This window comes from Lissotriton helveticus, chromosome 10 (assembly GCF_964261635.1).
Source record: "Lissotriton helveticus chromosome 10, aLisHel1.1, whole genome shotgun sequence".
Taxonomy (NCBI): Eukaryota; Metazoa; Chordata; class Amphibia; order Caudata; family Salamandridae; genus Lissotriton; species Lissotriton helveticus.
The window spans coordinates 731,371,540-731,443,628 of NC_136071.1; positions in this window are offsets into that span (position 1 = coordinate 731,371,540).

Genomic DNA, 72,089 nt, shown 5'->3' on the forward strand with positions numbered 1-72,089 from the left:
AAGACAGTCAGAAGAGGGGTCCGAATCAAGCCAGTCATCCTGCAGCTCCCGTTAAAGGGAACTGCAATTATTGTAAACAGCCAGGTCATTTTATAAACGAGTGTGCAGTTCTGAAACATAACATAGCTACTGGTAAGACTAAAGAAAGACCACGTCCGCCTAGACAAGAACAAGTTTCACAGATTCCTCAGCCACAGAATGCACAACAGACAGTTTCCGCACCGCAGCCTATTGCTGCAACACAGCATGTTACATCGCAGATGTATCAGTATGCACAGTCTGAGTATCCAGAGTACCAGTCATATTCATGAAACAGCCTAGAGAGGGAGGTAGGCTTGCCTCTCATCGAGATACCTGTAGATCAAGAAGGTCCTTATGTTCACAGTCAAGTATTAGGGAAAGACAGAAAGTTTTTGATTGATACAGGGGCAAGTAGGATCACAATTAGTCACGCCGAAGTTCCAGGGGCTCCGCTCTCAGGCTCAAGAAATGTTTCCCTTGGATTTTCAGGAAAACCAATAGTTAATGAGATATCTAAGCCAGTCACTCTAGAGGTAGGTCCATTGTCCCGTACTACTGATCTGTTACTTACTAAGTCATGTCCAGAAAACCTATTAGGCATCAAGACACTGAAAGAGTTAGGTGCAGTTATTTGCTGTTCCCCAGAGGGAATACGTCTGTTCTTACGTGACTTCAAGGGTCACTATGTATTACGAGATTTTGATTCGAGATTGTCTAATGTTCCGCAGCATTTATGGGCGCAAGGTCCAACTGATGTAGGTTACATGCAAATCACACCCCATCGTGTGACTCTCAAACCAGGTGTAGTGTTACCCCGAATCAGACAGTACAGATTGCCACCTGAGGCTGTAGCAGCCTTATCCAAAATTATTGACGAGCTCATGACTCAAGGAGTAGTTGTAGAAACTGACTCCAATGTATGTAATTCTCCGATCATTCCAGTCATGAAACGTACTGATCCAAATGCACCCCCAGTATATCGATTAGTGATTGATTTACGAGAGCTTAACAAATGTATTATTCCTCAGTACCCAGTTGTCCCAGATATCTCTTCCCTGTTAACAGCCATTGATTCCGAAGCCACGTTCTTCACTGTCATAGACCTCAAGAATGCATTTTTCAGTGTCCCTATTCATCCAGACAGCCAGTTTCTTTTCGGATTCTGTTTAAATGGAAGGAGCTATATGTTTACACGCGCTCCTCAAGGTTTCACAGAAAGTCCTAGTATTTACAGCCAAGCACTTAAGAGACAACTAGACAACATTCACATGCCAACTGACACTGCCCTGCTCCAGTATGTCGATGATCTACTGATCACTGCCCGTTCTGAACGTGCTTGCGAGCGAGCATCCCTTACAGTTTTGTATTTCCTTGCCGAGATGGGGCACAAAGTGTCACCTTCGAAGCTTCAATTCTGTGTCCAGCAAGTGGTATACTTAGGACACTTGCTGTCCAAGAGGGGTAGGCAGTTGACACCCGACCGTATCCAGTTAATAGCGAGTCTTCCCCAGCCCAGAACCCAGAAGGCGGTACGTGCTTTTATCGGCCTTACTTCTTATTGTAGACAATGGATTCCCCAGTATGCATTTCTAGCCAAGCCACTGATACAGTTAACGACACAGGAGGCAGCCGTATCGACTGTCCTCCCTTGGACATCTGAACATACACTTAGTTTTAACGAGTTAAAGAAAGCCCTATGTCAAGCTCCAGTTCTAGCTACACCGAACTACAGTAAGCCTTTTACACTTTTCGTTACTGAACGCAAAGGTACAGCATTATCTGTTCTTACACAAGATCAAGCAGGTCAATACAAGCCCTGTGCTTATTTTTCTAGCACACTAGATCCAGTCGCCCAGGCGTTGCCTGCGTGCCTCAAGTCAGTTGCAGCCACAGCACTAGCTATCAGACAAAGTGATTCCATAGTTTTAGGACACTCCCTGACAGTACAAGTTCCACATTCCGTAGAAGTTCTTTTAAACCGAACACAAACTCAGCACTTGACAATTGCACGTTTAACAGGTTATGAATTGACACTGTTCCAGCCACACATAGAAATCAGACGCTGCAACGTTCTGAATCCTGCTACACTGTTACCATCAGTTAATTCAAATCCAGACACACATGACTGTGTGGAAGTAGTTAACATTACCACAAAGCCAAGACAAGACCTGACAGACATTCCGTTACCAGATCCTGACCTGACACTTTATGTGGATGGTTCATGTATGAGAACTAGTACAGGAGAACTAGTCGCCGCGTATGCAGTGACTACTGACACTGAAGTTATTGAAACACACCGTATTGACACCCTGTCCGCTCAAGCAGCAGAGCTAGTCGCTCTGACACAAGCCTGTATACATGCCAAGAACCTGAAAGTTAATGTTTACACAGATTCACGTTACGCATTCGGAGTTGTACACGACTTCGGAGTGCTCTGGCAGGAGAGAGGTTTCATGACTTCTCATGGAACCAAGATTCAGCATGGTCTCCTTATTCAAGCCCTGTTAGATGCCATACATTTACCGACATCCATTGCTATCATGAAATGCAAAGCACATACGAAAGTTACTGACATTATTTCTCAAGGTAATGATCTAGCAGACCGCACAGCCAAGCTTACAGCACAGACTCCAGACATTCCAGTTAATCAGACACATACTCCAGATCCGATTATATGCATGACAGTTAAGGACCCTACACAAGATGTCATAGATATACAGTTACATGCTACTCCCGATGAAATCAAGAAATGGTCTGAACAAGGAGGGGTCCAGACAGATCAAGGATGGTTAACGAAGGGTAGAGCCACATGGTTTCTCCCCGATTCTATGGTTCAAGTCATTATCAATACCGCACATAGTCCAGCACATTTAGGAGAAAAAGCTATGTTAGACAGTATCCAGAACATTTGGTTCAATAAGCATTTACGAGCTGCAGCCAAGCAGAAAGTCCGTACCTGTATGATATGTTGTCAGTTTAATCCAGGTAAAAGTGTCCCGGTGGAACAAGGTGGTTTCCAGCCCCCTGACCACCCTTTTGAGGTCCTCCAGATGGATTATATTCAGATGGAGCGATGTCGAGGTTTCAAGTATGTCCTTGTAGTAGTATGCGCTTTGTCCAGGTGGACAGAAGCATATCCAGTCCCAGATTACACAGCCGCGACCACTGCCAAGCAGTTGGTTCGTGAATTTTTCCCTAGATACGGACTCCCTAGAGTCGTATATTCTGATAACGGTCAGCCATTCTCCTCAGAGTTAATGAAGCACGTTTCCCTTTTGTTAGGGTACCAGTGGAAGTTTCATTGTGTACGCCATCCTGAAGCAGCCGGTCTCGTAGAGAGACATAATCAGACTCTGAAAATCCGCATTGCAAAAGTCTGTAAGGACAAAGGTGTAGACTGGCTAGTAGCTCTGCCAGTCGCTTTGTTTTATATGCGCATGGTCGCACATTCCAGATCAGGTCTGTCCCCGTATGAGGTCGTATTCGGCCGCCCCCCTAACATGTGGGGTACTCCTAGACCCCGAAGTATTACCGATGTTTCATGTAATATGCTGACAGATTACCTAGCTTCCTTGATGTCTGCCCTCAACTCATGTCGTTCACAGGTTGCTGCCGCCTTTCCAGACAATACCGAGGTGGCACCGCACGAGATCGTTCCAGGCTCCCTAGTGATGATCAGGAATTTCGACAGATCAAGTCCGCTGGAACCACGTTGGAAGGAGCCACGTCAGGTCCTCTTGACCACCCGTACTGCCGTCAAGTTGGAAGGCAGGAAGGGGTGGGTCCATCTTTCTCATGTAAAACTTTTCAATGGATTGAAATCAGTCTCCAAGAACATTTCCAAGGATTTCCAGGATTCGAAAGATTGCCAGAACATTGTTTTAAAGGACTGTCCCGCACAAGACATTATTACAACCCCTCCCTTGTTAGAGAAAACTCCGCAACAGGAGTATAAGCTCAAATTAAGGTCTAGTAAAATAAGTCAGTCAGTTTGATTGTATAAGTCCTCCCCTAGGTGAAACGGTTAGACTGTTTCTGACATGTATAAAATAGACCCCCATAGTGAGAGAGTCAGTCGAAGTTCACTTCAATGTATCGTTTTTCTGAGTTTCGTATTATTCATCAGCATAATGATTTCCTGCACTAGTTACGCACTTTTCCTGTGTTTACCAGTTCCTCATGTAAATATGTCTGCTAATGCTACAGTAGAGCACACGTTTAGTGATCTGCCTCCTCACGAATATTCTTACCGCCTCGCTATGCGCAACAACACATTTATCCGTATGTTACATTATTCACACCAGACCAGCAATGCCACTAATTGTTGGGTGTGTGGTCGACTCCCCCCTTTTCAGACACCGAAGGGAGTTCTGCCACTCTTTCCTTATCCATTCTCACATAATGGTTCATGTGGAGCATGGTCCACGTTAACGTCATCCTCAACAGATATGTCTTTTCTTAACAGTACATGTTTTCCAGACAAGAAAGGTCTCCCCCACAGAACAGGTTTAGATCTAGAAAATGAAGTATATAATTTAGGTAATTATTCGTCAAATTTCATGGTCCTGAATGTTCAGTCTGATACTACTCCAGACTTACCTGCTATTTCAGTACTACCAGTCAAAGGCGAATTATGTGTCCGTAGTTATGGTTCTGTACACATAGGTCATAGTGAATGTACTACTGTTATCAAGTATAGTGACAGTGGGAAATCTATTTTCAAAGCTTCACGCCATTCTTATTTTATTTGTGGTCAAACTGCATATGTTCGTCTGCCCCTCGATTGGGAGGGAACCTGTTACATTGCTTTCCTACTGCCACCTGTTTTCCTAGCCCCATCTGATTATCACAGAAACACACATCTAGTACACATTAGACATAGAAGGGAGTCCCCAATTGTCGATTATACTGAAACTACTCTAGAACAGTATACAGATTTCAATAAAGGTTTCTTCTTCTTTGTAGGACCTGTCCAGAATAGTAAACTGATCCGTAGGTTAACAAGAACCCTTGAAGCTGTAGTAAATGAGACTGCCTCTGCTCTAGGTAACCTAACCGAAGAACAATCTGCTATGAGATTTGTCGTTTTGCAAAATCGTCTCGTCCTTGACGTCATACTGGCCGATAGGGGCGGGGCCTGTAGAGTCATCGGATCTAGTTGCTGCATTTTCATTCCAAATAACGCGCCGTCTGTTTATTCAGCTATAACCAGACTCCATAAAATTGCCCATCTGTTACATCAAGATCCAGGCACCTGGACATGGTCAGGTTGGTTCTGGAATATAATTTCCGCCTGGGGATGGAAAGTCCTGTCCTTTCTAGGTATTGCGGTAGCGATCATATTCAGCTGCTGCCTCTGTATACAATGTGGCCCTGCGATTTGCAGCATGTGTGCTACCTCTTGTATTCCTAGTCCCAAGCCCCGTTCTAAGTCCCGTTCCAAGATAATTCGAGACGAGCAAATGGTACTGTATGAAATGATAGACGGTATCATGAAAATTGATGTTTCCTGATGGAAACGTAGTGACAAGGAGGGAATGTGGAAAAGTAAATTTTGCCATGTTCTGTGTCCCTACGCCTCATCCATCATATGTTATGTGTGCATGACCAATATGCATATGTTATTCCCCATGTCCGATTAATGACGCAATTACAGTTGTGTCCACCTCTGGTATGTCATTTTCCAGTCCTCGTGAATACTACGAATATCAGGCCTATGTAAAGTTATGTTGCCACGTTTCCCAGTGTGCACGTTATTCCATAATAAAGTCCTCGTTTCCAGGCCTCAAAAGGGCCCGGACCACAGATTCAGCTCCTGTCTCCTGAAAGCCTCGCTGAGGAGCGATACAGCCCCCACCTGTATCCTCGACCCTTCACTTACTTCCTGCTTCGCAGTGCCCGGTGCAGCTTGGCTCTGCCTCTGAGTCTGCCAAAAGTATGTTATAGTTCCAGCTATCAGTTCAGTCCTCCTCCTCTGCATTCCTAAGCTACTGAACTGCATCAATAGTTTCCGTCATTGTCTAGCCTTCTCGTCTCCATGTTAGAGAAATACTGTATTTAATGGTCATTTAGTATTCTTCATCACGCACTACATGTAGAATAATGCATGGTCCAGTCTTAGAATCAAGTTAGCTTTTCCCCTCATGACTTCTAGTTTATATCAACATGTTCCCTAAACATCAGATACCAGATAGGGTTTAGGTACATGTCGCTCCGACCCTCCAGACTCTAGTCTCTGCTCCTAGCACAGAGTTCGTAGCCCCCAGCTTCTCCTAGTAACACGTCATTGCCAGTTTTCGCGCACCATTAGGTTAGAGGTCCCGGCTCCTTAGGTAGCCCCCTCCTATGTTTCCGCCCATTCATGACATATTCTGTTACGTTTTTCATCACATGTCTATGTATACTCCCAGTTACACCTCTTTTTACTGTTATGTTTCGCGACTGCTACGCGTCACGCTTTCTGCTCCACCCACTGCTACGCCTACTGCAATGTAATACTATGTGTTCGCGCTATGTATATATGCCTGTGTTTTGTTATTGAATGTTAGCGCGCTCATCCCAGACCTAGCCCCAGCAGCTGCTGGGCCTCTTTTCCCCTGCTGGGCCCCAGTTGTCCTGCTGGGCCCTGTCATCTCTGTTCCTATGCAGGTTGTCCTGATCCTGTCCTTATGCTGTAATAAACCTGCAGAAACTCCTACTACCTCGAATCTTGACTCTTATTTATTGAGCTATCTGTTATGCTATAAGTCTAGTCAAAAATAGGGTATTATTTATTTATTTACCACAGGTCGGAGGGGCGAATTTACTGCAGCCGGGAGTTTTGCCGCATCGAGGTAGGCCGCCCGCTGTCTGTTTTCCAGTGGCAGCGCCGGCCACTGATTTCCTTTAGGCCCCTCTCCGCCTGTGCCTGCAGGGCCTATAATAAAGGTGGAGTCGGGGGCTGTACTATTTTGCATTAAATTAAGCGGCAGTATATGGCTGGCTCCCAGCCAGCGGAAGGCCTAAACATTGCCGAGTATTACATTTCGGAATCACTGACACTTTCTCCGAGGGGGGCCCACCGCATATTCAATTTGCCGGTGCCGCATCCATCGACTCGTAGGCCGCTGTCTGTCTTCCAGTCAGTGGCAGCGGGCACGGCCTTCCATGTAAACTGGTGGTGGTGATTGATTTCTTTAGGTCCCCTGCTCCGCCTGTGCCAATAAAGGTGGAGAGAAAGGGTATTTCTGCACTATTAAGCGGCAGACAGTTGAAATATGGCTCCAAGTCCCAGCGACTCCTGGGGGCCCCTAGAGCTCGGGGGGCAGGGGAGCGACCGGGCCAACCCGAGCGCTTTCAGTTTCACACAGCCAGGCGCGGGCCCCGGTGGAGCGCGGAGAGCACCTATGGTTACTCCAGGGGAAGGAACTCGCTGCTATCTCTCTCTCTAGCAGTCCTGCTGTCCGTTACTGGGACTCACCCAGCTCTGCCAGAGCACCTCACTCCTCAGCTGGGGCGTCCCGTAGACACATGTGAGATACATAGAGAGGGAGGGAGGTTAAAGGTACAGGGAGAAGTAGAACTAGAGTCAGGTTAAGAGAGAGGGTGAAGTGAAGTAAGGAAATAAGGAAATCCCATAGAGTATATTTTAAATTTAATTGCCACCAACTGCCGGAGAGTGCTAGGGTTAAGGCTAGATTGGGCACGCCAGGCATGCACACCAAGGGGCAGATTTTCTTTATCGCAATGCAGCACAGCAACAAAAGTTACTGACCTGCACAAGGGTGAGATTAAAGCAGCACAGAGCTGTATATATTAGATATGGCCTGCTGCTGCTCACTACTCGCTCGTCACATTACTTGTCCTGAACTGCGTCCCCAGGGCAGAAGTGGGCGTGGCAAACACAGGGAGGTCAAAATTACTATTCTAACTCCACGTTTTTCATTTGCCTGCATATCCTACAGTCAGTTTTTACATACATTGTTATGTATCATTTTAGGACCCTAGTGTAATTTTCCCGATTAATGCCCTTTGCCCTTATATAGGTATAGATCTCCATATCCTTATATAGGCATAGAAATCATAACCAATGACCGATTATTTCTCTGTGGGGGGTTGTGGGAGTCCGGTGCCCCTGTCATGGCCCTGGCACTGCAGCTGTCTGTGCGCCCAGTCCCTCAAGTCGTGTATCACAATGCCCTCCTCCTCCTAAATTGTATCGTTCTGAGACGAATTCGGAAGGGTAGGAGCAGCCGCAGGTACTGGTCAATCATCTAACAACTTTTCTGGACGTATTATTAAAACACCTTCCTGAGCTCCGCCCCGTCCGGACCCCCTCTTCCGGGGCCCCCACCTACGCTCCCTGCACAGGGCCACCATGAGCCTAGAGCCGGCCCTGAAAGTAATACCTTTAATGTTGTGTGCTGCCAACCCAGTTGGAGCAGTAACAACACAAGAGAGCGATGACTCCGTTGTTTTCTGCAAATATGTTGCAGCCGCTTTAATCAGGAAACTTTTCCCAGTTCCTGCTTCTCCACTCACATACAGTCGGATAGGTACAAATGATGTACATGAGCACTCTTAATTTCTCATGAGATAAACCATGCTCAATTTGTTGTGTGACTTGATCATATATTTGTCTCTGCTCAACGTTTATTGCTTTTTCCAAATCTTCTAAGTCAACTCCATCCTCCTGAGCTTGTTCCATGGCTCTTTCAACTTCATCCATGGCAGTGGCAGCTTCATTTTGTATAATTGGTCCTCCTAGTGGATCCTGACTCAATGAAGCAGAACTCTGACTATCTTGAGAACTGTATCTAGCAATCTCTGCTGCAATTGTAGCTTCTTGCTGTATTTCCTTGTTCAACATTTGCAGATAATTTGAAAAACAGGACATTCTATCGTATCCTTGGTTGCATTGAACGAATCTTCATAAGTAAGAAAATCTCCAAGTAGTTCTTCTTCTCTACGCCAAGGCTTAAAGAGTTGCAAAAGAGCTAAGTAATAAAATTCCCTTTTGTCTGGAGAATCACAATTCAATTTTCGATGATTAATCAAATGGCCTTTTCTTTGTTTTACTAGACAGCCTTCACATCCAATTACAGCATATACACCTTTATTTATGTCTTCTGTGACGTTCTTTTTAAAAATTTAGGTTTGCAGAACTTCATAGAGACAAGCGTTCTCAAGGTGAGTATTTCTATTTGGATAGTATGTATCCAACATGTTTGTCTTCAAAATATCTGTACTGTCTGGTTCTTTCGCCGCAAATACGCTACTTCTTGTACAGATTTCAAAACTCGGTTTCGTGTTGCAGCAAGACCTAGACTCACCCAAATGATGGTTCTAGATTTGGCATATAGACTTGCTGATGACAACCGATCAGAACATTCATACGCTCCAATTTCTCGATGCGACAACATCTTTAAACTGTAACTGTATAATTTCTTGCTTAGACTCTTTTCATGTGAAATTTCCTCCCACATTTCCTTCAGTTCCGTTTTTTCATATTTTGTGATGTAAGACGTCACATATCGAGCCACAGCAATAGAGTTGTCAGCCACATATTGAATATCCATGTTAGCATTCCACATGGACAAAATGACTGAGTTGTAGTCATTTATACATTTGGATTCCTCATTTCTTCTTAGGTTGTATGTATTTTTGGGTGATTTCCTCTTCACAGTATGTCGCAGAGAAGACATAAAATTGTTCACTCTTCCTTTCAATGTTACTGGACGTGGAAATGCAAAACGACATTTCGTATAGAATTTGTCCTTGGATTTGTATTTTCGACAACAGTATTTCCCACAACGATGACTTTGAAAGCGTAAAACTTGGCGTCTTAAATTGTTTTCTTCTGTACTTTTTGGAACAGCATATGTAGAATACTGCTCAATGAAACTCATCACTTTCTCATCTGAATCTGTTCCAAATTTAGGTGCATCTTTAATCCATAGCAGCATATGTATATGAGGAGCACCTCTTGCTTGATACTCCTTTCTCCAAAAGAAATCCAACACCTCTCCAAGCGGAGGATTTTTTTTGTTTGTAATAAAAGACATCATAGCTTCAAACCTATGATTCAAATACCTGCATACATTAACTGGATCCAAAGAGCACAGTTCTCCAGGTGTCTTGTATTCAATATTTTCAATGTTTTTATTTGCCTCTCGTAGAAATTCAAGTAAGTCTTCCCAAGCATACTCAGCACAGCTAAGAGTGAGGAACCATGTAGGAGTTCCTAAGTTTCTTAGCATACATTTCAATTCCCCATGACGACGGTACCAATACTCGTTAGTACCACGCTGACATGCCATGAGATTAATTAGCTGAGATTCCAAAACACTGTCTTGCAGTTTGACTTTATCCATAAAATCCCTTGCCGAAACATTTTGTAGATGTGCTCCACTTTTCAGTATATGGTTTACTGCATAGGAAAGTCCAGACAAGTCACTCTCAAACAGTAGATGGAACAAATATGGAATGCATTGACGAAACCTTGGATCTTCTGCATATAATCTTGAAGTCCGGTATTCAGATGCAGGAATTTGAACAGGTTGGTCGTCATATTGTCCACCTTCACCTGTTGGAAATAACTGTGGAAAACAACGAGCTTCTAAACTTTCTTCCCATACACTAAAGGGGCTTCCTTCGGCTTTTTTCATCTGAAACAAGTCAATAGCATTTCCCATTACTTCTTTGGAATGCAATGGATGAACACTATAATGTTCGTAAATTTCTTCACTTCTAGAGACATCAACTTTTTCTATTTGTCCAGCAGAGACATCAGTGTCGTCTTGTACAGTTGTTTCATCTTCTCCCACATACACATTTTTATAGTACTGATTATTATTTACCAGATACAACGTTGCCTTTTTGACTTTCCTAACACCCACTAATTCTTGCCAGATTTTCTTACTTTTTGTCGGAACACCATTAACTAGAATAACCAGAGGTTCCTCTTCTACTTTTTCAACACTAATTGTATCAATATTTTTCTTAAAATCTAGAGGCAAATAAACAACTCTTCCGTTTAATCCTCTCTGTAAATCTGAAGGGGGCAATTTCCCTGTCTGAGGCTCCATGCAAACAATAGCCTGAAAAGGATGCACACATTGAATCAGAATAGACTCATAGGTATTTAAATCCATCAATTCAGAAGGAATGTCTACCAACTCCAGATTATTATGAACAGCTCTAGCAGGCATTTTGTTTTCATTTAATTTATTATAGCAATATGTACAAATACGTTGATCAGAGCCCAAACCTAAACAATTTTCAACCAACAAATAAGTTGCAAAATCCTTCCACTCATTAATTATCTTTTCGCTTTTTACATATAAATCAACTAATCTAGTCTGATGATTATAATGAGTCCATCGACAACAAACACAAGGAAAATTAGGCCTTTCACTTGAATTCACTTTAAACTTTATAATTTCATTTTCAAATTTTTCTGTACTTAAAATCTCTACATTCTCTTCTACATTACCTTCTATTACTGTATCAATTTCTGCACTAACCTCTTTTTCACCAAAGTAACAAAACTCAATTTAATCACAAATATTTTTGACATCTAATTCAGTTCCATGCAAAAGAGCATTGTTTAACTGTTTTAGTTTAAGTGCTGGACTTTTTGCATATTACAACCTTTTCACTAATTTCCTCACTTTATTATGATGCACTGCTAACATCCTAAAATGGTGAAAAACACTCTGACATACTTTTCTTGAAAGACAAGCCAGTGAATGCCCTTGCAAACCTGTTTTTTCTCTCACTCTACAAGGATCTAACTCTTGTAAAATTTTCATTTTTTGTTTCACACTTTTCTTAGTATATGTCCGTAAAAAAGTGCGAAACAAATCAATTGATTCCTGTCGGACACTACAAATACTACTACAATTCCATGTATACACTGGAGCCTTAGGACAGCTCCCTAAACCTTTATCAGCTAACACCTCTTCTGTATTTCTAGGCACAATCTCTTCTTTTTCAACCGGACAACCGTCCTTCACCTCATATGCTCGACCACTGGTGTCAACTGCATGCACCAAATCATTATCCTGAAAGTAACTTTCTTCATTAAAAATTGGCTCAGAACTTGAACTATGCTTCCATTCTCCAGAAAAAACATCACAGAAATGAGTTCGATTAATTACTCTCCTCCACTTACATTTTGATTTGAACACATTGATTACTTTATCAAGTGTATGAATTCTATTCATTACTAAACGAAACAATTTATTTTTCACTTTAAATGCTTCATCCACAATCTTAACTATGTTTTTTTTTCTTGTAAAAAGCTGTCTTTTTTATACCTTTTTACATTTTTTAATAAATTTGATACTATTCTGTTGTAAAACATTTGTCTACGTATTTCAGAAAATTGCTTGCTTCTTCGTTTGGTATGCAAAATATCATCTCCTTGTACAGATCTAACATTTTTAGAAGGACATCCTGTTTTCTTAGAAATTACAGGTGTTTCATTGTTCTTTCTTAAAAAACTTTTTTTTTTGGCATTTCAATAACTTCCTGAGCATTTTTCTTTTTCTCTGAAGATTTTATTTTGCTTGGTTGTTGATTTTCTTTTTCCTTAGTCCTTAATTTTCTTTTATGAAATTTTTCTCTTCTTTCTTTAGAAGGCATCTTTTAGTTTGTTTGTATAGATGATTATAATCTGTAGGAAAGAAAAAATAACATATTATAGACCACTGCAAACATATTACACATCAATTACAATAAGTAAACAATATAAACACTAGTATACAACAAAAGGCTCATTTACATTACATGTGCTTTGCTTTCTGTCAAAAACGATTAACTAATTAATTTTTATGTCTTGTTTATATATAGGTGGTCTGTTTTTGGCCTGTACATACTTTGAAATAATATGAGCAGAGACAGACATACTGCTTGCAGAGAAGGAGATGGTAGATTACATGTAATATGGTGGACATGTGCCTAACATCACACCAAATCTATTGCTTTTTCAATGCTTGTTTACTTTGGCTTCATCAAGAAGGCATTCAGATGTGTCACACATTTGCCATAATGGGCACCCTGGGACACAGCAGGAGCCGGCCCTCCCACAATACATAAAGACCCAGGGAGTGGGGGGCCCCGGGGCTTTTGGGGACCTTGGAGACCCCCCCACGATTTTTTTTGTAGCCCCCGGGAGGTGACGATCCCTGGGGTTGGGGGGCCCTCTGGGCCCTCCATAAAATATAATAATTTTGCCCCCGGGATTTGGCCCCCTGGGGGCTAATTATGGAAAAAGCTCCATTTATTTAGAGAGAATAGATTTCCTTGCTATGGGAGGGCGGGATGGGCATCCCGGGACACTGCAGGAGATGGCCCTCCCAGCCCCGGGGAGTAGTGGTCCCCGGGGCTTTGGGGACCTTGGAGCTCCCCCCCCAAGCATTTTTTTTTTTGTAGCCCCGGGGGATGACGGGGTCCTCGAGTGCACCTGAAGGGGGGCCAAGCAGCCCCCCTCCCACAATACATAAAGCCCCGGGGGTGGTGGTCCCCGGGGCTTTGGGGACCTTGGAGCCCCCACCCAACCATTTTTTGTAGCCCCGGGAGGTGACCAGTTCCTCTGGTCCCCCCATAAAATTGTATCGTTTTTCTAATTATGAAAAAAACTCTTTTTTTTTTTACGGCAGAGTCCGCACCCTACGCCACTGGCCGTTTTTACAACAAAAAATAAATAAATAAATAGTGGGCCCCGGGGGTCCTTCTGGGACCCCCTAACAGGTCTAGAAGGTCAAAGTATTTCTACCTTGCCCCCTTTCTACGTTTTGCACACTTGTTCCACTGACTTCTTCACCCTCGCTTCTACCGAGGCACAAAATGGCTGCCAACAGTTCCTAGTTTTGAATGTTTACAACCACTTCACAGCCAATCACCATTCAGCCGTGATCGGAAGGGTGCGCTTATTATACTCTCACAGTGCGCTCATAGTCCGCGGATCCACCGCGCCCATAGATATATATATATATATGGTTTTAACTGTAATTTTCTCAGGAACTACTGAACAGATTGTCACCATTTAAGCAAAAGGCACTAGTCTGAACTGAGGACTACATCTCTGCCAAATTTGGCGTACTTCCGTTCAGCAGTTCGGGCTGTAGCTGTGACTAAAGGTCCTATGGAAAATTGCATGGGGAAAACACGGTTTGGGACCCCCCTTTTTTCTCAGCCTCCGCTTCACGAATCACCACGAAACTTTTAGGGAAGGAGCGGAACGGAGCTAGCCATTCATTTTGAACATTGCGCGAAGATTCATCAACCAGCTCCAAAGTTATCCCAAATAGAATGTTGGGGATTTCCTAAGGAAAATAGGTCCTAACTATAACTACCTACTGGCAACCGCCAGTAGGTAATATATGTGTGTGTATGTGTATGTGTATGTATGTATGTATGTATGTATGTATGTATGTATGTATGTATGTATATATATATATATATATATATATATATATATATATATTCACTGAAAAAACCATAGGTTATAGACCATATATAGTTAGGAATTAGCATTTAAAAAACCTTATTTTACTCACACAAAACCATTGAAATTCCATATATAGTTAGTTGCACTAACTATATATCGCGCACCCGCAATCCACTGCTGATCATGTCACATATTACATCATTCATGACATGGTCAGTGACATCACTGATGACATCACTGATGACATCTCAAATGACATCACTGATGACATCACTGATGACATCTCATTTGACATCATTCTTGTGCTAATACGATAAACCTCTTCAGACTCTAATATAACCTTAGATACACTCAGTGTATACAGACACTCACACACTGTCACTCATCCATGGAGTTACTCACACACCTAGTCAGTCATGCAAAGAAACAATCTCACCTCCATTTCCTTAACTATACAGTTATACACACCTTACTTATTCAAGCATATACTAACACATATTTACTCTCTTACACAATCCCTGATACAAGTTCACAATGATCCATACAGCCACTCACACATTCAGTGGCTCTCATGCACAGTTAATTATATATGCCAACTCTCACATGTACTGTGTTTTACATATGTACTTACTATGACATGTAGCATTGAGATATCCATTCACTCATCAATACACTCATGCACACAGTCAACTGCCCATGTAGCTGTTTCCACATGCACTCTTGAACTCATACACCTAGTGAATCAACTGCTGACACATCTATGCACAGAGTCACACACCTCCCAGCCACCCCCACACAAACTCAATCTCCCATACAAATACTTGGGCAACCAATCAATAACACATATAGCCTCTCGTATAGCTAATGATCAACACATGCAGCAGTTTACATCACAACAGACATACTGATGCACACATTCAGACTGTTTAGTCACTAACCCATGCATTTAGTACGACACTTTTATTCACTCACTCACAGTCAGTCACGCACCTACTAAATCCTTCATCCAGACACTTATACATCCACTCATTCTTCAATATATCAAACATATTTAAACTTTACAGAAACACACAGTCACTGGATGATGTCATCAGTGATGTCATCAGTGATGTCATTTGAGATGTCATCAGTGATGTCATCAGTGATGTCATTTGAGATGTCATCAGTGATGTCATCAGTGATGTCATTTGAGATGTCATCAGTGATGTCATCAGTGATGTCACTGACCATGTCATGAATGATGTAATATGTGACATGATCAGCAGTGGATTGCGGGTGCGCGATATATAGTTAGTGCAACTAACTATATATGGAATTTCAATGGTTTTGTGTGAGTAAAATAAGGTTTTTTAAATGCTAATTCCTAACTATATATGGTCTATAACCTATGGTTTTTTCAGTGAATTTTCAAGGTTTTGTAAATGCTAATTCCTAACTATATATGGTCTATAACCTATGGTTTTTTCAGTGAATTTCAATGGTTTTTTAATAGCAAATATCATAAGCTGTCGAATGTCAAGTACGTGGTAAGTGAAAACATTTTCGTGTTTATGCACACTGATCTGCTTTGAATGGTGCCCCCCCCCCCTCATTTCTATTAGGAGTACTCTCTCTTTGCAGATAGTGAAAGGTAGTTAACGCAGGCCTTTGCCCCCGTTGTAATCCGTCGTGCCTGCTTCTCTCTCCATTTGATTGATTGTTATCCAAGTATTTACTGTTTTAGAATTAGTTCTCTTTGGTTCATTCTCTATTTACAAACAAACACAGAGTCGCAATACTCTGTTTAGTCTTTGCAGATAACGAAAAATCGTGTAAAAAAAAAGAAAAGGAATCGAGCAAAATCAGTAGGCCACTAATGGGATCTCTTTTTGACCTCGCTAAAATAGAAACATTAGGAACAACCCCTCATGACAAATACAAAACTAGTGAGATGAACTGAACTCCACACAATGATGGCTGCAAAACAGCTCGGCTCCGCCACCCACCCCGCCCAAAATAACGATAAAGAGCGGCTGCCATGATTGGTTGCGGAATGGCCACAACGGAGCTACGAAATGGTGCTGCTCTCATGCTAACCCCAGCTTCGGTCTGAAACATCCAGAAACACTGTAGACTACCAATTCGATCAGTTCCGGTAGCGCCCCAATGTAACCCGGTAGAGAAGAACTAGCCCTCCCCTCTTTGACTGATGGTTCTTGTTGCCTGTCCTTTCTGTTGTCATTTAACAGAACTATTTAGCCTGCTGAAAGGGGTTGTGTTTCGACCGCTGGTTGGTGGAGACATTTTGACTATATTCTGGACCTGCGTTGTCGCGTAATGCGTCATATGACGCGCCGCGTTAGCGCATCCGGAAGTCATCCGGGGCGCGCAGCGCGTAACGTAAGCATAACAAGTCATGTGACTTGTTAATAAAACTTTTCATTGGTTCATTTTACTTTTCTTATTCTAATGATGAAAGCCTTGGTCATATCACCTAAAAATTACGCTTTTAATTACTTCCGAACATTATTTTCTCTTAAATATATGTTATAATGTTCCAGGCTAATGTACTTTCCCGGAAATTTTACAACTGTCCTGCAAGTAAAATATATTCTTTTTTCGAGAAAAAGAGCGTTTCTTCGTCCCATGACGGAGCCGTTGAGCAAAAGAGGGTCGACCTGCTGTCTTAGTCGCCGATACGCCTGAATATGAGATTCTTATCGATCACTTTATGTTGCAGGAATAGAAAACACAACAGCCCTTGACCATTTATCTTTACTGCGTTCCTTCGTATTATACCTTTTACCCTTCATGTAATTGGTCTGCTTTATTTCACTTGCCTTTTAATGATTCTAAAACAGTGACTATTATTAAAAACTTTACCAATGTATACACTACTACCATGTTTTCTTTTAAAAACCTTTATTGTGAAAATTTCATTATACAAATACGAGCCTATAACCACGTGGGCCTGCCACGGAGCAAACTTTAATCGTATATGATGAATAGACATTTACACTGTAGAGGAACGTAACGGGCGGGCCATTAGGTTGCAAAAACTAAGGTGTCTAACAGTTACGGAATCGGTGGACGTACATTTTATAATTAAAATACGACAGGGCCAGTTACAATAAAATTATCTAGATATACATTTGCGGGCAAGTACCATGGGTGACGTTAATTCGAATTTTCAACAGTACAGTAATCAATAACACATCAGAACTTAATATCAATAGGGATGTCGAAATATTCAATCAATTCTCGTCCCCGCCCGCCATGTGCTTCAAAACTGCATACGTATCTCGTGATTTCAAGGTTCTGCAACCAGTACACAACAAGGAGTTACGAGTCCCATTTATTCCGGCGCCATTTTGGGCGAGGACGGGCAGGTCCAGGATATAGTCAAAATGTCTCTACCAACCATCGACTATGATGATGTTCATATGCTGTATTTATTAGAGTAACACTCATCTGCCCACATGAAATTAATTTACCACAATCTAAACATGTCATTTTAATCTTTCCAAAGTTCTTCTAAATATTTGGGACCGTTTCCCTTGCCTCTGAAGCTCTCAGTGTCACTTCTTTGATGAATGTACTAGCAGGTCAGGGGTTCTCCTCCAAATCTCTCTTTTATGCAGCACTATAATTAATTGGTGCCACCTCTCCATATGACGATGCATGGTATAGTTACCACAACTATATATTTTTTCGGTTCCTCTGGAGAGTTCATCGTGGCAGATGAAGCGTGTAACATACCGGGCATTTACCTTTTTTTGCATGTACAGGAAAGGAAAAAAAAATCGAGCGTTCGAGTTCTTAGGTGTCCCAGGGCCATTTTAGTGGACCAGGCCCAAATCCAAAGAACAGCTATCTCACAGGCTAATGGGGCGACCCACGCCGAGTTTCAGCATTGTAGGATGACCACACAAGTACAGCAACTTGCTAGACATCACCTTGGTGCCATCCGGATCTCGGCGCCCCACTGCAGATGAAGTGCCTCTCAACTATGAAACCACCACGGTGACATCCGGATCTTGGCGCGTTGTGCTGCCTTCGGCCTATTCGCACATCGGTCCGCTACTGACGCCATCTCACAGGCTAATGGGGTGACCCACGCCGAGTTTCAGCATTGTAGGATGACCACACCAACTTGCTAGACATCACCTCGGTGCCATCCGAATCTTGGCATCTCAACGCCTAGTGGTATCTTCCATACAGAAAATATTGTTACGCTGCCTTTGGCCCCATTCGCACATCAGTCCGCAACTTAGACATCACCTCGATGCCATCCGGATCTTGGCATCTCAGCGCCTTGTGGTGTCAGTCAGAAAATATTGTTGCGCTGCCTTTGGCCCCATTCGCACATCAGTCCGCTACTGACACCATCTCACAGGCCAATAGGGCGCCCCACGCCGACTTTTACCATTGTACGATGGCCACACCAGTGGCACAACTTCCTAGACATCACCTCGGTGCCATCCGAATCTTGGCATCTCAACGCCTAGTGGTATCTTCCATACAGAAAATCTTGTTACGCTACCTTTGGCCCCATTCGCACATCGGTCCGCAACTTAGACATCACCTCGGTGCCATCCGGATCTTGGCATCTCAGCGCCTTGTGGTGTATTCTCTTCAGAAAATATTGTTGAGCTGCCTTTGGCCCCATTCGCACATCCGTCCGCAACTTACACATCACCTCGGTGCCATCCGGATCTTGGCATCTCAGCGCCTTGTGGTGTCTTCTACTCCGAAAATATAGTAGAAAATATTGTTGCGCTGCCTTTGGCCCCATTCACACATCAGTCCGCTACTGACACCATCTCACAGGCCAACAGGGCGCCCCACGCCGACTTTTACCATTGTACGATGGCCACACCAGTGCCACAACTTGCTAGACACCACCTCGGTGCCATCCGGATCTTGGCATCTCAGCGCCTTGTGGTGTCTTCAAATCAGAAAATATTGTTGCGCTGCCTTTGGCCCCATTCGCACATCGGTCCGCTACTGACGCCATCTCACAGGCCAACGGGGCGCCCCACGCCGACTTTCAACATTGTAGGATGGCCACAGAAGTGCGACAACTTACTAGACACCACCTCGGTGCCATCCGGATCTTGGCGCGTTGTGCTGCCTTCGACCTATTCGCACATCGGTCCGCTACTGACGCAAACTCACAGGCCAACGGGGCGCCCCACGCCGACTTTCAGCATTGTAGGATGGCCACACCAGTGCGGCAACTTACTAGACACCACCTCGGTGCCATCCGGATCTTGGCGCGTTGTGCTGCCTTCGGCCTATTCGCACATCGGTCCGCTACTGACGCAAACTCACAGGCCAACGGGGCGCCCCACGCCGACTTTCAGCATTGTTGGATGGCCACACCAGTGCGACAACTTACTAGACACCACCTCGGTGCCATCCGGATCTTGGCGCGTTGTGCTGCCTTCGGCCTATTCGCACATCGGTCCGCTACTGACGCAAACTCACAGGCCAACGGGCGCCCCACGCCGACTTTCAGCATTGTAGGATGGCCACACCAGTGCTGCAACTTGCTGGACACCACCTCGGTGCCATCCAGATCTTGGCGCGTTGTGTTGCCTTCGGCCTATTCGCACATCGGTCCGCTACTGACGCCGCCTCACGTGCCAACGTATTTTCTCCTAATTTTACACCCTATGCCGCATAACAGGTCATGTGACTTGTTTATAAAACTTTTCATTGGTTCATTTTACTTTTGGTTTCCTAATGATGGAAGGCTTGATCATGTGACCTAAAAACAACACTTTTCATAGGATGAAAACTTTTTTTTTTCCCCAAACGATGAAAGCCCCACCTTGTTTCTGGATGTTTCAGACTGAAGCTGGCGTCAGCATGAAAGCACCACCATCTCGTAGCTCAGTCGTGGTCATTCCGCGAGCAATCATGGCAGCCGCTCCCCACCAGAAGCCTGCAGGAGTCGGAGCCCCCAAAACTTTTGATGAATTCTCAAGGCGGAGGGGACGCTTTCGAGAATGAGGTCCAAGACCTAGCAGACAAGCGTCCGATTTCCAAGGTGTCCCAGGGCCATTTCAGTGGACCAGGCCCAAAAAGGAAAGAGCCTGCCGCCATTTTGAGAGTCCTGTGACAGCCGCCTATCGCTGCACCGCAAGAGTGGGCGCAACTCAGCTGAATTGCGGCTTTTGACACAGTGGACCAAAAACGGACGGAATGGCAACTGAAACGGTAAAGGGGCGCCCCACTACAACAGATGACACTCCACCTGGAGAGGCCCGTTCACGCCGCCTCCCCCGGGGCGCTCCACGCCGTTATTCGGAGCAGCATTGTAGGATACCAAAACCAGTGCGGCAACTTACTGGACATCACCTTGGTGCCATCGTTCTGCTGCCTTGGAACTATTCGCGCAACAGTTTGCTACTGATGACCCACCCCCCGCGACGCCCCATGCCGTTATTTGCTGGGTGGCAACTTACTAGACATCACTTTCGTGTCATCTAGATTTCAACGCGTTCTGCTGCCTTGGAACTATTCGCACAACAGTTTGCTACTGATGACCCACCCCCCGCGACGCCCCACGCCGGAAATCTGGACGTTGTGCTGCGTTGGGACTATTCGCACAGCCGACCGCTACTTCGTTGTTTTTCCCTAAAAATGTTTATATGTTATTACTATTTTTGTTTTCTTGTATATATTTATAAATTATTAAAGTTTTATAATCTTACTACTTTGTCGGAGTGCTATATATTTTTAATGTGACACATAATTGTAAAAACTTTGATGTACAAACAGTCATCCCTGGAATCTTCCGCTTCAGGCTCGGTCCCCTCCCCAATCACAATACAGGATGGTTTTCAGATAATAGCAACGCTTCTGCTGTGACGAATCTCATCGAGTGTGGGCCTTGATCTACTATAACTCCTTTGAAGAGGGGTGATTCTTTACAGCTGTGGCCATAAACTACATCTGCAGGGCTAGCTGATACCCTAGGACCAGCCTGGACAATCGGACACAGAGGAAAAGGAGTGTCAGAGGGTGCGGTAGTGAATAGGGCGAAAGGGAGGTGTCGGGCGGGCACAGGGTGTGATTCACAGGGAACAGCAGCGCAGATGGGGGAGGTTTATTACCCATGCATAAGACAGAGAGCGGGGGTGACCACTGCCTGGGGGAGATGTTTGCGAGGGTGGGGAGCCATGCTAAGGATCGACAGCGTGCACAGAGTGGGTCTGGTCAAGGCATCTAAAATGGCTGCCGTGCACGACAAAAGTGTGGCATTTGAAAAAAGACAAGATGGCGCAGACAATGTTTTTCAACACTTCCTGATTTCCTTCTAATCGAACGTTAACAGACGTTGGGGCATATTACCAAAGTTAAGCGATATTTATCCCTAACGATGCTTAGCAACGATTTTTTTACCGTCAGAAATTATCGCAGATAAACCTTGCTATTATCAAGGTTTATCGGAAATACGATAAAAAACGACCGCAATGCATTAATATCGCTGAAAACTCAGCGATATTCATGCATTACCGAGCTAATGCTCTTAGCCATGTTATCCACCTCCCATTGGATAACATGGCTAAGAACTGCTCAGGGCAGGTGGTAGCTTTTAGAGATATTCGCCCTTATCTCGAATATTTCCAAAAGTTGATAATAGGAGATAGCGATGTTAGCGACTGTTTCCAGTCGCTAACATCTTGGCATGCCCACTTTGCATGTCATTAGTGATAAATATCACTCACATGCAAAGTGGGGCCCAAGATGGTCGCTATCTTCTACTAGCCGTCGCTAACTGGTGTTAGCAACAGCTAGGTAATACACATATAATTTTATCTCCGCGAAGCGGAGCGCTGTTACAGATATATATCTTGTTTCTGAACGTTAATTTCTCAAAATGCACTGAAGCACATATATTGAGACCTAGCAAAGGCACATCGGGCTACCAGTCCCTACAATTTTGCCAAGTTTCGTGCAAATCCATTCAGCTGTTCGATCCTACCGAGAGACAAGATGGCGGCCGCTACGGACTGTTTGGAATGTTTACAGACACCGGAGAGCCAATCAGCTTCGCTTCGCAAAGCTCCGTAACGCGAAAAGTACGCGAAGCGGTGCGCTGTTACAGATATATACCTTTTTTTGAACGTTAATTTCTCAAAATCCACTGGAGCACATATATTGAGATCTAGCAAAGGCACATCGGGCTACCAGTCCCTACAATTTTGCCAAGTTTCGTGCAAATCCATTCAGCTGTTCGATTATTATTATTTTTATTTTTTTTTGCCCCGCGGGGCCCTTTTAAAACCTCCACATCAAACCTAGGGGGTGAGCGACAATGTACTATGCCCCCTTATGGTCATTTGCCCCTTCGCTTCGGCCTCCTCTTGTCTCTCGATCCTACCGAGAGACAAGATGGCGGCCGCTACGGACTGTTTGGAATGTTGACAGACGCCGGAGAACCAATCAGCTTCGCTTCACAAAGCTCCGTTGCGCGAAAAGTCCGCGAACCAGTGCGCTGCCCGGTCCGCTGTTACAGATATATATCTTTTTTTAAACGTTAATTTCTCAAAATCCACTGGAGCACATATATTGAGACCTACAAAAGGCACATCGGGCTACCAGTCCCTACAATTTTGCCAAGTTTCGTGCAAATCCATTCAGCCGTTCGGGCTAAAAGTGAGGCCAACCGCCCTATGGAAAACTCAATGTTAAAAACACGTTTTGGGACCCCCCTTTTTTCTCGGCCCCCACTGGACGAACCCCCCCCAAATTTTCAAGGGCTGCTCAGAAACAAAATGTGCCATTTTCCTGAAAATTTCAGCCAATTCCGTCCACAAACGCCAAAGTTATTAGACATAGAATTTTCAAAAAACCCATAGAGAAAAAATCCTAACTATATATACCTACTGGCGACCGCCAGTAGGTAATATATATATATATATATATATCTTACAGGCGGTCGCCAGTGGGTAGTTATAGTTAGGATTGTTTTCCATAGGAAATCCGCAACATTCTATTGGGAATAACTTTGGCGCCGGTGGACGAATTTTCGCGAATTTCTCAAAGAAGATGGCCCGCTCTGCTCTGCTCTGCTCCTTCCCTGAAAGTTTGGGGGGGATTCTTCAAGCGGGGGCCGAGATAAAAGGGGGGTCCCAAAACGTGTTTTCACCATGTTAATTTCCATAGGGCGGTTGGACTCACTTTTAGCCCGAACGGCTGAATGGATTTCCACCAAACTTGGCAAAATTGTAGGAACTGGTAGCCCGATGTGCCTTTGCTATGTCTCAAGATATGTGCTCCAGTGGATTTTGAGTAATTTAGGTTCAAAAAAATTTATATATCTATAAACGCGCCCCGGTACGCGCACCGGGGCGCGCACCAGCGCGCTACGCGAGTTCGCGAGCGGAAAGCTGATTGGCTCTCGGGTGTCTGTCAACATTCCAAACAGTCCGGAGCGGCCGCCATCTTGTGCCTCGGTAGGATCGAGACAGAAGAGGTGGCAAAAACAAAGGGGGAAATGACCAAAAGGGGGCAGGGTAGACCCCCCTTGACCCCCTAGTTTTGATGTGGGGGCCATAAAAGGGCCCCGAGGGGTAAAACATTTTTTAATTTTTTTTTCGATTTTCACGGGGGGGAAGCGTACCGGGGAGCGTACCATGGTGAAAACCCAGTGAAATAATAATTTAAAGTGCTTAGAGGTAGGGTAGCTCTGAATAGAGATGTTTTGTTGTTTGGGTGTTTTAAGTACCAACATGTAGGTACCAATGCAGAGTCTTAAATTTAATGTACACCGTTTCCTCTGTAGATATCTTGCATGTTGTTACAGAAGTTATTGTGGTATATGGAATCCATATCATAGTCTGTCAGGAAAGCAGAAATAGATACTTTAAGCACTCCCTGAGAAGGCCTAGGGGATCATGTGTAGTCTATCCTGCTCCCTTATGATGATGAAAATGAGTAAACTTACTATGTAAGACAAAAAAGTTGCACAGAATACTATAAGTCTCACTTTATATTATAATCATTTTGGTAGTACTTCATGAATTACATATAAAAATGAATAATGTCTCAAACAATTTTTGATTAATAAATATAAATGTATTCTTCTGATTCTTTTTCAAAATGTAATAAAACTTCTAACATTATATTGTCTGGAATTTCCTCATAATTATCATTGCATGATTCAATTTGTTCCAAACAGTCAATTAATTGTTGGTCTATAGAGTCATCCATGAAATTCAAGACATCTTTTTTTTCATCTGGATTGTTTTCAATCTTTACTTCGAAAGAAATAACATTGGATTGTTGTTTTTCTTCCATTTTCTTTCTGTAAATTGCATAAAAAATAACTTTATCAGTTGAGTTAGGGTACTTTTGGGTTTAAGTTCAGACAGGTATTTCTGAGTTTTTAACAGTGAAGTAAATTTTCGGCAGTGTATGGTTTCAGGCAGGAAGTAGAACTATTAAAAAGTGCATGTGATGAAGCCTAAGTAAATTCATAATTATACCAGAGAAGCCTAACTCAATCCATAACTATTACAGAGAAGCCTATCTCAATCTATAACTATTACAGAGGGATAGTATATAACTATCAGAAAATGTTTTCCCAAATTAACTTAAAGTGCACAACATACTTCCCTTTCCAAATTAACAACTTACCTCTGTGAAAGCAGTTGAAGTTTTCAGTGAAAATCCTTTTCAAATGTACTTCAGGAAGTACTAGTCAAAATGGCTGTGTTTCCCTCTCTTTTTTTTATATATATTCATGTACATAACCAATCAAATGTCAGCACATAAAAGTACAAAATGTAAGTAACATTTTAATTGGTTGTAATTTCTAACACTTTCATATGTGTTTTTGTCATGTAATTTACCTCAGGATATTTAGACAGGGCTATAGCCTAAATGGCTGAATGGAATATCACCAAATTTGGGAAAATGGTAGGGACTGGTATGTAGTATGGCCTATTCTATATATGGTGAACATCTCTACAGAGGTTTTTATGTAAATTACCTTTTAAAAATTTTTGGGAGCGCTTACCGGTGAGCGCCCCGGTACGCGCACCGGCAGCTCTACGGAAGCCCTCCATCTTGTTTTTCGGAAGAATTGAGACAGAAGATGGAGGACAAACAACGTTGGGAATGGGTAAAAGGGGGCATGGTAGACACCCCCTGACCCCCTAGGTTTTCTGAGGGGGGCTTAGGAGGCCCATATAGGCCCCAAATTTTTATTTTTTTTTCGCGGGGGGAGCGCCCAGTACGCGTACCGGGGAGCGTACCGGGGAGCGTACTTTGGTGAAAAACAGTGAAAAAAGTTAGAGTAAAGTAATCATTTTGAGTGATAAGAGGTAGGGTAGCCCTGAAAAGAGCTTTTGGGTTCTGTGGATGATTTAGGTACCTACAAGTAGGTTCCAATGCACAGTCTTAAATTCAGAAGCAATATTCTATTCCCCTCATCTGAGAAGTGCACACCATCTCCTCTGTAGGTATCTTGCATGTTGTAACGCAAGTTATTGTTGTATATTAACCCATTCCATAGTCTCTCATGTAAGCAGAAACAGATTTATTCACATGTTTCCGTGCTTTCTCAAATTGTGGACAAAATTGGTTGGACCACTTCCATTTCTGTCTTTGGCATATATTGGAATATACCAAGGCAGTTTGTGGAAAAAGTGTCATCAATTGCCCAAAGGTGTCCTTTAAAACCATTTCCAGACCTACCCCAGTCAAAGTGCCTAGGTCATTTCCACCACAGTGCAAAATTATAAGGTCAGGGTGTGGCAGATGGTGAAAGGTTTTCACCAATGGTATCAATTAATGACATCTCAATCCTCTTTGGCCAATCCATTTGATGTGCACATTTGGTAAATCAAGGTTGTGAAAATTTCTGAGAGCTGCATACCTTTGAGCCCAGTGGATGTAGCTATGTCCAATAAACCAGACAGAATACATGGTGAGAGGAGGTTCTGGTGCAGTCAGATGAAGTGTAGGAATAAAATGGCAGTTCGAACAGTAGGAGTTTGCAAAAAAAAAACTGTGGAGTTTCAGTGCAGTTGAATCGCAAGCAATGATTGGTGGATTCAGATAGTTGAAAACTGAAAGTTAGGGTGCATGGTTCTGTTCTGTGAAAGAAGTAATTTGAATGGTTAAGAAAAAGTCATTAAAAGAAAGATTGCACCTGATAAGCTGGTGTATTGAGAGGTCAAACATCCTTGCTGAGTTCATTTGCAACATTGTAGAATAAACTTTTAACCCTGAGAGCTCAGTGAGGAGGGAGTTGCTATGGTAACAGGTAGAAAGGGCTGAGGGGGGAAGTGTGTTGGTTTGAAAATAGAGAGGGTAGAGTTTTAATTGGTTAACATGAGGGATATGTGTGTAGAATTAGAGGTTTTCTGTGCCATTCATGGTTGCAGTGCCTGGAGTACATACCTTTTGCTCTGCTAAAGAAATATTGGTGTGTGTATCTGACACTGTTCTCAATCTCCCAAAGCATTTGTAAAGGTGAGTTATGATTCATTTAATATAGATAGAGACTTGTATACTCTATGGAGAAGATTTGGAAGCAAAATGTGGTTTTTAGTTTTAAATGTATTTTATTGGTTTTTTCAACACAGGAAATAACAGACATTTTGGCATCTTGCAAAGACTGGCGGTATGTGATGCTAACGGGACAGACTAGCAAGTCTTCCCTAAGTGAGATATAAAGAGCGAAGCACATACGCCAACTATGGTAAACAGTATCATGAAGGCAGATATTATTTGATGTAAAAAGGCAGAGCAAGATAAGGAGCAGCCAACAACCCTTGAACATCCCGACCCCCCCCCCCTCCTCCCCAACCATCCCAACCAGTGTGCCATGCGTCAGAAAAGAGTCTGTACTTCGGCTTAGAGAGGTTAACTTCCATGTGCCAGGGATCACCCGGGATTAGGTGTGGGATCTGTGAGGCGCAGAACTCTGAGGTATTTAGGACATGTGATCTCATTAAATTCCTTGGACAACAGGGACAGCAGTGGCTTCCACGTTGTCTGAAAGGTGGCTGTGGAGTGTGTAAGTGTAGCATGCATGCGTTCCATCCCAAGAGTGAACCAAAGTTTATGTAACCACCCTGTGTGAGTGGGTGTAGTCGCCGAGCCCCATAGGGACAGGATATGTTGCGTGGCCGCCTGCATAGCAATTCCCATTTGACGGCCCCTTAATGATTTCAAGGGGAATGTGAGTGCATTGGGAAGCCCCAGGATGGTATAAGCTGGGAAACGCGGGACCTCGGTGTCAAAGGAGGAGTCAATGTCATCTAGTACCGCCTCCCAGTACCCGCGGACCTCTCGACATTCCCAAAGGAGATGAGTTAAGGTGCCACGTTCCCCACAGTGTCTCCAACATTGTTCGCTACGTGATGGGTTACCCACATGAAGTCGAACGGGGGTGAGGTGCCAATACATTGCTAACTTCACTGCGGACTCTCTCGCTGCCGTGTTGCGTGTGGTATGTGAGGCCCTGTAGTAGATATCCTGCCATTCCCTTGATGTGAGCGTCCTGCCTATCTCGGTCTCCCAACGTCTCTGGCTCGGGGTCTTATCCGGGCCGGGTGTCGGCGTCAGCAGTTTGTAAATGTCTGAAATTAGGTGTTTGTCAGATTCCTTGGTGAGTAGCCATTTCTCAAAGGGCGTCATTGGGCGACCCACCTTGTCAACAATAGCTGGGTCCGTGAGCCAAAAAATGTGGTTTTTTAATGTGACTTTCTTCATGTTTTTTGAACCTGCTTGATAAAAGGTTGTTGCTGGAAAGAGGAATTGTATTTTGTAAAAATGTGAAGTTTCAGTAGTGATCTGGAATGCTTGTACATATGACCTGCGCTTTGTTTCTAAAATGTTATTTAAAAAACGATTTTGGGGCAAATAAAAGGCTTTTACATTTTTGAGAAGGAATAAATAGTGTCTGCATAATTAAATAAATATATTTGAACCATTCACAATCATGTCACCTGTGTTACCTCAGATTAGGAAGCACGTTGAGCTTCTTTGCTGTTGGTTTGTGTCATGTTTTTTGAGAATGCTTGGTGTCAACATTTGCAAGATAGAGGATTTGTATTTTGTGAAATAGTGAGGTTTCACTAGTGAAAATGAATGCTTGTACATAGGATCTGCGCACTGTTTCTTAAATGTTATTTAAAAAACGATTTTGGGGCAAATTAATGGCTTTTACATTATTGAGAAGGAATAAATAGTGTCTGCATGATTAAATAAATATATTTGAACCTTTCACAATTATGTCACCTGTGTTACCTCAGATTAAGAAGCACATTGAGCTTCTTTGCAGTTGTTTTGTGTCATGTTTTTTGATAATGTTTGCTAGGAATGTTTGCAAGAGAGAGGAAATGTATTTTGTGAAATAGTGAAGTTTCAGTAGTGACCTGGAATGCTTGTACATATGACCTACGCTTTGTTTCTAAAATGTTATTTAAAAAACGATTTTGGGGCAAATGAATGGCTTTTACATTTTTGAGAAGGAATAAATAGTGTCTGCATGATTAAATAAATATATTTGAACCTTTCACAATCATGTCACCTGTGTTACCTCAGATTAGGAAGCACATTGAGCTTCTTTGCTGTTGTTTTGTGACATGTTTTTTGATAATGCTTGCTAGGAATGTTTGCAAGAGAGAGGAAATGTATTTTGTGAAATAGTGAAGTTTCAGTAGTGACCTGGAATGCTTGTACATATGACCTGCGCTTTGTTTCTAAAATGTTATTTAAAAAACGATTTTGGGGCAAATGAATGGCTTTTACATTTTTGAGAAGGAATAAATAGTGTCTGCATGATTAAATAAATATATTTGAACCATTCACAATCATGTCACCTGTGTTACCTAAGATTAGGAAGCACGTTGAGCTTCTTTGCTGTTCTTTTGTGTCATGTTTTTTGATAATGCTTGCTAGGAATGTTTGCAAGAGAGAGGAAATGTATTTTGTGAAATAGTGAAGTTTAAGTAGTGACCTGGAATGCTTGTACATATGACCTGCGCTTTGTTTCTAAAATGTTATTTAAAAACCGATTTTGGGGCAAATGAATGGCTTTTACATTTTTGAGAAGGAATAAATAGTGTCTGCAAGATTAAATAGATATATTTCAACCTTTCATAATCATGTCACCTGTGTTTTCTCAGATTAGGAAGTAGATTGTGGAGATGAGGTGAGGCATGTGCAGGGGTGCAAAGGAGATGAGGCCTGTGTCCATGAGTGCAGTGTAGAGGACTCAAGTCCTCTGACTCTAGGACAAGACTCATCTCCTCTGTGCCCCTTGGACAGGCCTCAATGTATTGGGTATAATTGATGGTAACAGGGTGCAGATGAGGTGAGGCGTGTCCAGGGGTGTAGATGAGCTGAGGCCTGTCTAGGGGTGCAGATGAGGTGAGGTTTGTTCAGGGTTGCAGATGAGGTGAGGATTGTCCAGGGGTGCAGAGGAGGTGAGGCCTGTGTTCAAGAGTGTAGTGGGAGAGAAGCCTGTCCAGGGGTGCAAAGGAGGTGAGGCCTGTGTCTAAGAGTGCAGTGGGGGAGAGGCTTCATGAAGTCCATTCCACTGCCCTCTTAGACACAGGCCTCAACACCTCTGCTCCCCTGGACAGGCCTCACCTCATCTGCACTCCTGCTTAGGCGTCACCTTATCTGCATCCTGTTACCATCAATTATACCCAAAACAGTGAGGCCTGTCCAGGGTGCACAGAGGAGGTGAGGATTGTTCAAGGGTCAGAGGAGGTGAGTCCTGTCCAATGCACTCTTCGACACAGGCCTTACCTCCTCTGCACCCCTGGACAGGCCTCACCTCATGTGCACAATGTACTTACTAATCTGAGAAAACACAGGTGACATGATTGTGAAAGGTTCAAATATATCTATTTAATCTTGCGGACACTATTTATTCCTTCTCAAAAATGTAAAAGCTATTCTTTTGCCCCAAAATCGTTTTTCCAATAACATTCAAGAAACAGAGCGCTCGTCCTATGTACAAGCATTCGATTTGTAAGCATATTGTGCAGGTGAGGTGAGGCTTGTCCAGGGGTGCAGAGGAGGTAAGTCCTGTCCACAGCACTGTTGGACACAGGACTTATCTCCTCTGCACCCTTGGACAGGCCTCACCTCATCTGCACAATCTGCTTACTAATCTGAGGAAACACAGGTGACATGATTGTGAAATGTGCTAATATATTTTTATAATCATGCAGATACTATCTAATCGTAGTCAATAATGTAAAACCAATTCATGTGCCCGAAATCTTTTTTTAAATAACATTTACAAATTAGAGCATGGGTCATATGTATAAGCATTGCACTACTGAGATCTCACTCATTTACAAAATACAATTCCTTTATGCACCAACATTTCTTTACCAAGCATTATCAACAATGTATTAGTCTCTATTATATTCTCTTCCTGACTTACTCTATTTTTCCACCTGTCCCCTTCTAACACCCTCTTTCTGACTTATTCCTTTTTACATCTCGACTCTGTGTTACACTCTCTTACACTCTCTCTTTGGCTTATTTTCTCTTACATCCCGTCGTGATTTACTCCCTCTCTCTTATTACTCCTTGTTACATCCTCTCTCTGATTTAGTTCCTCTTACACCCTCTCTCAAACTTAGTCTCTCTCTCTACCTTTTACAGCCTCTCTCTGTTTTAGTCTCTTTTACATCCTCTCCCCTTCTAACATCCTCTCTCTGTCTTACATCCTCTTACACCCTCTCTCTGTCTTACACCCTGTTACATCCTTTTTCTGACGTATTCCCTTTGTCCCTTTCTTTGACTGACTCCCTCTCCTTATTACATCCTTTCTCTGTCTTACAACATATTATACACTCTTTCTGTCTTACTCTTCTCTATGTTTTACTCCCTCTACCTGTTTCTTTGTCTGACTCTCTCTGTCTCTTTGTGTTACTCCCTCTAGCTCTTTTTCTTTGTCTTACTCCTAGTTACATAGTTGCTGTGGTATAAACTTAGATATGTTGTAAACTAGTGTTTATATAATTTGGTTATTGTCATTGCTTTGTTGATTGGTAATAGTGGTGTATAATGTGTTTTATTTTTTTTGTTTACCACAGATTGAAAACAAGATTTCAATAGTAAGAAAATATGCCGTCAAGGCAGAGGAGAAGGAAAGATGCCAAGCGGAAAAAAATCAAAAACAGCAACGGAATTAAAGCAGTCGTCTACAACAAATACTTCAAAAAACAGGAAAACAGCTCCTGGTAAAACAACTAAGTCTTTCTTTCGGAACATATGTAGATAAAAAAAAATGTTGATGAGGATCAGAATATACAGAAGGAGAGAGCAAATTTGAAAAGGAAGGAGAGGCCTCCCAAAAATGTTACTACTGGAGCAGGAGAGAATAATATGTATAGGAAGGCGAAACCAATTTAGGGACATTCGTAAAAGAATGTTTCGCAATAGGGTGGTTTTAAATTTGTTAAAAAATATTAAAAAAGGTAAACAGAGAGCTGCTTTTAATAAGAAAAAGAAAAGTGTAGAGAAACTTGTTGATCAGGCTTTTGAACTTAAGAATTTTTTTTTATTTTAGTAATCAATAGAATTAGGACACTTAAGACAATTGATGTTTTCAAATCAAAGAGTAGATGCAAAAGAGTAATAAATCGGACTAATTTTTGTAAAGTTTTTTCTGGAGAATGGATGCATAGTTCAAGTTGTGAGCCATTTTTTTAATGAGGAGAGTTACTTCCAGGAGAATGATTTGGTGCATGCAGTTGACACCAGTGGTCGAGCATATGAGGTGAAAGACGGTTGTCCGATTGAAAAAGAGAAACTTGTGTCTAGAAATGCAGAAGAGGTGTTAACTGATGAAGTTTTAGGGAGACGTACTAAGGGTCCAGTATACACTTGGAAGTGTAGTAGTATTTGTAGTGTGCGACAGGAATCAATCGATTTGCTTCGTAATTTCTTACGTACATATAGTAAGAAAAGTCTAAAACAGAAATTGAAGATGTTGCAAGACTTAGATCCTTGCAGAGTGAGAGAAAACACAGGTTTGCAAGGGCATTCACTGGCTTGTCTTTCTAGAAAAGTATGTCAGAGTGTTTTTCATCATTTTAGGATGTTAGCAGTGCATCATAACAAAATGAGGAATTTAGTGAGAATGTTGTATTATGCAAAAAGTCCAGCACTTAAGCTTAAACAGTTAAACAGTGCTCTTTTGCATGGAACTGAATTATATGTGAAGAAGATTTGTGAAGATATTGAGATTTGTTACTTTGGTGAAAAAGAGGACAGTGTAGAAATTGACACAGTAATAGAAGGTAATGTGGAAGACAATGTACACATTTCAAGTACAGAAAAGTTTGACCAGGAAATCACCAAGTTTAAGGTGAAATCAAGTGAAAGGCCTAATTTTACTTGTGTGTGTTGTCGACGAACTCATTATAAGATTCAGACTAGGTTAGTTGATTTATATGCAGAAAGTGAAATGGAAAATAATACCGAATGGAAGAATTTTGCAACTTTTTTGATAGTCGAGAAGTCTTTTGATTTGAGTTCTGATCAGCGTATTTGTAAATATTGTTATAATAAATTAAATGAAAACAGAATGCCTGCTAGAGCTGTTCACAATAATCTTGAGTTGGTAGACATTCCTCCTGAATTGATGGATTTAAATACATATGAATCTATTCTGATTCAATGTGTCCATTCTTTTCAGGCTATTGTTCGCATGGAGCCTAAGATAGGGAAATTGCCTCCTTCGGATTTACAGAGAGGATTAAAGGGAAGAGTTGTTTATTTGCCTCTAGATTTCAAGAAAAATATTGATACAATTGGTGTAGAGAAAGTGGAAGAGGAACCTCTGGTTGTTCTAGTTAATGGGGTTCCGACAAAGAGTAAGAAAATCTGGCAAGATTTAGTGGATGTTAGGAAAGTCAAAAAGGCAACGTTGTATTTGGTCAAAAACAATGAGTACTACAAAGATGTATGTGTTGGAGCAGACGAAACAGCTGCAGAAGAAGACAGTGATTGTTCAGCCGGCTAAATTGAAAAAGTTGATGTGTCTAGAAGTGAAGAAATATATGAACATTATACTGTTCATCCTTTGCATTCCAAAGAAGTAATGGGGAATGCAATTGACTTGTTTCAAATGAAAGCAGCAAAAGCAAGTCCCATTAGTGTATGGGAAGAAAGTTTGGAAGCTCGTTGTTTTCCACAGCTATTTCCAACAGGTCGAGGTGGACAATATGACGATCGACCACTTCAAATTCCAGCATCTGAATACCGGACTGTAAGATTATATGCTGAAGATCCAAGGTTTCGTCAATACATCCCATATTTGTTTCATCTACTGTATGAAAGTGACTTGTCTGGGCTTTCTTATGCAGTAAACATATACTGAAAAGTGGAGCACATCTGCAAAATGTTTCAGCGAGGGACTTTATGGAGAAAGTCAATCTGCAAGACAATATTTTGGAATTTCATCTAATCAATCTCATGGCATGTCAGCGTGGTACAAACGAGTATTGGTACCGTCGTCATGGAGAATTGAAATGTATGCTAAGAAACTTAGAAACTCCTACATGGTTCCTCACTCTTAGCTGTGCTAAGTATCCATGGGACGACTTACTTATTTATTTATTTATTTATTATAGTGTTTTGTATAGCGCGAACAAGACCCTTGGGTATCAGAGCGCTTAACATAGAAAGTGAATTGGAGATTAGTATGTAAACACACAATTCTACATAAACAAACAAGCAAAGATGAGGTAGATGATATACGTTACTCACGCATGTGCAATTTACATTAGGAGGTAGGGTTAAACTTAACTTATATCATAAGCTCTGAAAAACACATTTAAGTGAATTGGAGATTAGTAAATATACAAACAATTCTACAAGAACAAGCATAGATGAGGAGGTAGATGATCTATGATACTCACGCATGTGCACTTTACATTAGGAGGTAAGGTTAGACTTAACTTATATCATAAGCCAATAAATTGAGGTAGAGGATTAAATAGTTTTGGATGTGAAATACGGTTGTATGTTCATATTGACATGGGGTAACGGTAATGATATAGCATAGTCTTAAATGAGGTGTCAATCAGGTGTCCTCAAAAAATGCGGGTCTTCTCCCGCCAACATTCCCCGGAGAAAGAGGTGTCCTCAATTAGCCATCCTACAATTTAAGTCGGGTTTTCCCCTTCTGGTGACATAATTGTTCAGTGTTAGGACAGCAATGGACCATAATATTGATTAGTAGGCTTCCCTATGTAAGGTATCTACTCATCAAAAGGCTCTTCACTTCCCGCTTGAATGTTACGATGTTATGAGTCTTCCTGATGTTACGGGGGAGCGAGTTCCAGTGTCTAGGGGCAGCTCCTGTGAATGCTCTGTCATAGGTTCTTTTCTTTCTGAAGAGGGCTGGCCGCAGTAGCAACTCTTTGGCGCTCCTGGTTGGTCTGTTGCCTCCAGATATCTCAATTTTCTTAGCTAGGTATATTGGAGTATTACAATGAATCGCTTTATGTGTGATACATAATATCTTCATTTGGATTCTGGCTTCATAGGGTAGCCAGTTTAAAGCTTTCAGGTGGGGAGATATATGATCAAATTTTCTTGATCCAGTGATGAGTCTTGCCGCTGTATTGAGGCATGCTTTTAGTGGGGCTGTGTGCGTTTTTGGTAGGCCAGCTAAGGTAGTGCAGCCATATTCAATTCTAGAAATAACTAGCGATTGGATTGCTAGTTTAAGATCCGCTTCTGAGATGAAAGGTTTCAATTTTCTTAAGTAGCTCAGGTGGAAGCGGGCACTTTTCGCCATTGAATTAATATGGGCTTTCATGTCTAGGTTCTCGTCTAAGATGATTCCTAGGGATTTAGCTGAGTTGACTAGGTTTGGGGTGCAGTTTAGTGCAGTCATCAGTTTGATCCATACCTTTATATCCGTATTACTCCTTGTAGGTGAAATTAGTAGGAACTCTGTTTTGTTAGTATTTAGCTTCAGATGATTGGTGGTTAACCATTGCAATGCCATTTTTAATGACTCATTCATTATTTCAATGTCATCAAGGGAGGCGATCTTTATGTAAATTTGCGTGTCGTCAGCATACATGTGGTAGGATATCTGAGATTTCCGGAGAATTTCTGTGAGAGGTTCAACATACAAGTTAAACAGATCTGGGGATAACGTCGATCCTTGGGGGACTCCTATTGAGTTAGGGCATGGAGGTGAAATCGATTGGTTGACCGGGAAACGTTGTGTTCTGTTCTGTAGGAAGGACTCAAACCATTTCAGCACTTTTCCGGACAATCCCATCCTGTCCTGCAGCCTGGTCAATAATGCTTCGTGATTTACCGTGTCAAACGCCGATGATAGGTCTAATAGAATTAGTAGGCATGCTTGATTTTGATCCAGGGCTTGTAGCGCATCATCAACAATATGGAGCGTCGCTGTTTCCGTGCTGTGCCCTGCTCTGAATCCTGATTGGCATTCATCTAGTAGGGAGAACTTGGTGATGTGTTGACTCAGTTGGCCCTGCACGCATTTCTCAATTAGTTTGGCCAGTAAAGGGATGTTGATCACTGGGCGATAGTTATTCGGATCTGTGACATCTGCTGTAGGTTTTTTGATTATGGGAACAACCTGACCTATTTTTAGACAGTCTGGGAGGATCCCTTGTGATAGTGATGCATTTACTATTTTGGTCCAGATTGGAACCACGATGTGCCTGATTTCTTTAAGGCATTTTGCAGGAAGTGGGTCGTGATAGTGGTTATTAGGTTTGATATCCGAAAGCATTTTGTTGATCTTGTCCTGATCATATAGTTCGAATGTATTCCATTTTGCCTTGTTTTTGGTCATAGCACACTCTGTTGTCAAGATGGCATCACTCATAGGCAACGAAGGTAGGATCGGTAGATTAGCCGCGGCGCTCTTGAGCTCTACATCAAGCGATTTGGCCTTTTCCGTGAAAAATGTGGAAAAATCCTCGCAGCTTAAGGGATGTTTTGTGTTCTCTTGAGCGGATTTGGCTAGTCTATTTGATTGTTGCTTTAGTATTTCGAAAAGATTTCGTGGTCTATTTTTTTAATTGTCCAGTTCTGGTCTTATGAATTCCTTTTTGCACTTTATGATCTTTTTGTTATATTGGTTCCTAATCTTTCTGAGGTCTTTCAGCTCGGGGGATGACGGGTGTTGTCTCCATTTTCTTTCGGCCATTCTTAATTTGCGCCTGTCTTCATTCAGTGTCCCATTAAACCAAGGATTCTTCGTCTTCTCCGTGACTCTTTTCAGTTTTAATGGCATGGCGTTGTTGACGATATTTCCGACTGATGTTATGTAGTGATCGGTCAGCTCATTTACATCCTGTAAGTAGCTAGATGGCTTTAGGTCTCTCTCACAGCTTTCAACCAGTAGCTCAATATTGACCTCCTTTGTGTCTCGAATCATTTTTTGGACCTGGGAGGTTGCACACTCGTGCCCTTTTTCACTTTGGGTATTTCGAAAGTTATAGTATGATGATCAGACCAATCACAAGGAGTTATGGAAAGGTTTGATGTTTCATTGTTCCTTGAGATAATCCAGTCTAAGGTCGCTCCTTTTGAGTGTGTAGGTTGTATGCAGGCTTGGGTGAAGTTTAGCTCGACGAGGAAATCTTTGAGTGTGTTAACCAGTTTGTCATTGGGATCATTCCAATGTAAATTGAAGTCGCCTAGAAATATGTTATAGGTATCCGAGTTCGAGTTGGCCGTTATGATCTCCATTAATTGGTCAGTGAACTTTTCATTATCTCCTGGTGGGTGGTACATCGCATGCAGGATGCATCTTTGTTTGCTAGTTGATCATATGTTAAGACCTAGGTATTCACAAGATTCTAGAGGGTCAGCATGAATCTGGTTGACCTCTATGTCAGAACGGTGTATGCAGGCTATACCTCCTCCCGATTTTCTTGGTCTATCTAGTCTCACAATGTTGTATTGAGGTGGTACTAAAAGATCCATGGTTGGAGATGACGATTCCGATAGCCAGGTTTCTGTAAGGATTGCCAGGTCAATTTCCTTGTTGATGATGAGGGCTGCTATGTCTGATGCATGTTTGTTCGCCGATTGACAGTTGAGTAGAAGGCAGGACAGCTGTTTGTCAGAATTACTGAGACTCTCATTTTTGGATTCGATTGTCGTTGGCTGGATGTGTTGTAGGTTGTGCATGTTGGGTTTTCTATCATTCTTTCTGGATGTTCTATTGGAGTCGATTGGTACTGTTTTGATTCTCTGCTCCCTCGCACAGTCTGAGGGTTCATACGTTCGGAGTAAGGCAAGCATTTCTTCCTTTGACATGGATTTCGTCCTAACTGGTCGGTTGTGTCTATTTGCTAAAGGCATGGCCATCTTGTTCTTCTTTCTTTGTGAGGAGTGTACGAGATTTTGGATATGCGTGACCTTAGAATGGGTGCTTACCGTCATCTCCCATATTTTTTCAATCCTTTTTAGATTATTGATTGAGTCTTGTGCCAGGTTGACAACTAGTTTCTGAAGCTCTTTAATATTTTTCTGATATAGATGTGAATTCTTAGGGGTGCATAACCTGTTTATCCGATGTTTGCATTTTTCTCTTCTCAGTTTTTGACCTATTCTCAATGACACTGTCCTTTCCTTTGTGTCCCTTGTTTGGTTTTCCATTGCGCTTTTTTTAGAGACGACATTAGAGTTGTCTGCGATATGATATGCTAGGAGTGTTTTTGTAGAAGAGGGTCTACAGGGCTCTAGTCTTGTATTAGAGAGAGGTAGAGGGAGGTTGGTGTTGTTTACCTTATCCAATTCCCGGCTATCTTGGCGTGATATACTCAGGGCCAGTGTGCTCTCTACGTGGTTGGTCTCATCGTTTAGGAGCGGCGTCAGCTCAACCCTTTGGGGCAGGTCATGTTCTTCCTTCGCCTGGCTCGTAGATCTCTCTGTCCTTTCTAACTCGTTCTCCGGTACTGTCATTTCTGTTTCAATTTTATTCCTCGAGTTAGTGGTTCGATTATGTTGGCTTCTAGTTCGATTGTTGTCTCTGGTGGTCATATCGTTGATGTCAGAAGAGTCTTCTTGTGGGGTCGGGTGTGGTTGGTAACTTCGGCCCTCTAGAGAATCTTTTATCGTTTGGAATACCTTATCAAACTTCTCTAGTTCACTGCTCGCTGCTTGAATCAGTACTACTCCAGTTTTATAAATTGTAATGCAGAGTTCTGCTCCACATCTTTTTGATGGTGAGGTCATTATTTTTGAGCCATGTGGGATGTTTTTCATATCTTTTATGGTTAGCATTCTTGTGAGTGCATTACGCCATTTAGCTGTTTTATTAGTGTAGAATATCAAGTCGTTCATTGTAGCGCCTTTCACAATATCAAAATATGGGTCGACGAACAGTATGTCCGGGTTTTTTCTCAAGGTGTTATGTTAGAACTTTTTGGCTGCGTTTTTTGTTAGGGTGGGTGGATATTTTATGTACTTCAATTTCTACGAGAGGCAAATGCAAACATTCAAAATATAGAATTCAAAACACCTGGAGAACTGTGTTCTTTAGATCCAGTGAATGTATGCAGATATTTCAATCATAGATTTGAAGCTATGATGTCTTTCATTACCAACAAAAAAAATCCTCCCCTTGGAGAGGTTTTGGATTTCTTTTGGAGAAAGGAGTATCAAGCGAGAGGTGCTCCTCACATACATATGTTGTTATGGATTAAAGATGCACCCAAATTTGGAACAGATTCGGATGACACAGTGATGAGTTTCATTGAAGAGTATTCAACATGTGCTGTTCCGAAAACTACCGAAGAAAACAGTTTAAGGCAACAAGTTTTACGTTTTCAATCACATCGTTGTGGAAAGTACTGTCGTCGAAAATTCAGAAACAAGGACAAGTTCTACACAAAATGTCGGTTGCATTTCCACGACCAGTGATTTCTAAAGGAAGAGTAAATAATTTGATGTCTTCTCTGCGACATACTGTTACGAGGAAATCACCAAAAAATACATACAATTTAAAAAGAAACGAAGAGTCCAAGTACATCAACGACTACAACCCAGTGATTTTGTCCATGTGGAATGCTAACATGGATATTCAGTTCGTTGCTGACAACTCTATTGCTGTGGCTCGATATGTGACGTCTTACATCACAAAAAAAGAAAAGACAGAACTGAAGGAAATGTGGGAGGACATTTCACATGAAAAGAGTATAAGTAAAAAATTATACAGTTTCAGTTTGAAGATGTCGCATCGAGAAATTGGAGCATATGATTGTTCTGATCGGTTATCATCAGCAAGTCTCTACGCCAAGTCTAGAACAATTATTTGGGTAATTCTAGGTCTTGCTGCAACAAGAAACCGAGTTTTGAAATCTGTACAAGAAATTGAGTATTTGGCGGAGAAAGAACCAAACAGTACAGATATTTTGAAGACAAACATGTTGGATACATACTATCCAAATAGAAGTAGTCATCTTGAGAACAGTTGTTTGTATGAAGTTCTGCAAAACTATATTTATAAGAGGACCATCAGAGAAGATATCAACAATGGAATATATGCTATCATTGAGTGTGAAGGATGTCTAGTGAAGCAGAGGAAAGGCCATTTGATTAATCATCGAAAATTGAGTTGCGAAAATCCAGAGAAAAGGGAATTTTACTATTTAGCTCTTTTGCAACTCTTTAAGCCATGGCGTACAGAAGAGGAGCTACTTGGAGATTTTCTCTGTTATGAAGATTCTTTTAATGCAATCAAGGATACCATAGAATGTCCTGATTTTCCAAATTATCTGCAAATGTTGAATGAAGAAATAGAGCAAGAAGCCACAATTGCTGTAGAGATTGCTAGAGACAGTTCTCAAGACAGTCAGAGTTCTACTTCATTGAGTCAGGATCCACAAGGAGGACCAATTATCCAAAATGAAGCTGCCACTGCCATGGATGAGGTGGAAAGAGCCATGGAACAAGCTCAAGATGATGTAGTTAACTTAGAAGATTTGGTGAAACAACTAAACCTTGAGCAGAAACAGATATATGACGAAGTCACAGAACAGGTTGAACATGGATTCAGTCATGAGAAAAAAGAGTGCTCATGTACATCATTTAAGCCTATGTGACTGTACGTGAGTGGAGAAGCGGGAACTGGAAAAAGTTTTCTGATTAACGCAATTGCAACTTATGTACAGAAAAGGACTGAATCACCGCTGTCTTGTGTTGTTACCGCTCCAACTGGGCTGGCAGCACATAACATTAAAGGGATTACTTTACATCGTTTACTGATGCTACCAGTTGAGCATGATAACAAATTACAATACCACAAGCTATCTGGAGATGCTTGTTCTGAAGTTTCCAGAGTCCTGAAGAAAATGAAACTTCTTATCATTGATGAGGTAAGCATGGTCTCAAATCTAATGCTTGCTTTTGTGCATTTGAGAATGCAAGAAATTCTTAGAACAGACTATGATGTCTTATTCGGAGGGAAACACATTATTGTTTTTGGAGATCTACTGCAGTTGACTCCAGTGAAAGGACAACCAGTGTTTAAAATGCTCACGCATGAAGATACCAGGAAGTGCCTAGGAAGCGTTGGAAACGTTAATATATGGTTAAATTTCAAATATGCAGAACTGCTTCAAAATATGCGACAGGCAAAGGATGAAGATTATAAAAATATTCTACAAGATGTAAGAATCGGAAAAGTAAGTGAGCATGGGAAAGAAGCATTACATGCACGATTAATTTCAAATTTGTATCCAGATGAAAACATTCTTCCAGAGAATATTTTTAAGAAAATTACTGAGAACAAATCTGGGATATGTTTGATGCCAACTCTGCAAGAATGTTCCATCTTCAACCACAAAATGTTAAAGTTAGAAAATGAAGAGATTGTGAAACTGGAAGCTATAGATAAAATAGAGCATATGGGAGCAACAATTATTTTGTCTGAAAATTTGAAATCAAAATTGGATTCATTAGAGAAGAGTATATCTAAAACTGCTGGTTTTGAAAAGACTCTGAATGTGTGTTTAAATTGTCGTATCATTTTGAGAAGGAATTTAAATGTTGAAAGAGGTCTGGTAAATGGAGCAATGGGTCATGTTGTTGATTTTGTGAATTACAAAAATAGAGATGGAATTGAAATTTTAAAAATTAAATTTGATGGCATTGACGAAATAGAACAAATTTGTCGTTGTTCAGCTAGATTTTTGCTTGTGAAAGACTTATATGTTCGCCGAAAACAGTTTCCTGTTTGTTTGGCATATGCGGTGACAATTCATAAATCTCAAGGTTTAAGTGTAGATAGTGCTTTGGTGAACATTGGAAGTTCTGTGTTTAAAGAGGGTATGGCATATGTGGCATTATCACGAGTCAGAACTTTATCAGGATTGTACTTGATTGAGTGTGATGAAACAAAGATTTGTGCAGATCTAGATTGTGTTAAAGAATACAATAGGTTAAGAAGAGAGTATGCTCCACATTTGCCTCAATATCCTCTGTTTGAAAAACGTGTGGTAGGCCGAAAAAGAAGAAATGAGAGTAATTGCAGGGAGGTAGTAGCAAAAAGACAAAAAGTAGATGAAAATGTAATTGTAAGCAGAAAGAAAAAGGATTCTGTTGAAGATGTTGTTGGATTTCAGTTTGAAAACAGTTCTGGTGTCAACTGCAATGCTAATGTAGTGGTTAATGTTGTTTTTTTTTCTTCAAAATTTACAAGAACAGATTGTTGAAAATCGGGATGAAACATTCTGCTGTTTATTGAATTCTGTGTTTGAGAAATGTAGCATTGATAGAGGAAAAATAGAAAGTGTTTCAGAAATTCGAAATCTTCTAGACATATGTTCTGGTCAAAATCAATTTTCACAGAATATTCAGCAGGATTGTCAGGAATTTTTAATGTATATGTTTGATGTATTGGAAGATGAAGGTGTAGATATAAAAAATCTTTTTAGCCTTTCTTATCAATTGCAGCATGACTGTGACAACTGTACTTTATCAAGTAGTACTACAATAGACACCGAAAGATTTATATATTTGACTTTACCAGACTGCAAATCAGTGTCTTTTAATAATCTAGTTAAAGCAGCTGATCACAATATGGTGTGTACCCAATGTAAGTCTGCAATGCTGTCCACATTATTTTTACAAACTTATGGTAAATATGTCATTTTAATGTTCCAACGATGTAGACCTGATGGAAATAAATTGTCAACTTCTATTAAAAAGGTTGTGGCTTCTCAGTTATCAATTTCAGGAAGAACTTTTGCAACTGTAGCTATTATTTATCATGACGGTCCTTCAACAACATCAGGGCATTACACATGCTATTTAAAATGTCGTAAAGGTTGGACCAACTGTAATGACACTCATTTGACTTTCAAACACTGTTTGCCTTTTGACTTAAAAAATTCATACCTAGTGTTTTTAGAACCAAAATTTAAGTAAAGGTAATTGCCCTAGGAAGAAGAGAGCAGTTAATAAAAGTTAGTTTGCTGTTTAAAATTATATTGTGAGTAAAAGTGATGAAGATAATATAAAAATTATAGTTCTCATAAAGGTACGGTAAGTGGATCGCATATTAAGTGATATCAGTATTATAGGAAATGTTCAACATGAGAGAGCCAGAGCTGGAATTATGAATATTTAAATATTGTGAAAATGTTGTTTGAGCCTTTCTTTCAGAACGTCTGGAAAACGGTAATTTTAGAGTTTGTTTTAAGTAATTTGAAAATATACTGATACATCTGACACTATTTGGCCTTAAGGAAAGGTGAAGGAATGAGCAAAGAGTCATGACTGAACAGAAGGAGTATATGAAAACATTGAAACATATTTCAGATGTTCTTGGAGCTTTTTTTCTAGAGAGTCGATGAAATGGAATTTTTAGAGAACAAAAGAGTACCTTCCAACGAAAAGGACCTTCATGATGTACTATTTGGCCTAAAGGAAAAGTAAGTGAATCAAAGATTAGTGTACATATGTGATTTGTAAGTTTATATGTTTTTTTTTAAACACAATCGTTTTGATTGTGTTTTTTTTCCCGCTGCAATATGATGAATAGTTTGAACTCACTGTTTTTAGTGAAATTCAATATTTTCTGAGAACAGCAAAAATAAACTATCTAACATGTTGTATAAATTATTCTATAGTTTGTATTGTGTAATTTATATTGTATTCCCACTCACACTGCCTTTCTCTCACTTTATTTCACATCCATTCGGTTACTGCACTTCTTTCACAACCCCTCATTTCCATTTCAACTATCTGCATCCCCTCTCTCCCTTGCATCACTTTTCAGCTTTCAGTCTCTCTGTTTTACTTCCCTTTTGCGTCTTTTCCTCCTTTGCTCTTTTAGTAATTCCTCTTTACTCACTCACCAGTATTGTTGCAGTTTATCACTATAACACACCCACTCTCCCTCGCTTATCTTTGTTTGCTCCTTTTTTTTTACCTCTTCTCTCTATCTCCGTTCACTACCTCTATGTCCTCAGTCCCTCAGTCTCCTTGTGTTATGTTCACTTGTGTTTATCTACCTTCTATCATTTCTCTTACAACAACTTCACTGCTCCTCTCTCATCGTTCTTCACCCCATTTCTTTTAGTCCGGTTCCATTACTACCCCTCATTTCCTATCTTTCAATGTTCTTCTCTTTACTTTCATCACCGAATCACATTCTCTCAGTACCACTGCTTTAGTCCTCTTCCCCTATCTTTCCTTCTTTTGCTCCCTTACTCATTTTCCTTTCCTCACTCATTGTACTCCACTTCACTCAGTCCTTGCATTAGTTTCTTTGTCTACTAACTTCCTCACTCCTTTTCCCTCAATCCTTCTATTTTATCCTCTCTCCCTTCATCCCTTCACTCTATGACTCTCCTTCACTTACTCTCACTTATCTTCCATTCCTCATTCTTCTAAATGCATCCTTAATTAGACTCCTTTCCCTCTCAGTCATTGTCTTTTTACTTACTCCTGTTTCCTGATTTAGTTTTGCTAACTCACATTCTTTTAGTATCTTTCTTACCTTCAGTTGCTTTCTCTCTTCTTCTCTTCCTCTCTGTCAGTGAATCCATATGCCTTACTCTTAGTAATTTGCTCTCCTTCTATTTCTTTAACCCTCTTTTTGTCCTTCTACATTACTTTATTTCCCTTTCTGTGTCCTTCACTCTTACTTTATTTCTTAGTACACTTTTATGATTTTTAACCTCTTCATTTGTATCTTTTAATTTAAAATATATATTTTACTAATTATAACTTATTTTTTCTTCTCTGTTTCACAGATACAAAGTGTAGTAAAAAATGTAATTAAAGTTACATTAATTATATGGTAAGTGTGACTAAAAAAATGTAGTTTGTCATCACCCTTTGCTTTAACCTCACTATTATTCTCTCACCCTACCTCACTCCTGTTTCCTTACTCTGCTTCCCTCACTTATTCTTATCCTCCATGTTTACTCCCCTTTGCCTAACTCCCCTCCCACATTCAACTTCTTTCAGTCCCCCTGATTTACTTCCCTTACCCTCTGTTCCCTTCCTTTGCTCCCTCACTCATTCCCTTTCCCTTAATCATTTACTTTACTCCTGTCACTCCTTCTCTCAGTCCGTCTGTTCTCACAGTTCCTCATTTCCGTTCCCTCACTCTGTCTCTCTTATCGTCGCTGTCTCTGTCCCCTCATTCTGTCAATACTCTTTCGTCCTGCTCACTCCCTACAACTCACCCACACTCCCTCACTTACCTTTCTTTGCTGCTTCACTCACTACCTTTCAATCACTCCTTCCTTTACTCTCTCTCTCTTTTCTCTCTGTCATTCCCCATGTCTTACCCTTATTCACTTTTATCCACCCTCTTTCACCCCTCTTTACTTACAGTCACTGCTCTTTTCTAACCCTCCATCACCGTTGTTCCTTTACTCCGGTTCCGTCACTACCCCATATTCCCCATCCTTTACTGTCCTTCCCTTTACTTTCAACACCCACTCACATTCTCCCAGTACCTCTGCTTTAGTTTTCTTCCCTTCTTTTGCTCCCTTATTCATTTTCCTTTTCTCACTTATACCCTATTACACCTTCTCTCTGTCTTACTATCTAATACACAGTCCCTCTGTGTTGCTCCATCTAGCTCTCTTTCTCTTAACATCACTCTCTCTGTCCCCTTCCCTCATGCTCACTCCTTCATTATTTTTTTTTTTTTTTTTTGGTGCGCGCCCCGGTGCAAAAAAGAATGACAGAGTTTTTAAAAAATGTAGCATTTTTTTATAAATTGGAGGTAGTTCTAAAAAGAACAGTTTTTTTAATTCTTTTTGTTGTTTTACTTTTTATTGTTTTTTTGAACATTTTTTACTTTTTTGGGGTTTTCTGAACAGTTTTATATTTATTTTGTATTTTTTATGGGGAGAAACAAAAAACAGGGAATTGTAAACGGCTCAACTGGAGCAAAAAAAAATCAGGAAAAAATTTGGGTTTTTTGGGGCAATTGTGGTTGTCACCAGCAAGGACGATGAGCTTTACGCTCTGCTCACCATAGCTGATGGTCCTACCACAAAAAATACATGTGACCCTGAATTCACCAAACCGTGGTTGTATGATTGGCATCATCTCCCTTGTCTCTGGTCCCGATGGAGTGGGTTGCTTTCTTTTGGAGGTGCTGGGTGAAGATTGGGGAGGGTTACTGGCCAGTTCTCTCACCTCTGCAGCAGCATAGTTGTTGGGATGCTTGCGCTGCATATGCCGAATCATAGTGTAATTGCCAAATGAATATTTCTTATTAGGGTTCCCCCTTGAAAGTTCCATGCCACAGATTCGGCAAGTCACCTTTGGCGCATTCACTTTCTTCTTGCCCTCTGGGATGGAAAAAAACTCCCATACAATGTGCTCCTTTGGCCTATATGGGGTATTGTCTTCTGGCAGGAATGTCCTTCTTCCCTCCTCCTCCTCCTCCTCCTCCTCTTCTTCTTCTTGACCACCAATGTGATGTTGTGGTGGTCCTCTTGGTAGTGGTGGTGCAGATGCTCCAGCTGCTGCTGCTACTGTAGCCATTTTAAAGTACAAAAGATTAGTGACAGATCTCCAAACAGGTCTTCCTCAGTCAAAGGACAAAGTCAGAATAAGGAAAAAACGTGGGGGCTTTCATCATTTGGAAAAAAAACCTGTCCTGGACCAATGAAAAGTGTTATTTTCAGGTCATATGACCCGGACTTTCATCATTTGGAAACCAAAACTGGTCTGCACCAATGAAAAGTGTTATTTTCAGGTCACATGACCCGACGCACTTACGCTACGCGCCCGTCGTCGCGCCCCGGGGCACGCCCGGCGGCGCTTACGTTGCGCGATCGTATGCGCTCGGGTGCTTCCGGGTGCGCTTACGCAGTGTGTCATATGACGCATCACGCGGCTACGCGATACGTCACGATGTTGTTTTCGTTTGCGGGAATAGCACTAACAGGACGCTCACCGGTATGCGCCCCGGGGCGCGCCGTAGCACTGCGCTTACCGGTGAGCGCATCGGTACGCGCCCCGGGACAAAAAAAATAAAAAAATAAAAAATAAACATAAAAAAATACTATTACATAATTATACAATATAAAATTCGTTATAAAAAATATTACTTTTCATACCTATAGAGATTTCCCATTAAAAAACCTTTGAAATTCACTGAAAAAACCATAGGTTTCACATCAGTTATAGTTAGGAATTAGCTTTTAAAAAACCTATTAAATTCACTGAAAAAAGCATAGGTTTCACACCAGTTATAGTTAGCTGGAAATTTTACTGCCATAAAACCATTGAAATTCCCACGTTATAGTTAGTTGGACTCACTATAACTTGCGCGTGCAATGCACTGCTGATGACGTCACATATTACATCATATTACATCACTCATGACATGGTCACTGACATCACTCATGACATCACTGATGACACCATCCAGTGAATGTGTGTCTTTCTGAAAAATAAATATGTTTTATATGTGTATATGTAAAAGTTGATGGAAGAATAAATTTTTAAATAAGTGTTTACATGGATGTTTTTAAAAAAAAAAAATTGATTGGTTAACTTGCTTATTAAGTGTATCTTAGTGAATACATATATTAGTGAGTAATGTTTAAATATTTAAATATATGGATTAGTGTTTCACTTTGTGTATAAGTGGCTGCATGGGTTGGTGAGTAGCTACATGTGTAGGTATATGGGTTATTAGATGTTTGTTTTAATATCAGTATGAGTGTCTATATGGTTTGGTGGGGGTATTACTTAGCACATAGATGCATGAATGACTGACTCTCTGTTTGTATGTGAAGACAGCATATGTGCAGGACTGTATGGGTGGATGAGTGTGTATATGTGTAAGTTAGTGAGTGAATGATTGTCTCACTAGTGTCTTTATCAGTAACTACATATGTTTTAATCTAGTATATGTGAATATTGATGTATATAAGTGAGTATATGTGAGAGTAAGAGATTGTAAGAGTTCCTGTTTAAATAAGTATGTGTTTCTATAAGTGATTGTTTAAGACAAGAAATATGTGTAAATTTCCTTAGAAGTAAGGTGGTAGTGTGTGTATAGCTCTATATGCAAATAAATGGATGTTCAATAGTTTATTTGCGTGTGTGAGTATGTGTGTGAGTAACTTTTGGATGACTGTCGGTGTGTAACAGGATGTATAGGTGTATCACTACATATGATGAGTGAGTATATGTATGAGTGATTATATAGAACTGTTTGTGAATGAGTGGATGTGTATATAGATGGTGGAATTACTGAATTGGTTGTTGTAACTGATATGGGTATCTCCATTTTTTTGAAAATTTTAGTTTCTATTTTTGAATATGTGTTTCAAGGGTTACATTACAGAGAAAGGAGGTCTGTCACTCTGTCACAAGGATGGTGTCATCAGTAATGTCATGAGTGATGTCACTGACCATGTCATGAGTGATGTAATATGTGACGTCATCAGCAGTGCATTGCACGCGCAAGTTATAGTGAGTCCAACTAACTATAACGTGGGAATTTCAATGGTTTTATGCCAGTAAAATTTCCAGCTAACTATAACTGGTGTGAAACCTATGGTTTTTTCAGTGAATATATATATAGATATATATATTCATACCGGTCTATTTATGTATGTTTTATACCTTCTTTTCTTTAGATTCTGCATTACATAGTCCCAGGGGCTTCTTTCTCTATCGAGGTGTTTCCTCTACCTCACATGGTCTCTGGCCATGACTGTTGTTATTGCTCACAATGCTTTTCTTCAGCTATTGCTTGGTGCTCTATGTCTTACCTACTTCTATGGCTAGGTATTTTGAACCAGTATTTTAGCTATTGTCCTAAGCCTTCGCCTCAGTCTCTTGGTCTGGTTAAACTTCTGGTGAGTGTTGAAGTGCTATGTTTGTATGGAGTGTTATTCCCACTCTTATTCTTTTGCCATGGTGTTTCTTCACCATGTTTTTGCACTGCTGCGGATTTTGTTCTGTACATGGTTCACCCCAATTTTCCTGGTGTGATATTTTCTTCCTCACCCTTCCTTCTTGGTAAGTGGCTTCTCTCTCTCTCTTTTTCTTATGCAGACCGGATAGCCTAGTCGGTGATCTTTCTTGGAATCGCATCGCAGACCCTCTTCCATGATGGTACTGCTTGAGTATCTCATTCAAAGGTAAAAAATCTGCGCCTAGACATTTCTATCAGATGAATAAATTACTTACCTTTGAGAATGCCTTATCTGGTAGAGACTAGATCAAGCCCCAGATTACTTACCGACCCACCCATCTTGCCCGCTCTGCGAACTGATTCTCCTTTTCTTCCACATCCCTTCTATTCAGCCTCGTGCCTTTCGTAGGTAAAAAAAAATATAAGAAGACAAACCAAACAACCAATAATAATTAATATTAACATCTTTCAAAAAGAGGATTCTTTTTGGACACACTGTTTCCATGGCAGTTTCCATATGTGGTTCCGCATTTTAGGATGGAAAGTAGTCGCAGAAGAAACTGACATCAGCGCGTCAGGGGAGGGCTTATATAGACTCTGACAACGTCACATTCGGTGAACAACTTTATTCTGGAGTTGCTCCACGCCCTCAACCGACACGCAGAGATACTCCTGTAGAAAAATTGCCGGATCCAGTCTAGCACCTGGGGATATCTCAAAGGTAAGGAATCTACGGCTAGATGTAGTCTCTACCAGATAAGGCATTATCGAAGGCAAGTAACTTATTCTTTTAGGTCAGTCCATCACTCTGCCTACTTTGTATGCTCCACCATATCCTTCTAAGGAAGAACAGTGACTTCACCGACGGGACCCAAAAAGAGCGTTTTCATTCTACCTTGACCACAGAAGGGAGTTCCAGGTGGATGACAACTCTTCGTGGGGTATGTCGGAGTGAAGAAGGGAAATGCCCTGCAGAAGTGGACCATCTCCTGGTGGATCATGCTCTGCATTAAAATCTGCTACACATTGGCCAAGAAGCAACCCCCTGAAGGCTTCTGTGCTCATTAGAGGTGATGCACTCTCTTGGATAGCTTCCTTCCTCCAGAGCAGAACCCAGGCAGTTCATCTTGCAGGATTCTCCGCTCCTCCCCGCCCTCTTGCGTGCGGAGAGTTCTTCCCAACAGTTTGTGCTCTCTGTATGAGTATCCTAGCACAAGTTTTGGCGATGACTTCTATCGAATAACCCTTCCTTTCAGATAGGTACTTAGACCTTATTAAAATTCTAATGCGTCTTGTGTTTCATACCATGTGTTTCGTTATTTGATGTTCCATCAATTGGTATTAGTGCCCTTGTGATCTCATATGGAGTGTTGGTCCAATATTATTAAAGGGCCCTTCCTTGTGATCGGGCGTTGTTGCGGTTAAGGAAATGCGCTATGAAAATTCGGTGCCAATGAAAACTTAGAACGCTGAGAAAATTGAAGGTCAACTTTATTTAATAATATTGGAAGTCATCGCCAAAACTTGTGCTAGGATACTCATACAGAGAGCACAAACTGTTGGGAAGAACTCTGTTCTGTCAAGGGTCCTGAGGAAGGTGGTTTCATCCCACCGTAACGCGTAGACCTAGCGTGACAGTTCACATTAATATCAGTGACTCCTCAGATACAGGATAAAGAATCCTTTTTTGAGTGAATGTTTTAGGACGTGTGTAAGTTGTTTGAATGTTAGGTGTGCTCTTTGTGTGGTATAATGTAGATAAATCCGAATCTCTCTTTTTAATTGTCTGTATATGTTATGTAAATGTCTTTTGATACATTGATTTAAAAAAAAAAAACTTTTTGTAATATGAATTTGAAATTAAAAAAAAGAAAAAGTAAGAAATGAATATAAAATAAAAATATAAATGCAATACACTCTTGTACTTGCTATGTTCTGAAGGGTTTTTTGTTTGAAAGTAGGAACTAAATGTCTAGAGGAAAATAAAGAAGACCACGAGGGAATTTCTCTCATATTGTGATACTATTGTTCCTCTCTATTCCCTGGTCTAAAGTACTGTGAGAGGGGGTCCCTTTCATATGTTGAAGCTGACACCGTCACCTGGAGCCAAACAATTCTCCCTTTTGGCGTGCAGGGGTACTGCTCATGAAAAATTTCTGGATCAAGTCTGACACTTGGGGATAATTCTACGGTAAGGAATCTGCAGCTAGATAGAATCTCTACCAGATAAGGTGTTACCAGAGATAAATAACTTGCTGTTTTGTTCCTCTTGAAGATGGTGCTGTCTTGCTTCATTACTGCTGCATGTTCGGTGATAGAATAGTGGGAGCAAAAGCAATGATGGATATGTGACAAGGGTACATGCAGTGGATGCTTGGGCAAATAGATTAGCCCTGGCCACTGTTCCCTGCCAAAGGTTCTGTTTAGTGGATTGGTTCAGGGGGCAGGATGACTGGGTGGCAGGTATGACTGGAGGCCACACCCTTTTCTGTTTTTGCTACTGCACTTGGTCTAAAGCTACGCACAGTAGCTTTGCAGTAAGGAGGAGGACTAAGGGACAGATGTATGTAAAAATGTTTTGCGATTCTCAAATAGCGTTTGTTACCGAATCGCAATTTGGTAATCGCAAAATGCTATGTAAGTAGGAATCACTAAATATTTAGCAATTCCTTAATATTAACTAATACCGATTCAGTAAATAGTAAATCGCTATTCGGTAATATGACTCAATTCGTTCCTATGGGCCAAAATAGGGGGTGGGGAATGTTTTTTCATTAGCTAATTTGCGATTACCCAATTGGTAATCGCAAATGAGCAAAGACAAATCCACGGGCCCCATGAAGCACCCCTACGATTTCAATTGTGCACATGTAAAGCGCACACATGTATTTTTGTGCATTTTTCATCATTCGCACATGGTTACCAACAACATGAAGTTGAAGGTAATTATCATTTTCTAAATGCACAGTTCACCTTTGGGAAAGGCTTCTTACAAGTGCATTAGGGTTCACTAATTGCAATTCCCTATTTACATTCACAATTTGGGTAATCGCAAAAAATTGAGATTACCTACATTGCAAATCCAAAAGCCTTTCGTACATAAAGAAAGGCCATTTTGTATTCGCAAACTGACGAATTTTGCAATTGGCACCTGTTGCAAGTGCAAACTGCTTTCATAAATTTGGCACCAAGTGTAGAAAGCCTTAAGACCACATCCTTGTTCCGATGGTTGCTGGTAATGGCTAAATGCAATCCGCAGGGGGATTCAGTGGTAGGAGAATTCGTCCCAGGTTGTGCCTGAAGGCCACAGCCAGTGACCACTTCAAATTCCCTAAGGTTGTGTGCAGTGGATTAGGGGGACAGTAGGGCTTGGGCAAAGGACACACCCTGTACCCTTTGGCCATTCTACATTGCCACAAGGCCATGTGCAGTGTGTTAATGACTAGAATACTGGAAACCGGGTGTTACCAAAGACATTATGCACTCTGTTTATGTGAATATAGGGTTTATGCCATGCTATGCATCAGACATTTCACCAAAACTAGGATGCAAAGGGTTTAATTTGTGCTTTAAGATAAAATGACACTGCAGAGGCTCAGTGACTATTAGCAGAGTTGTTTCCCTTTGTAAAGTCATTGTACAATGCAATTTTTTTAAGGCAGTAAACTGGATTTTTCTCACGCCAGCTTTGCTGTAATGTGGAAGTAATGTGCACCTCAGTAAATAATTGTGTGAATATGCCTTTATTAGTATAGTTTTGTTGGGTTATTATCTGCAGCTGGATTCGCAAATCCCCAATGCATAACAGAAGAAAATATTCCCTCATCTAATGGTATGCCTTTCATTTTTAACTAGCTATGCCAATCCTCCATGGATTTGCAAATTAACAGTCCAAATAAATCAATTTGAACTCTTTATTCCCAGATTGGAACACTAGTTAAACACTAATTTCTCATTAACTACCTAATAGACTTACACAAGAAGCAAAGGTACTTCTTTGAGTAAAGTTCTATTTACATTCCGAGTTTGGTGCATATCCATTTAGCCGTTCTGTATCGGTGAGCAAAGAATCCTATTGGAGTTAAAATTGGAAGTTTAATTTTTGGGACACCCTCCCTTGTTTTTAGGCCCTTGCTCGATGGAGCTGCAGAAAACGTGCTGCTCTACTTTTTCTTTTTTCAAAACGTTGTGCAGATTTGTCAAACAGCCCCAAACATATTAAGATAACAAAAAGACCACTTCAGGGGATTCTGACTTAATCTTAACTACAGCCATGCTACCTCTCCCTATTTGGCATAAAGCAGGGCCGGCTCTAGGCTCATGGTGGCCCTGTGCAGGGAGCGTAGGTGGGGGCCCCGGAAGAGGGTGTCCGGACGGGGCGGAGCTCAGGAAGGTGTTTTAATAATACATCCAGAAAAGTCGTTAGATGATTGACCAGTACCTGCGGCTGCTCCTACCCTTCCGAATTCGTCTCAGAACGATACAATTTAGGAGGAGGAGGGCATTGTGACACACGACATGAGGGACTGGGCGCACAGACAGCAGCAGTGCGAGGGCCATGACAGGGGCACCGGACTCCCACAACCCCCCACAGAGAAATAATCGGTCATTGGTTATTATTTCTATGCCTATATAAGGATATGGAGATCTATACCTATATAAGGGCAAAGGGCATTAATCGGGAAAATTACACTAGGGTCCTAAAATGATACATAACAATGTATGCAAACTCTGACTGTAGGATATGCACGCAAATGAAAAACGTGGAGTTAGAATAGTAATTTTGACCTCCCTGTGTTTGCCACGCCCACTGCTGCCCTGGGGACGCAGTTCAGGACAAGTAATGTGACGAGCGAGTAGTGAGCAGCAGCAGGCCATATCTAATATATACGGCTCTGTGCTGCTTTAATCTCACCCTTGTGCAGGTCAGTAACTTTTGTTGCTGTGCTGCATTGCGATAAAGAAAATCTGCCCCTTGGTGTGCATGCCTGGCGTGCCCAATCTAGCCTTAACCCTAGCACTCTCCGGCAGTTGGTGGCAATTAAATTTAAAATATACTCTATGGGATTTCCTTATTTCCTTACTTTACTTCACCCTCTCTCTTAACCTGACTCTAGTTCTACTTCTCCATGTACCTTTAACCTCCCTCCCTCTCTATGTATCTCACATGTGTCTACGGGAAGCCCCAGCTGAGGAGTGAGGTGCTCTGGCAGAGCTGGGTGAGTCCCAGTAACGGACAGCAGGACTGCTAGAGAGAGAGATAGCAGCGAGTTCCTTCCCCTGGAGTAACCATAGGTGCTCTCCGCGCTCCACCGGGGCCCGCGCCTGGCTGTGTGAAACTGAAAGCGCTTGGGTTGGCCCGGTCGCTCCCCTGCCCCCCGAGCTCTAGGGGCCCCCAGGAGTCGCTGGGACTTGGAGCCATATTTCAACTGTCTGCCGCTTAATAGTGCAGAAATACCCTTTCTCTCCACCTTTATTGGCACAGGCGGAGCAGGGGGCATAAAGAAATCAATCACCACCACCAGTTTACATGGGAGGCCGCGCCCGCTGCCACTGACTGGAAGACAGACAGCGGCCTACGAGTCGATGGATGCGGCACCGGCAAATTGAATATGCGGCGGGCCCCCCTCGGAGAAAGTGTCAGTGATTCCGAAATTTAATACTCGGCAATGATTAGGCCTTCCGCTGGCTGGGAGCCAGCCATATACTGCCGCTTAATTTAATGCAAAATAGTATAGCCCCCGACTCCACCTTTATTATAGGCCCTGCAGGCACAGGCGGAGAGGGGCCTAAAGGAAATCAGTGGCCGTCGCTGCCACTGGAAAACAGACAGCGGGCGGCCTACCTCGATGCGGCAAAACTCCCGGCTGCAGTAAATTCGCCCCTCCGACCTCAAGCATTAACAGCTACACTCACGCCCGGCTACCTATCTTCATAATATGACTCGCTTGCTTGCCATGACGCATCGCGATACTCTCGCCCCTCCGACCTCAAGCATTAACAGCTACACTCACGCCCGGCTACCTATCTTCATAATATGACTCGCTTGCTTGCCATGACGCGTCGCGATAGTCAGTCAGTGCCACAAACAGTGTGCAGAAATATCATTATCAATTATCTGAGAGAATGGATCTATTCTGCCCTTACCCGGCAGGTGCGTTCACACTTCTTCACTTTATTCTCAGTCTGAGCTCAGGGGCCGCTCAGCTTTTGTCCGACTCCGACGTCGACGACCACCAAATGGCTGGGCTGCGCAGAGAGAGTCATACGCCACCAGTCCCACAAGTTAGTTACGGTAACTTACGCACGCGGGGAAGTCAAGCAGCAGGTTAGGTTGAGTCTGCGCACTGCCGCAGATCACTCTATCCTGGCTTCTGGCGTCTGTGCCAGCCAGCCGGGTGACAGTCATGATGATTTGAAACACCCCGGCGCCCCTGCTGCCCAATCAGGAACGAGGTCGGTGCGGACTCGGAGCCAGAGACCAGGGAAGTTAAAGGGAGGGGGGGGTGACTCACTGTGTCAGGGCTTGGAACTGTGACTGTCGGAACTTAGTATTGGAAGCCGGGGTCGGAGCCGGAGGCCGCCAAATCCTGCCAGGGGGCCGCCAGTGCCACGATGTATCATTGATCCTTCCGATCCGATCCTCTTCGTGGCGGCCCCTGGGGTTTGGCGGCCCTGTGCAGGTGCACACTTTGCACATGCCTAGGGCCGGCCCTGCATAAAGCAAGATCTTTAGTCGGAAAGTGAGATTTTTGTGATCTGTTCAGCCCTTTTTGAGAAATTATGGTTAAAAAATAGAGACATCTGGGCAATTGGTCCTGCAGGAGTACATCGGAACTGCAATTTCAGAAAATAGTGCGTTATTATTGGTTGTGGGGGTGGGGTTCTCAATTTGCCGTCACGGTACTGCAGAGACACCTGGTCCCATGGTACAGAGCAATCTTATTGGCTGGCTACAACATGAAGAAAAATGTTGGACCCACCGTTACAGGACAGGGGGGGGAATCAATCACTAAGTCCGGAAACATTAAATTAAGATGGCACAATGGGGCTACCCTCACCCCCTTGCAGTTTTGTGAGCAGGGGTTCCAGAGGGACCTGCAGTCCAAAATTTAGAGAATAAAATAAATTGGCGCACCGGTCCCTTGCAACTCTTGCAGGAGCTTTTAAGAGCTCCTGTGGTCCTGCAGGGCTCCCTCTTGAGCCAGCGCAGACCCATTGTGCTCCAGTGGGAGCCCTGCAGAATCTGGAAGAAAAATTATTTTAAAAAGGGAAATTTGGCGGAGGGTCTGTAGTCGAAGGCTGTGCCTGGCAGGGGTTGGTTGCCTGCAGGGCGTGGCCAACCCCCAGCTGCGCACAGCCAAAGACTGTGCATTTCGGGTGGTTGGCCACAGATATATGCTTGCAAGAGCTTACTTAATGCCCCAAAAAACTGAAATTCAATGAAAGAAAACAATGGTTAAAGTGGAGTTATACATTGTAGGAAGCCGGCTCTGAATATACTATACCAACGCAAGGTACAGTGTGCACAGAGTCCAGGGGAACCACAGAGGTACAGCAGGGGCTAAATTAGGTTAAGTACTCTTGGCTCTCTTTGTGGTAGTGTGGGTGAGCAATTAGGCTTATCTAGAGAGTGTGTTTAAACATTTATTGTATACACGCAATCAAGAGCTGATACACACACTCAGAGGTAGAATCCAGACCAATTAGGTAAATATAAAAAAACTTATACTTAGGTTTTATTTTAGAACCAAGTAGGATTTGACACAGGTGAGTAAAATATACTTTCAAAAGGCAAGACTGTTCAAGGAAATGCAATTGTGCTTAAGATTACAATTCTTACAGGTTTGTATCACTTTTAAATGCAGTTTGTATCATACAGTAAATACTTTTAGATTAATTTGAGTTACTTTAGATTACTTTGAGTAATGGGAGTGGTATGCCTAGATACCAAACCCTAAGGGGCAGATTTATGAAGGCCTTGCGCCGCCGGTACGTCACTTTTTCCCATGTTAAAAATGACGCACCGGCGGCGCAAGGCCTTCATAAATCTGCCCCTAAGTGTTCTACATACAAGGTAAGTAGGATTTTTTATACTTTGCAATTGAATTCACTTTTCTCCAAAATCTTATGACATGGGTTCCTATGGGAGAAAAATGGATATCGGTTTTGGAGGCGAGTACTTGACTCACGATGGTGAGCTTTGGGGGTTAGGACCAAGGTTCCCAAAGGATTAGCAGGGCAGTGGATTTGCACTACCAGCGGCACTGGGGCGGCCGGGTGCAGAGTGCAGGGGCCCAATGTTAGCCAATAGGGCTAAGGGGGTCTTCGGTTAAGGTCTTTTGATGAACAGGCCACAAGGTAGTGGGAGCCAAGCCCCTGGAGTTAAAGACCGCACTGCAGGGACCAAAGACCAGCACTGGAGCTGCACCACCAGATGAACAGGGGTGGCCAGGTGCAAGTCGGACATCAAGAACCCAGTAGTTTCAAATGGAGACCTTCGGTAAGTTGCTGAAAGCTCAGGCAGGGAGGTTTCCAGGAGGTGACCACCTACTGGAGAGGTAACTTGGGATGTTGATGGATGCCTGGACACCATCAGTTGGGCCACCCAAGGCCGTGGGGCGACGGGTATAGGGGCACCTTCTAGCATCTGGTTTTTCTAACCAGCTTTGGTCGTGGTCGGTGGGGGACCCTTCAGGTTGAGGCTGCAGGTGCTGTCTGGAGTCTTTAGGGAGGTTGGGGATCACCAGATCCCAGGTCAGGATTATTGGGCAGACTTCCTTTGGTTGTTGGGCCAATCTAACTCGGGCCGTGGGCATCGGGTGCAGAGTGCTGCAGAATCATGGAATTAACAGAATCTGGATTCTGGAGGAGAGTCTTTGGTTGAGCAAATTCGGTGCTCATGGGAGACAGAGTCTGTGTGAAGGTTGCAGGGCAGGTCCTCACGGGCTCTAGGGGCTACTGACCTTGCCAGGGTTCTTGATGTAAAACAAACAAGATGATGGACGGAATGTTGCACAATGGCAAAACATTCACCCCCAGTCACAGATCTGGGTTTAATCCATCGTTATTTTGCTCACCAATCCACCCCAGTTCAGACATGGCCATAGGCAAATCAGTGTTGACCCTGTGCCTCATGGGAACAGTCCAACCCGAACTGCCAAGCCATGTCTTTCCTGGACCGGAATCAAGCATCCTAGGACCGGTTTCACGTGGGTACCGTGCTCACTACGTCACTGGAGTTAAGCTATCCTGGCTGAAGACGGCTGATAGCCAGAAACTAGTCCTAGGATGCTTGATTCCGGTCCAGGGAAGACAGGGCTTGGCAGTTCGGTCTGGACTGTTCCCATGAGGCACAGGGTCAAGACTGATTTGCATATGGCCATGTCTGAACTGGCGTGGCGTGGTGAGCAAAATAACGATGGATTAAACCCAGATCTGTGACTGGGGGTGAATGGTTTGCCATTGTGCAACATTCCGTCCATCTCCTTGTGTGTTTTGCTGTTCACCCAATGTGGGAAGGGTATGCCCAGATGTGGGTCCCGTGCTCACTACGCCACTGGAGTTAAGCTATCCTGGCTGAGGACGGATGATAGCCAGAAACCGGTCCTAGGATGCTTGATTCCGGTCCAGGGAAGACAGGGCTTGGCAGTTCGGTCTGGATTGTTCCCATGAGGCACAGGGTCAAGACTGATTTGCATATGGCCATGTCTGAACTGGAGTGGCGTGGTGAGCAAAATAACGATGGATTAAACCCAGATCTGTGACTGGGGGTGAATATTTTGCCATTGTGCAACATTCCATCCATCACCTTGTGTGTTTTGCTGTTCACCCTACGTGGGAAGGGTATGCCCAGACGTGGGTCCCGTGTTCACTACGCCACTGGAGTTAAGCTATCCTGGCTGAAGACGGGTGATAGCTAGAAACTGGTCCTAGGATGCTTGATTCCGGTCCAGAAAAGATAGGGCTTGGCAGTTCGGTCTGGACTGTTCCCATGAGGCATAGAGTCAAGACTGATTTGCATATGGCCATGTCTGAACTGGAGTGGCGTGGTGAGCAAATTAACGATGGATTAAACCCAGATCTGTGACTGGGGGTGAATGTTTTGCCATTGTGCAACATTCCGTCCATCACCTTGTGTGTTTTGCTGTTCACCCTATGTGGGAAGGGTATGCCCAGACGTGGTTCCCGTGCTCACTACGCCACTGGAGTTAAGCTATCCTGGCTGAAGACGGCTGATAGCCAGAAACCGGTCCTAAGATGCTTGATTCCGGTCCAGGGAAGACAGGGCTTGGCAGTTCGGTCTGGACTGTTCCCATGAGGCACAGGGTCAAGACTGATTTGCATATGGCCATGTCTGAACTGGAGTGGCATGGTGAGCAAAATAACAATGGATTAAACCCAGATCTGTGACTGGGTGTGAATGTTTTGCCATTGTGCAACATTCCGTCCATCACCTTGTGTGTTTTTCAGGGTTCTTGATGTAGTCAGGCAGTAGAAGGGACAGGCCGGTAGGGCTGGATCGAAGGCAGTTGGTGTCCTCCTCTTTGTCCTGGGTCAGCACAGCTCTTCGGTCCTTCTTTCCGTCCTCAAATTTGATAATGCAACGTTCAGAGTTTCCCCCAAATACTAGATTTAGGGGCGTTAAAGGGGTGTGCAGGTCGGGACTAACAGGTCCCTTCCTTGGGCTGGGTACACCCCCTACTATGCAACCCTCCAGTGGGAGGGGTCATGAGTCTCTTTCTAATTGGCTGAGTCCCCTCATGTTCAAGATGGTGGGTACTGAAACGTGTGCATCACCTCACCTCTCCCACCCGAGTTGTGGGGTTGGCATAGATGGGCACACCTCTCTTCCTAGCTTGGATTTCCCGCAGATTATCCCACCCAAAGTGGGGGTCAGAACCAGTTGGATCCAGTTGCTAGGGGCAGCCAAGGCAAGGACAGCGTCCAAAGGCGGCAGGCCTTTGAATCTTCCCCTTTCGTAGACCAAGCCCATCCTGGAGAAGGAGGCATGACACCTCTGCCCAGGAGGGGCTTTGTTTCTAGACCCAGAGAGCAGAGGGGTTGAGAAACCTTTCTGATGGTGGCAAATGGCAGGCAGCCATCCAGGAACCACACCAGGGCTGGATCAAGTATCGTGAAATCTTGTATGAGAATCCCCACTAGTAGTTCTGCTTGTAGTGGAGGGGATGATATGGCCAGTGTAATAATTAGTACACAGGATTGACTCCAGGAAGAGGTTGAGGGCAATTTGGAAGAAAATGGGGTGAAAGCTGGGACGGTCACTCAGGAGTTTACACCCGAATGCCTAGTTTCCTGTCCAGCCAACAAACAGGTAGCGGAGGACCCAAAAAGGAAGTTGTCTATTTCACCTGTTAGCCAAGGAAATGACTGTGGTTGCCTGAGATGGGAAGTTAGTGCAAGTGATGACACCCAGGATGTTGGTAGGGGTGCACCAAAAAACCTGAGTTTGAAACCCAGTTCCACTTTAGTGCCCCTAGCACAGTTAAAGGTTTTGGTGTGGAATGTTGGTGGAATAGCCTGAATGCTCCTACAATAAGGATGGGGAAATTCTATAGATTCCCACGGAGAGTGTTTGATGCAAGAAACATGGAGTGTGCCCCTCCTACACAGAAGTGGATACACCTTGTATTGCAAGAAAGCTGTGAAGACAGGGAAAAGGTGACCATCGGGTGGCCTAGTGATCTGGGTGAAAGTTGCACTCCAATGTAAAATTAAAATCTCCTAGTTGAATCCCCAGATACCCTAGCAATGGATCTTGCCCTTTCCTGTGGCTTGAACATTAGAGCCTTTAATCTGTATAACATAGTGGGACCTAGTAAGGAGGAAACTAGCACCATAGTAGCCCTTGGCCAAGCTCCTAATGATTATATTGGTAGCAGGGGATTTTAACTGTACATTTGAGCCCTTTGCATTTACCTAATCAAATTTGACAGCAGAATGGGACAGAACCTAGAAAATCCAAATGCTAAAGTTGACTACGGTCAGATGGAAAAAAAGGAGCCCCAGTATGGGCCCTATCCCTTCAGCATGATTTGAGAGCCACTAATGGTAGAACAAACTCTGATTGTAAAGGTGCAATGACCTTTAATAGGCCTGGCCATTCAAGTGGATTGACTATTGTTTGGTCGATTATAGACTCTGGCCCGCTGTGCTAGACATGAAGTGGTGGAATGATTTGATAGCAACCACAACGCCCTGAGCCTAACCTTCTCCAACTCGAGAGAGATAAATGCTGTTTGCATGGGTTTTAGAGATCTAATAAATTAAGGACGATTAGATGGTATTGGGTGGAAAAAAAAATACCCTAGCCCTCGAAATTGTTAAGAGCAAGGTATACAAAGAGGCAGCGTGCTGTTGAATTTCTCTAATGAAGACAGGCTAGAGAAAATGTATTCTGTGCTTGAGGCTCTTTATACGCATATCAAATGAAAACCTGGGCCAATCCAAAAAGGTGGGGGAAACTTGGCCCAGCCCAGCAGTATGGTATAACCAGGATTACCAGAAAGACACGCCATGATCTGGTGGGGTGGAGGGCTAAATACTCACAGACAGTGGACCTTTGCCAAGAGGCAATGGGAATACTTGCTATGGTCTTCCCTGCATAGAGCCCTGGTGGTCAGGATAGTAAATTATTTTCTGTTCAGTCGGACAAGTGGGTGTCCCACTTTGGGGGTTTGTATGCTTGTGGAAGTTTTGACAAAGAGGAGGATAAGCTTTCAATCACTATTCCTAAAACACTTGTAATTTACTTTATAGAAACTTCATCTGCAATTGGCTCCGTTATCCCAGCTAGAGCACCTGGCCTAGACAGAATCCCAAATGATTTATACAGGCAAGATCCAGTAGTATGGGGCAGCTATATCAATTTGCTATCCAATGTTATTCTTTCAGGTGGGGAGATTCCCACTTCTTGGAAATCAGCTGAGATCATATCTATTTGTAAGAAGGGTGATAGGGTAAAGCTGAGTAGATATAGACCAATTACTCTAATGGACTTACAGCAGAAAATAGTCTGCAAACAAATTCTGGTCCGCCTCCAGAAGCGTATCTCAGAGGGGAACCTTCTGTCTGATTTCCAAGCTGGGTTTCGTGCCAACATCAGCACACTGAACCAGGTCCTTCATTTCATCTGTACTTATTGGAAATTAGTATTATTAAATGGGGGCAAGCTTTATGTAGCATTCATGGTCCTGTGTACCACTTTTGATCTGGTCCCACGGGGTAAGCTTTGAAAGGTGTTGGCCGGGATGAGGAACCCACTAAACGTATTGGATATTTTGATGAGATTACACGAAGACAACAAGGCTCATGTTAGGAGGGGTGAGGAGGGGCCGATAACAGAGCCTTCCCGATCAGGCATGGAGTTAGACGGGATGCATTTTAGTGGCCATTTTGTTCTCACTTTTTATAAATGGAGTAGTAAGGTACCTGGATAGGGATGGGTGGAATACCCCTAGAGTCGGCGAGAGAAGGGCTTCGGCCCCTCTCTTTGCCGTTGATACATTATTGTTATTTATGTCTCCCCAAAGGCTACAGCAATTATTGAAAGATTGTAACTATTTTTTGTGCTAAGCGAGGACTGGAGTTGAATGATTGAAAAACAAAATATATGGACTTTTCCAATGGTACTCAGAAGACATCCAAGAAATGCATGTCCGTTGGGGATCGCCCTATTAAACTGGTTTCCACCTTTGACTATCTAGGGATATGCTTAACCCCAAACTTGAGCTAGACCCCATATCTTGAGAAAGTCCATCTCTCACTCATCCAACAAACCTCCCACATAATAAAGATTCACAGAAGAACTGTGTCAGGCAAAGTGGCCCCAGCACTAGAAGTTTTTTAACACTAAAACCGTAGGCTCAGTTATTTACAGAGCAGAATTATGGGGTACTGTGAATACTGATTGTCTTTCTGTGACTGAACACTGCTTTATAAGATCTCTCCTCAACCTTCCAGATAGCTCCCCCTGATTTCAAGTTTCCTAAACTTGGCTCAAAGGAAGATTGCACACAAATTAGAGTGTAGGCTCCTAATGTTCTAGCATCGATTGTGACCCACAGAAGCGCTTGCCCCCTATCGAGTAGGCCTACTGGACCTCATGGGATCCCAAAGGGTTAGCAAGATCTCCTGGTTCTGTTCACTTAGGGCACTCTTAAGGAAATTTGGTCTTCAATCGTATTGGACCAATTCTGAGAAGATGTCCCAGATTACAAGAGAGAGGGTTAAGGAAGTCTACTGGGAATTTACTATGGTGGAGTGTCTCCAATGCGAGGGATTCGCTTACTCAGCAGTTTGTTGCTTTTAAAGCTTTCCCCCAATATGAAGATACAATCAATGAGATTTTCTCACCCTTGGCGCAGAAATAGTTTTTACAATTTAGGTATAAGTCACTCCCTAACAAGGTGTTCTGTAGCAGATGGCAAAGCAAAGCTCTCTGTGATGACACATGCCCAGCATACAAAGGAGGTCCTGAATCCCTGGTCCCTTTATTATTCTTTTGTCCCTACTACAAAAATGTGGGAGTCAAATGGATAATTCTGTTATGTAGTTGCATTGGACGTAGACATTATTTGGAAGTGCCTAGAATACTTAGCACGGACACAAGGAGAACTGTGGTATTTGGTTTAGCGAAATTCCTGATGGCCCTCTGGAGTAGACATTAGCAGTGCACTGTGTGATACTTTTGCATGGCTGTTTTTAACGGACATATGTCTTTTTAGTATTGCCAACCTCATCTATATTTTATAATGTTTTGATTACTTAATCACTTGTATTGAAATTAATTGTCTACTTTTGGCACTATTTATGTATATATATATGTGATGACGTGCTTTTAGTAGATTGCTGTTCTTAATATGCAAATTGTACTCCTAATAACTTACCAGCTTCAGTGTTAGCTAAAAGGTAACCTTGTCATTTTAAATGATCTCTTATGGTGTTATATGTATATGTATGCATTCAGATGTACTTTACACGATCTTTGATCAAAAATATAGTTTTATGATGATGGCTAGGTTTGGTTCTAATAATGCACCAGGAGCTGATATACCAGACAAATACAAGACAATGATTGATTATTTGAAAAAGCAGGTTCATGAAAAGGTTTTAAATTGGGAAAAGGTTTTGAGAATGACACGGGAACATAAAGAATAAGAAGGTAATGCATGTTTTCAAGTACTAATAGTCACTACTATTTTTTGGCAATATCAAGATTTCATCAGTGCTGCCAAAAAATAGTAGTTACTATTTTGAGACAAGGCAGAAGAAACTCAAAGAGAAGTTGATGATTGTCCAGACAAAACATTACGAAAAAGTTTCAAATATGAATTTCATGCAGAAGGGAGTGAATGGGAGGAACCAAGGAATGCATGGTCAGGGCGATGGAATGAATGCAAACATTGAAAAAGAGTACAGCATGTCATTACTGTGGAAGGATTGAACATTGGAAAACAGAATGAAGAGAGAATTCTAAAAGGGTTCAGGTGAATTCAGAGCAGTTTCAGCAAAATCAAAGAAGTAATATGGTGTCAAATATGCAAAACACAGAGCAGAATATGCAGAATGTGGGAAGGGTATGCCCAGACGTGGGTCCCGTGCTCACTACACCACTGGAGTTAAGCTATCCTGGCTGAAGATGGCTGATAGCCAGAAACCGGTCCTAGGATGCTTGATTCCGGTCCAGGGAAGACAGGGCTTGGCAGTTCGGTCTGGACTGTTCCCATGAGGCACAGGGTCAAGACTGATTTGCATATGGCAATGTTGAACTGGAGTGGCGTGGTGAGCAAAATAACGATGGATTAAAACCAGATCTGTGACTGGGGGTGAAAGTTTTGTCATTGTGCAACATTCCGTCCATCACCTTGTGTGTTTTGCTGTTCACCCTATGTGGGAAGGGTATGCCCAGACATGGCTCCCGTGCTCCCTACGCCACTGGAGAGAAGCTATCCTGGCTGAAGATGGCTGATAGCCAGAAACCGGTCCTAGGATGCTTGATTCCGGTCCAGGGAAGACAGGGCTTGGCAGTTCGGTCTGTACTGTTCCCATGAGGCACAGGGTCAAGACTGATTTGCATATGGCCATGTCTGAACTGGAGTGGCGTGGTGAGCAAAATAACGATGGATTAAACCCAGATCTGTGACTGGGGGTGAATGGTTTGGCATTGTCCAATATTCCGTCCATCACCTTGTGTGTTTTGCTGTTCACCCAATGTGGGAAGGGTATGCCTAGACGTGGGTCCCGTGCTCACTACGCCACTGGAGTTAAGCTATCCTGGCTGAAGACGGATGATAGCCAGAAACCGGTCCTAGGATCCTTGATTCCGGTCCAGGGAAGACAGGACTTGGCAGTTCGGTCTGGACTGTTCCCATGAGGCACAGGGTCAAGACTGATTTGCATATTGTCATGTCTGAACTGGAGTGGCGTGGTGAGCAAAATAACGATGGATTAAACCCAGATCTGTGATTGGGGGTGAATATTTTGCCATTGTGCAACATTCCATCCATCACCTTGTTTGTTTTGCTGTTCACCCTACGTGGGAAGGGTATGCCCAGACGTGGGTCCCGTGCTCACTACACCACTGGAGTTAAGCTATCCTGGCTGAAGATGGCTGATAGCCAGAAACCGGTCCTAGGATGCTTGATTCCGGTCCAGGGAAGACAGGGCTTGGCAGTTCGGTCTGGACTGTTCCCAAGAGGCACAGGGTCAAGACTGATTTGCATATGGCAATGTTGAACTGGAGTGGCGTGGTGAGCAAAATAACGATGGATTAAACCCAGATCTGTGACTGGGGGTGAAAGTTTTGCCATTGTGCAACATTCCGTCCATCACCTTGTGTGTTTTGCTGTTCACCCTATGTGGGAAGGGTATGCCCAGACATGGGTCCCGTGCTCACTATGCCACTGGAGTTAAGCTATCCTGGCTGAAGATGGCTGATAGCCAGAAACCGGTCCTAGGATGCTTGATTCCGGTCCAGGGAAGACAGGGCTTGGCAGTTCGGTCTGTACTGTTCCCATGAGGCACAGGGTCAAGACTGATTTGCATATGGCCATGATTGAACTGGAGTGGCGTGGTGAGCAAAATAACGATGGATTAAACCCAGATCTGTGACTGGGGGTGAATGGTTTGCCATTATGCAACATTCCGTCCATCACCTTGTGTGTTTTGCTGTTCACCCAATGTGGGAAGGGTATGCCTAGACGTGGGTCCCGTGCTCACTACGCCACTGGAGTTAAGCTATCCTGGCTGAAGACGGATGATAGCCAGAAACCGGTCCTAGGATCCTTGATTCCGGTCCAGGGAAGACAGGACTTGGCAGTTCGGTCTGGACTGTTCCCATGAGGCACAGGGTCAAGACTGATTTGCATATGGCCATGTCTGAACTGGAGTGGCGTGGTGAGCAAAATAACGATGGATTAAACCCAGATCTGTGACTGGGGGTGAATATTTTGCCATTGTGCAACATTCCATCCATCACCTTGTTTGTTTTGCTGTTCACCCTACGTGGGAAGGGTATGCCTAGACGTGGGTCCCGTGCTCACTACGCCACTGGAGTTAAGCTATCCTAGCTGAAGACGGCTGATATCCAGAAACTGGTCCTAGGATGCTTGATTCCGGTCCAGGGAAGACAGGGCTTGGCAGTTCGGTCTGGACTGTTCCCATGAGGCACAGAGTCAAGACTGATTTGCATATGGCCATGTCTGAACTGGAGTGGCGTGGTGAGCAAAATAACGATGGATTAAACCCAGATCTGTGACTGGGGGTGAATGTTTTGCCATTGTGCAACATTCCATCCATCACCTTGTTTGTTTTGCTGTTCACCCTACGTGGGAAGGGTATGCCTAGACGTGGGTCCCGTGCTCACTACGCCACTGGAGTTAAGCTATCCTAGCTGAAGACGGCTGATATCCAGAAACTGGTCCTAGGATGCTTGATTCCGGTCCAGGGAAGACAGGGCTTGGCAGTTCGGTCTGGACTGTTCCCATGAGGCACAGAGTCAAGACTGATTTGCATATGGCCATGTCTGAACTGGAGTGGCGTGGTGAGCAAAATAACGATGGATTAAACCCAGATCTGTGACTGGGGGTGAATGTTTTGCCATTGTGCAACATTTCGTCCATCACCTTGTGTATTTTGCTGTTCACCCTATGTGGGAAGGGTATGCCCAGACGTGGGTCCCGTGCTCATTGCGCCACTGGAGTTAAGCTATCCTGGCTGAAGACGGATGATAGCCAGAAACCGGTCCTAAGATGCTTGATTCCGGTCCAGGGAAGACAGGGCTTGGCAGTTCGGTCTGGACTGTTCCCATGAGGCACAGGGTCAAGACTGATTTGCATATGGCCATGTCTGTACTGGAGTGGCGTGGTGAGCAAAATAACAATGGATTAAACCCAGATCTGTGACTGGGTGTGAATGTTTTGCCATTGTGCAACATTCCGTCCATCACCTTGTGTGTTTTTCAGGGTTCTTGATGTAGTCAGGCTGTAGAAGGGACAGGCCGGTAGGGCTGGATCAAAGGCAGTTGGTGTCCTCCTCTTTGTCCTGGGTCAGCACAGCTCTTCGGTCCTCCTTTCCGTCCTCAAATTTGATAATGCAACGTTCAGAGTCTCCCCCAAATACTAGATTTAGGGGCGTTAAAGGGTTGTGCAGGTCGGGATTAAAAGGTCCCTTCCTTGGGCTGGGTACACCTCCTACTATGCAACCCTCCAGTGGGAGGGGTCATGAGTCTCTTCCTAATTGGCTGAGTCCCCTCATGTTCAAGATGGAGGGTACTGAAACGTGTGCATCACCTCACCTCTCCCACCCGAGTTGTGGGGTTGGCATAGATAGGCACACCTCTCTTCCTAGCTTGGATTTCCCGCAGATTATCCCACCCAAAGTGGGGGTCAGAACCAGTTGGATCCAGTTGCTAGGGGCAGCCAAAGCAAGGACAGCGTCCGAAGGTGGCAGGCCTTTGAATCTTCCCCTTTCGTAGACCAAGCACATCCTGGAGAAGGAGGCATGACACCTCTGCCCAGAAGGGGCTTTGTTTCTGGACCCAGAGAGCGGAGAGGTTGAGAAACCTTTCTGATGGTGGCAAATGGCAGGCAGACATCCAGGAACCACACCAGGGCTGGATCAAGTATCGTGAAATCTTGTATGAGAATCCCCACTAGTAGTTCTGCTTGTAGTGGAGGGGATGATATGGCCAGTGTAATAATTAGTACACAGGATTGCCTCCAGGAGGAGGTTGAGGGCAATTTGGAAGAAAATGGGGTGAAAGCTGGGACGGTCACTCAGAAGTTTACACCTGAATGCCTAGTTTCCTCTCCAGCCAACAAACAGGTAGCCGAGGACCCAAAAAGGAAGTTGTCTATTTCACCTGTTCAAGTTCAGGTATTTATAAAGCGCACTACTCACCCAGAGGGTCTCAAGGCGCTGGAGGGAGGGGTTTACTTTTTTTCGAATAGCCAAGTTTTCAGTTCTTTTCTGAAGGAGATGTGATTCTGAGTAAGGCGGAGGTGGGTGGGGAGTGAGTTCCAGGTCTTGGCAGCCAGGAAGGAGAAGGATCTGCCACCCATGGTGGTTTTTCGGATGCGCGGGACTGCGGCGAGGGCTTGATTGGATGATCTTAGTTGGCGGGTGGGATAGTAGAAGGACAGTCGGGTGTTGAGGCATTCGGTTCCTAGATTATAAAGGGATTTGTGTGCGTGGGTAAGAAGGCGGAAAGTAATTCTTTTGTTGACGGGAAGCCAGTGGAGGTTTTTTAAGTGACCGGTGATGTGCTCTTGGCGCGGGATGTCTAATATGAGTCTCGCTGATGCGTTTTGGATGCGTTGGAGTTTTTTCTGCAATTTTGTTGTAATTCCGGCGTAGAGTGTGTTGCCATAGTCCAGTCGACTCGTGACCAGTGCATGGGTGACAGTCTTTCTTGTTAGCCAAGGGAATGACTGTGGTTGCCTGAGATGGGAAGTTAGTGCAAGTGATGACACCCAGGAGGTTGGTAGGGGTGCACCAAAAAACCTGAGTTTGAAACCCAGTTCCACTTTAGTGCCCCTAGCACAGTTAAAGGTTTTGGTGTGGAATGTTGGTGGAATTGCCCGAATGCTCCTACAATAAGGATGGGGAAACTCTATAGATTCCCACGGAGAGTGTTTGATGCAAGAAACATGGAGTGTTCCCCTCCTACACAGAAGTGGATACACCTTGTATTGCAAGAAAGCTGTGAAGACAGGGAAAAGGTGACCATCGGGTGGCCTAGTGATCTGGGTGAAAGTTGCACTCCAATGTAAAATTAAAATCGTCCTAGTTGAATCCCCAGATACCCTAGCAATGGATCTTGCCCTTTCCTGTGGCTTGAACATTAGAGCCTTTAATCTGTATTACATAGTGGGACCTAGTAAGGAGGAAACTAGCACCATAGCAGCCCTTGGCCAAGCTCCTAACGATTATATTGGTAGCAGGGGATTTTAACTGTACATTTGACATTTACCTAATCAAATTTGACAGCAGAATGGGACAGAACCTGGAAAATCCAAATGCTAAAGTTGACTACAGTCAGATGGAAAAAAAGGAGCCCAAGTATGGGCCCTATCACTTCAGCATGATTTGAGAGCCCCTAATGGTAGAACAAACTCTGATTGTAAAGGTGCAATGACCTTTAATAGGCCTGGCCATTCAAGTGGATTGACTATTGTTTGGTCGGATATAGACTCTGGCCCGCTGTGCTAGACATGAAGTGGTGGAATGATTTGATAGCGACCACAGCGCCCTGAGCCTAACCTTCTCCAACTCGAGAGAGATAAATGCTGTTTGCGTGGGTTCTAGAGATCTAATAAATTAAGGACGATAAGATGGAATTGGGTGAAAAAAAAAATACCCTAGCCCTCGAAATTGTTAAGAGCAAGGTATACAAAGAGGCAGCGTGCTGTTGAATTTCTCTAATGAAGACAGGCTAGAGAAAATGTATTCTGTGCTTGAGGTTCTTTATACGCATATCAAATGAAAACCTGGGCCAATCCAAAAAGGTGGGGGAAACTTGGCCCAGCCCAGCAGTATGGTATAACCAGGATTACCGGAAAGACACGCCATGATCTGGTGGGGTGCAGGGCTAAATACACACGGACAGTGGACCTTGCCAAGAGGCAATGGGAATGCTTGCTATGGTCTTCCCTGCATAGAGCCCTGGTGGTCAGGATAGTAAATTATTTTCTGTTCAGTCGGACGAGTGGGTGTCCCACTTTGGGGGTTTGTATGCTTGTGGAAGTTTTGACAAAGAGGAGGATAGCAGCCATTTGGATAAGCTTTCAATCACTATTCCTAAAACACTTGTAATTTACTTTATAGAAACTCAATCTGCAATTGGCTCCGTTATCCCAGCTAGAGCACCTGGCCTAGACAGAATCCCAAATGATTTATACAGGCAAGATCCAGTAGTATGGGGCAGCTGTATCAATTTGCTATCCAATGTTATTCTTTCAGGTGGGGAGATTCACACTTCTTGGAAATCAGCTGAGATCATACCTATTTGTAAGAAGGGTGATGGGGTAAAGCTGAGTAGATATAGACCAATTACTCTAATGGACTCACAGCGGAAAATATTCTGCAAACAAATTCTGGTCCGCCTCCAGAAGCGGATCTCAGAAGGGAACCTTCTGTCTGATTTCCAAGCTGGGTTTCGTGCCAACATCAGCACACTGAACCAGGTCTTTCATTTCATCTGTACTTATTGGAAATAAGTATTATTAAATGGGGGCAAGATTTATGTAGCATTCATGGTCCTGTGTACCACTTTTGATCTGGTCCCACGGGGTAAGCTTTGAAAGGTGTTGGCCGAGATGAGGAACCCACTAAACTTATTGGATATTTTGATGAGATTACACGAAGACAACAAGGCTCATGTTGGGAGGGGTGAGGAGGGGCAGATAACAGAGCCTTCCCGATCAGGCATGGAGTTAGACAGGATGCATTTTAGTGGCCATTTTGTTCTCACTTTTTATAAATGGAGTAGTAGGGTACCTGGATAGGGATGGGTGGAATTCCCCTAGAGTCGGCGAGAGAAGGGCTTCGGCCCCTCTCTTTGCCGTTGATACATTATTGTTATTTATGGCTCACCAAAGGCTACAGCAATTATTGAAAGATTGTAACTATTTTTTGTGCTAAGCGAGGACTGGAGTTGAATGATTGAAAAACAAAATATATGGACTTTTCCAATGGTACTCAGAAGACATCCAAGAAATGCATGTCCGTTGGGGATCGCCCTATTAAACTGGTTTCCACCTTTGACTATCTAGGGATATGCTTAACCCCAAACTTGAGCTAGACCCCAAATCTTGAGAAAGTCCATCTCTCACTCATCCAACAAACCTCCCACATAATAAAGATTCACAGAAGAACTGTGTCAGGCAAAGTGGCCCCAACACTAGAATTTTTTTAACACTAAAACCGTAGGCTCAGTTATTTACAGAGCAGAATTATGGGGTAGTGTGAATACTGATTGCCTTTCTGTGACTGAACACTGCTTTATAAGATCTCTCCTCAACCTTCCAGCTTGCTCCCCCTGATTCCAAGTTTCCTCAACTTGGCTCAAAGGAAGATTGCACACAAATTAGAGTGTAGGCTCCTAATGTTCTAGCATCGATTGTGACCCACAGAAGCGATTGTCCCCTATCGAGTAGGCCTACTGGAGCTCATGGGATCCCAAAGGGTTAGCAAGATCTCCTGGTTCTGTTCACTTAGGGCACTCTTAAGGAAATTTGGTCTTCAATCGTATTGGACCAATTCTGAGAAGATGTCCCAGATTACAAGAGAGAGGGTTAAGGAAGTCTACTGGGAATTTACTATGGTGGAGTGTCTCCAATGCGAGGGATTCGCTAACTCAGCAGGTTGTTGCTTTTAAAGCTTTCCCCCAATATGAAGATACAATCAATGAGATTTTCCCACCCTTGGCGCAGAAATAGTTTTTACAATTTAGGTATAAGTCACTCCCTACCAAGGTGTTCTGTAGCAGATGGCAAAGCAAAGCTCTCTGTGATGACACATGCCCAGCATACAAAGGAGGTCCTGAATCCCTGGTCCCTTTATTATTCTTTTGTCCCTACTACAAAAATTTGGGAGTCAAATGGATAATTCTGTTATGTAGTTGCATTGGACGTAGACATTATTTGGAAGTGCCTAGAATACTTAGCACGGACACAAGGAGAACTGTGGTATTTGGTTTAGCGAAATTCCTGATGG